This window comes from Dasypus novemcinctus, chromosome 11 (assembly GCF_030445035.2).
Source record: "Dasypus novemcinctus isolate mDasNov1 chromosome 11, mDasNov1.1.hap2, whole genome shotgun sequence".
NCBI classification, from domain to species: Eukaryota; Metazoa; Chordata; class Mammalia; order Cingulata; family Dasypodidae; genus Dasypus; species Dasypus novemcinctus.
In genome coordinates, this window is record NC_080683.1 from 59,168,419 (window position 1) to 59,240,507 (window position 72,089).

Here is a 72,089-nt window from a genome sequence, read left to right on the forward strand (position 1 = left end):
CATACTTAATATTCAAATACCAGGTGTAGCAGTTTGATATTATTGATGAATTCCAAAAAGAAATACTGGATTATGTTTGTAAACTGATCTTCTCCTCTGGCATATTAGATTATATTGGATTCCTAGGTTTCCTTGATTAAGTAATTATGTAAACCTCTTGTGCCAGTATGGCATTGAGTCCCCACACTTTGGTGGGTGGAACTCACAGATAAAAGCCATGGCAAAGGAAAGAGTTGAGGGTTCTTAATGTTGGAGTTGCTTTTTTTTTTTTAATATTTATTTTTTATTTATTTCTCTCCCCTTCCCCCCTTCCCCCCCCCCAGTTGTCTGCTCTCTGTGTCCATTCGCTGTGTATTCTTCTGTGACTGCTTCTATCCTTATCAGCGGCACTGGGAATCTGTGTTTCTTTTTGTTGCATCGTTTTGTTGTGTCAGCTCTCCGTGTGTGCAGTGCCATTCTTGGACAGGCTGCACTTTCTTTCGCTCTGGGTGGCTCTCCTTACGGGGCACACTCCTTGCGTGTGGGGCTTCCCTACACGGGGGACACCCCTGTGTGGCAGGGAGGCACTCCTTGCCTGTATCAGCACTGTGCATGGGTCAGCTCCACACAGGTCAAGGAGGCCCAGGGTTTGAACCAGGGACCTCCCATGTGGTAGGTGGATGACCTATCCATTGGGCCAAGTTCGCTTCCCAGTGTTGGAGTTTTGATGTTGGACTTTTGAAGCTGGAGCCCTGGGAAGAGAGGAACTCTGAGCCTGGAAAGAAGCAAGCCCTGGGAAGAGAGGAATCCTAAGTCCAGAGAGAAGAAGACCTGGGAAGAGAGGAACCCAGAAAGCTGGAACTCTGTCAGACATCGGCAGTCATCTTGCTCCAACACATGGAAATAGGTTTTGGTAAGGGAAATAACTTATGCTTTATGGCCTAGTATTTATGGCTCCCACCCCAAATAAATATCCTTTATAAAAACCAACCAATTTCTGGTATTTTTGCAACAGCACCCTTTTGGCTGACTAATACACCAGTGTTTGCGTTAAAGTTGATGTCTTAGTCAGGGTTCTTTAGGGAAACAGAACCAACAGGAGATATCTGTAAATACTATGAGATTTTATAAAAATTGTTTTATCTAACCATAGGGATGCATACGCCCAAATTCCATAGGGCAGGCTATAAACCAGGAGTTGTGATGCAGGTCCTTGATGAATTCTGCAGGAGATGGTGGCTTTCTGAAGTAGAGATGGGAATTCTCTCTCTGAATGCAGAAATCACTTCTCTTTTAAGGTTTTCAACTGACTGGATGTCATTCATTGCTGAAAGTAATCTCCTTAGTTGATTGTAGATGTAATCAGCCATAGTCAACTCACTGATGATTAAAATCCATTAAATGTCCTTGCATTATAGTTAGCCCAGGACTTGCGTGACCAAACAACTGGGCACCAATACCTGGTCAAATTAACACCTTAGTCTAACCATCTCAGTAAGAAATACAAAAGGGAACCTGCCTTCATTGTTGTTATTTAACATAGTTCTGGAAATTCTAGCAATTAAAATAAGATGTGGGGGAAGTAGATGTGCCTCAAGCAATTTGGCTCCCATCTACCAAATGGGAGGTCCAGGGTTTGATTCCCAGGGCCTCCTGCTAAAGGAAAGCTGTCCCAAGTGGAGAGCTGGCACAGCAAGATGACACAACAAAAAGAGACAGAGGAGAGACAGTAAGAGATGCAGCAGACTAGGGAACAGAGGTGGTACAAGAGACTGAGCATTTCTCTCCCACTCCAGAGGGCCCCAGGATTGGTTCCCAGTGCCACCCAAGGAGAAGACAAGCAGACACTGAAGAATGCACAGTGAATGGTCACAGAGAGCAGACAACGGGAAGTGTGTGTGTGTGGGTAAATAAATAAATCTTAAAAAAAAAAGATGTGAGGGAGCTGATGTGGCTCCAGCAGTTGGGTGCCCTCTTCCCACATGGGAGCTCCCAGATTCAGTCCCCAGTGCCTCCTAAAGAAGATGATCAGGCACAAAAAGCCAATGCAACAAGCAGGTGCAATGAGCAGAAAACGATGAGCAGACAGGCGAGGGAACCACCCCAGAGGGTTGGTGGGGGATGTGAAACAAATAAGAAGCATAACTATGGAAGGGAGAAAACAAACATCACAATTTACAGATGACATGGTTGTATACATTTAAAACTAATAAGGAAAATCGATAAAGTAGACTGAAAAGTAATCACCAACGTATTAGCTTTTGCGTATACCGGCAATACCTAGCAATAAAATGATAGAAAAGAGTTCTGATTCACAATCATGATGCTTTCTCACTGCTCTAATATACCTCAGAGTATATTGCTTAGGCATCTTATGTAAGAAGAATTTATTCCCTTGACTACTTGTAAACTCAAAACACATGATTGGCTAACTTCAAAAGTTCAGAGTTCAGGCCCAGCAAAGTATGAGAAATTGACAGGATGTCAGGATATATCTTGGCACAGAAAAGAAAGCTTACAGCCACCTGGTTCAGCTACCAGCATTTGTAAGGGCCAGAAACTAGACTAGGAAGCTTCACTAAGGATCATGTATCCCTAAGGCCAGTTAACATCCTATTATATATTTGTCTTTCTAGTCCTGGACTATCCTACTGGGCTCCAGATACCCTTGCCTGGTCCTCACTTTAATTGGCATCCTTCAGTCTGACTCCAATTCAACATCATTTGACCTTTATTTTCCTCCTGATCTGTTCAGGACTGCTCTATTTCTGAAGTTCCTCTGTCCTATCTGGGAGCAGTGCAGCTAATTACATAATTTTTGGGGCCTATGTGAAATGAAAATACAAAAATGCTTGTAAAGGAAAATGCAGGAAACAAAGTGCTGTTAAAAAGTACTTGAGGGAAGTGGACTTGGTCCAGTGGATAGGGTGTCCGCCTACCACACGGGAGGTCTGCGGTTCAAACCCCGGGCCTCCTTGACCCGTGTGGAGCTGGCTCACATGCAGTGCTGATGTGTGCATAGAGTGCCCTGCCATGCAGGGGTGTCCCCCACATAGGGGCGCCCCACGCGCAAGGAGTGCGCCCTGTAAGGAATGCCGCCCAGCGCGAAAGAAAGTGCAGCCTGCCCAGGAATGGTGCTGCACACACGGAGAGCTGACACAATGAGATGATGCAACAAAAAGAAACACAGATTCCCGTGCCACTGACAACAACAGAAGCGGACAAAGAAGAATATGTAGCAAATAGACACAGAGAACAGACAACTGGGGAGAGGAAGAGAAATAAATAAATAAGTCTTCAAAAAAAAAAGTACTTGAACAAGAGAGGTGTAGCTCAGTGGTTGAATGCCCACTTCACATGGACACACTCCTGGGTTCAACCCCAGTACCTCCTTAAAAAAGAAGTACTTGAATATAAAGCATTTTCTTTCTTTCATGGCCTCTCTCAATTTGTCATGGTCTTTTTAATTTGATATTTAATGGTTTTTTTTTAATTTTTTTATTTTTTATTGACTTTGTAATAATATTACATTAAAAATATTGATATTTAATGTTATTCTAAGTAAAGGAAAATTAAAATTTTCAATTATTAGCAGGAATTTTACCATTTATGTTCATATTTTGTAATGCCAATTTTAAATACAAGTAAAAGCATTTAAGTTACATGAACAATCACTGAAATTACACAATTTGTGTTTCATAGCTGTTACATGTATATGTAGTTTGTTCTCACGAGAACAGAAACACTACACAAAACCTGCTCAATTGTTTTGCTTTCACTTCTTCATAGGAACATGTTCTACCAACATCATACCTTTGACTTATTGATGAGTAAGGAAGGATTGAAAGGAAAGGGAAATATAGATTGTCCAATCTTTCCCCTTCCTTCTATGTCATCATTTTCAACATAAGTTGTTGACTAATATATGGAAGTAACACACATAAGAAAGAATCTGATAGTGGTTCTTGGTCAGTGATATTTCTTAGAATGCCATTGAATTCTTTCAGCCTTCAAAGGAAGTTCTGGTTTCCCAATGGAAATCATGGCCTTTGTGGACTTAATACATTTATCTTGTACTGACTTTGAAAATCACTGAACTTCCATACATCACAGGTTCACCAGAATTCTGTACTCAGAAAGCATTATGACTATATGGAAATACAGTGGTAAGAAATGGTGGATGCATATAACGCGTGTATCTCCTCTGCTCAGATATATGCTTTATTATTCCATCAAATATCACTTATAGAATATAAGTTCACAGATAAAATTATTAAGAATTTTTTAAAGATTTATTTTATTTCTTTCTCCCTACCCCCTCATTGTTTGCACTCGCAGTGACTGTTTGTATTCCTTGCTTCTTTAAGAGACACCAGAAACTGAACCCAGAACCTCCAATATGGGAGAGAGACACCTAATTGCTTGAGCCACCTCCATTCCCTGCTTTGTTGTGCCTCTCATAACGTTTTTCCTCTTGTGTCTCTGGTTACATCAGCTTGCCATGCCTGCCCATCGCACTAGCTCTCTGTCTTTTTTAGGATGTACCAGAAACTGAACCAGGGACCTCCCATGTAGTAAGTGGGAGCTCAATCATTGAGCCATTTCATTTTTTTTTAAGATTTATTTCTCTCCCCCCACCCCCCTGCCCCGTTGTCTGCTCTCTGGGTCCATTCACTGTGTGTTCTTCAGTGTCTGCTTACATTCTCTTTAGGTGGCTCCAGGAACTGATCCTGAGACCTTCCAGAGTGGGAGAGAGGAGCTCTTTCTCTTGCGCCACCTCAGTTCCCTGGTCTGCTGTGTCTCTTATTGTCTCTCCTCTGTGTCTCTTTTTGTTGCGTCATCTTGCCGTGCCAGCTCTCCACATGGGCCAGCATTCATGTGTGGGGCAGCACTCCATGTGGACCAGCTCACCGCTCGGGCCAGCTCACTACACAGGCCAGTTCGCCTTCACCAGGAGGCCCTGGGAATTGAACCCTGGGCCTCCCATATGGTAGGTGGGAGCACAATCGCTTAAGCTACATCGGCTCCCCCCGCCTTTTAAAAAAGATTTATCATATTTATTTATTCCCCCTCCCTCCTCATTGTTTGCACTTGCTGTATCCATTTGCTTTGTGCTTTCTGTACCTGCTCATCTTCTCTTTATGAGGCACCAGAAACTGAATCTGGGACCTCCCATATGGGAGAGAGGCACTCATGCTTGAGCCACGTCAGCTCCCTAACAATTTTAAGATAAGGATAGCAGAACATTAAACTAAACATGGGCCCTTCTGAGTGTAGGGCCCTGTGCAGCTGCACAGGATGTATGCTCACAAATCCGGTAAAAGAGCAACACTGGAGTCAAGCAGAGCAATAAAGAAGGTAGTGTAATAATCCAGGTAAGTGAGGATAGAGGTGGAGACTAGGGGGTAGTTTTGAGAATAGGGAAAAATGGACCATGCCAAAAAACATTTTGACTGTGGGATCAATAGCATGTATAGATTGCTTGGTTGTAGGGGCATAAGGGATAGAGGAGTTAAGAATGACACCAAAGTACGGTTTTGGCAATAGGAGGAATGGAAAAGCCATTTTATGGTACTGGGAATGTGGGAGGAAGAACAGGAATGGAAGGATGAGGAGGAAATGAAAATGTTGAGTTTGAGGTGTATGTATCACCTGGCATTGATGTTTCATTGATAGTATGATATTAAGGTAAGGTCTAAATCTCTGGAAGGAGATATAAAGCAGAATTATAAATTTGGAAGTCATCCTCATATATTTGGTAACTAAAGCCATGGAAAGAAAAAATAATGCTTAGGAGTGTCTTAGGAAGTAAGAAAAGAAAAGGACCAAGGGCAGAACCTTAATGAGCAAGAGTTTACATGGAAGAAGAGTCTTTAAATGAGTCTGAGAAAGAGCAGCTAGAACATGGTGAGAAAATACAGGAAAAGACGGTGTTATAGATACCAAAGGAAAAGAGCATTTCACACAGTAAGAAGTGGTCAACATGATCAAATGCTACTAGGAAGTCAATCAAGAATGAAACTCAAGGTTTCTTTGGATTTAGAAACAAGGAGCTCATCTGGTGACCTTGGCACGGGCAAATTCAGTGGAGTGGCAAGGACAGAAGTGAAAATATAGTGAGTTGAAATGTGAGTAGGCAATCAGCACATGAAGACAAATGTAGATAACTCTTCCAAAAAATGTGGCTTTAAAAGAGGAGGATAACCTGTTAGCTAGAAAGAAATATAAAAGGCATAGGTGTATAATATATATAGCATCTCCCACTTAACCAAAGCTTGATCTAGATTCTGCCCCTCACCTCCCTAGGCATCTCTCGCCATAACTCCTTGGAAGCAAGCCAAGCTTTAGCAGCTATAACCTTGAATGCTGCCCACCTCAAGTGCATTTTATTTTGAGAAAAGAGCACATACTCACATGTTTTCCTAAAACTTGCATGCAAGACTCTGGCATTCAGTCACCTTTGTTCCCCAGCCATATGTAATCTAAAGAGTGGTTGTCATAGGTGAACTTCTTGCCATCTTATTGTCCATTGTGAAGTAGCTACAGCTTTCTGTAAATAAGTTTCCCTAATAAATGCTTAAGGACTGATCATCCTGGTGTTTAGTGCCTCTTTCTTCAATATCTCACTAAGCCCTTTTCTTGGGTGGTTTGGGGCAGTCCCAGCTGCATCTCATTCTACTTCTCTTGAGGTAAATCCTCCTGTTGGTTCAGTGGGATGCATACAATCTGTCTGATGTGTATAATCAATGGTATTTGGTATAAATCACATAGTTGTGCATTTATCACGTCAATAATTACTAGAGCATTTTCATTATTTCAACAATAAAAATAGAGAAAAAAATTCATTACCTTTCAATCTCATATGCTTCTGCTGCTGTGCATAGCTGCTATTTCTGGCTATTCTTGCTATTTATTTATTTACTTATTTAAAAGCAGTTTTATTGAGATATATTCACAAATCGTACAATCTATCCAAAGTTTATAATCAATGACTTTTAGTATAATCACAATGTTGTGCATTCATCACTACAAAAATTTTGAGAACAATTTCATTTTTCCAAGAAAACCTCCACATCCCTTAGCAATAACTTCTCAATCCTATCTTCCCCAGCCCTACATAACCACTAATCTAATTTCATCTTTATAAGTTGATTTATTTATTTTTATTTGTGTTTTTAGGAGGCACCAGGAATTGAACCCAGGACATCATACATGGGAAACAGTTGCTCAAACCACTAAGCTACCCCTGTTCTCTGTAAGTTGATTTAAATTTAAATTTCATATAAATGGAATCATACAATATGTAGTACTTTATGTCTGTTTTTTTCACTTAGCATAATTTTCCTTAAATTAACATCTTGTAACATTAATATATACTTGTTCAGTTTCAAAAAAAACCAGTCTTATATATGCAATATTACCCATTGTATTAGTCTGCTAAAGGGGTGCTGATGCAAAGTGCCAGAAATCTGTTGGCTTTTATAAAGAATATTTTTTGGAAGTAAAATCTTACAGTCTCAAGACCATGGAAAGTCCAACTCAAGGTACCACAAGAGGCACTTTTTTACCAGTCAGCTACCACGTGTTGAAGGCAATATCTGTTGGGTTTCAACCTTCCCCTCTGGGCTTCCTCTTTTTAAAGAATTTTAAAAAAAATTTTTAGGAGGTACCAAGATTGAATCCAGGACCTCATAGATGGAAAGCAAGTACTCAACCTCTTGAGCTACATCCACTCCCCTTCCTCTTTTTCTTGAGGTTCTATGGGCCCAGCTTTTTCCCAGTCTCACCTGTGGGCTGGCATAGAGCTTGCCTCTCAGGGTTTTGTATATTAACCTTGACTCTTCCCAAGGTCATTTGTAAGCTATTAGGAAATAGCTCATCTCTCTACAGGGCCCCAGGATCTCTTCCTGTGTGTATTCTTGAGTGAGTGTCTGTTTATATCAGCCTACCAAGGAGGAAGGACTTAACCCAAGTTACACCTTAGTGACATAGTCCAATCAGAAGCCCGAAATTGATTTTATCAATCAAACTTAATCAGAGGACCCTCACTGAATGTAATACAATCAAAGAGTATCATATCCAGAAGAACAGATTAGTTTACAAACATAATCTTTCTCTTTTTTAGCTTTCCTTTTAGTAATTTACATGATCTTAGACATTCCGTTTCAAACACTTATCATACCCATATAATAGCACTGCTAGGGAAGCAGATGTGGCTCAACCGATTGGGATCCTGTCTACAATATGGGAGGCCCTGGGTTTGTTTCTCAGTGCCCCCTTGTGATGGCAAGCTGGCCCACGCCCACGGAGAGGTGACGGCCCACACCAGCAGAGAGCTGCTGCAACAAAGATGAAGCAACAAAGGGAGACAAGTAGATACAGAGGAACGGGCAGTAAATAGACACAGAGAGCAGACAGCAAGCAAGCAGCAAGGGGTGGGGGATAAATAAGTAAAATAAATTTTAAAAAAAATAGCATTGCTAGTTACAAACATTATGTTGTGCTTTTACTTTTTCTATTTATTTCCAAAAATTAGCGCACATCCTTTTTACCATTTCTGCACAAGTTAACTCTCAGCTTTCCATTCTCTACCCCCATTCTATTTTCTGGTGAGTTAAATTCAAGTTATTAACTCCATGCGATTACACAATATATTTAGTTCGTCAATTCTTGAGCTTCTCTGTGGGCCTAGCCTCTTTGAACCTCTCAGGGCCTTCTCTCCTTACATCATAGCTGTGGGCAAAACTGGGGTTTTTTCTTTCTCACATAGCAGCACCAATGCAGCAGCTTTCTTTCCCTGTCTGTGTGTCTCTGTGTGTCTCCATTTATATCAGACCCAGCAAGGGGGTGGATACTCAAACTGAGTCACACCTCACTGACATAGTCCAATCCAAAGCCGTAAATCCATCTTATCAAGTAATCTAATCAAAGACCCCTCAAGTGAATTTGATGCAATTAAAGAGTACCATACCAGAGGAATAAATTAGTTTACAAACATAAACGTTCTCTTTTGAGATCCTTAAAATAATTTCAAACTGCATAAATGATCACTAGTGAACCCTTGTGTAAACAATGGACTATGTACTTAATATAAAAATGTTCTTTCATGAATTGTAACAAATGTAACACTAATGCAAGGTGTTAATAGTAGGATGGTATATGGGAACTTTGTATTTTATGCATGAAGTTTCTGTACACCTACAACTTCTCTAATAAAATAAAACAAAATCTTTCTCTAAATTCAGATTAGAACATTTTAGTCTGCTGTAAAGTGTATTCTATAATATAGTTTTTGTAAAATGCAAGAACAGTGGGGATATTCAATTAATATGATTTTTTAAAATTATGTGGCTATCATAGAATATACCATACAGAGTTTTGGCTTCAGTTAAGAACATAGATGTGTATTTAAAAGGAAAAGAAGGGAAGCAGACTTGGCCCAGTGTTTAGGGCATCCTTCTACCACATGGGAGGTCTGTGGTTCAAACCCTGGGCCTCATTGACCCATGTGGAGCTGTGCTGATGCACGCAAGGAGTGCCATGCCACGCAGGGGTGTCCCCCGCGTAGGGGAGCTCCACGCACAAGGAGTGCGCCCCGTAAGGAGAGCTGCCCAGCGCAAAAGAAAGTGCAGCCTGCCCAGGAATGGCGCCGCACACACGGAGAGCTGACACACAAGATGACGCAACGAAGAGAAACACAGATTCCCATGCCGCTGACAACAACAGAAGTGGAGAAAAGAAGAACACGCAGCAAATAGACAGAGAACAGACAACCGGGGCAGGAGTGGGGGGGGTGGGGAAGGGGAGAGAAATAAATAAATCCTTGAAAAAAAAAAAGAGAAGAAAAATGTATATGGCTTCAGGAATTCATTATAGTATATTTTTCAATTTTTTATTATATTTGAAAATTTTCTAATTAAAAGGAACAGAAAATATAGAGCTTGTTAAATTAGAGGATCATGAAGAAATACCATAAAGCAGAACTGATAATGGAAAGAATCTCAGAATTTTAGACGTATGGTATAAAGTGAGGGTGTTGCATGTATATATTGTTAGGTAAATTGTCTTATCTGAGCCAAGGAGGGGTGTGCATGTGTGAGGGATCTAGATGTGATTTTCAGCAAGATACAGTTTTTAAAAATATCTTTATAGATATCCTATCTAACCTACACATATCCAATAGCAAGCCCTAATAATCTGCCAACTAGATGGTTGATCAAAACATGTAGAAGCTGAGTTCATTTCCCATAGACAGACCACCTGCAAAGATACAGAAAAAAGATTTCAATAGTTATTTGTGTCAAAAGATGATGTTGATGAGTACAATATACGTTGCATCAGAAAAGTTTGGACAGTTAACTCTGCACATTAGGTTCATTGCTAATGGAATGTAACAAATAATCAAGATTGTGAATTTCTTTCAAATGGGTTATAGAGCATCTATAAGAAGTTGGAGCAGAGTATTGGGATTAGATGGTTCTGATGTAATGAGGTGTTTTTAAGTCATGAAAAATTGCTGAGGAATTTGACTCAGCTACTACTACAGATTTTCAAACTGAAGGGATCTAATGGATTTAACTTATACAAATGTAGTTAAGCTCATAAATTATGTATAATGTCATGTATAGGAACATCCTTACCTAATAACAACCATAGCTAATGCATGGTGAGATATATTAAAGATTTTAATGCATTATTTCATTTAACTCATATAAATTGATGCCAGTATTGATGCTCTGGGCTGTGTTTCTTGAATTTAATCATCATCCCAAACAGACACTCATACCCATTAAGAAGTAACTCCCCATTCTCCTCTCCTCCTGTATTAGCCAGTCAAAGGGGTGCTGATGCAAAATACCAGAAAATGTTTGGCTTTTATAAAGGGTATTTATTTGGGGTAGGAGCTTACAGATACCAGACCATAAAGCATTAGTTACTTCCCTCACCAAAGTCTATTTTCACATGATGGAGCAAGATGGCTGCTGATGTCTGTGAGGGTTCAGTCTTCTTGGGTTCCTCTCTTCCAGTGTCTTACTTCTCTTTGACTTCAGGGTTTGTCTCTTCCCAGGGCTTGCTTCTTCCTGGGCTCAGGGTTCCTCTCTTCCTGGACTTGCTTTTCTTTCCTCTACGTGCTTACTTCCTGGGGCTCCAGCTTAAGGCTTCAGCATCAAACTCCAACATAAAAACTCCAACATCAAAAATCCTCAACTCTGTCCTTTGTCATGCCTTTTATCTGTGCCCTAATGATGTGGCCCAATTAAAACCCTAATCATAACTTAATTAATCAAGCCCAGGTACAGACCAAATTACAAACATAATCCAATATCTACTTTTTTTTTGTATTTTTTTTTTTAAGATTTTTATTTATTTATTTCTCTCCCCTTCCCCCCCCCCCCCCCCAACCTGGTTGTCTTTTCTCTGTGTCTATTTGTTGCATCTTATTTGTCTGCTTCTGTTGTTATCAGCAGCATGGGAATCTGTGTTTCTCTTTGTTGTGTCATTTTGTCGTGTCAGCTCTCCGTGTGTGCAGCGCCATTCCTGGGCAGGCTACACTTTCTTTCCTGCTGGGTGGCTCTCCTTACGGGGTGCACTCCTTGAGCGTGGGGCTCCCCTACGTGGGGACACCCCTGGGTGGCACGGCACTCCTTGTGCACATCAGCACTGTGCATGGGCCAGCTCCACACGGGTCAAGGAGGCCCGGGCTTTGAACCGGGGACCTCCCATGTGGTAGACGGACGCCCTAACCGCTGGGCCAAGTCCGCCGCCTCAATATCTACTTTTGGAATTCATAACCATATCAAACTGCTGCACCTCCCACCCAATAACCACTTTCTGTCTCTATGGATTTGCTTATTCTAAGTATTTGATACCAGAGAAATTATATGATATTTGTACTCTTTTGTTTAATTTATTTCACTCAGAATGATGTCTTCAAGTTCCATCCAAGTAATACCTCATTACTTTTTATGGCTGAATAATATTCCATTGAATGTATATACCACATTTTGTTTATCCAGTCATCTATTGATGGACACTTGGGTAGCTTTCATCTTTTGGCAATTGTGAATCATGCTGTTATGAATGTAGGTGTGCAAATATCTATTTGAGTCTCTGCTTTCAGGTTTTTTTTGGGTATATACCTAGAAGTGGGATTGTTAGATCATATTGTAATTCTTTACTTTCCCAGGAACTACTAAACTTTTCCATAGTTGCTGCACCATTTTACAGTCCAGTCAACAATGCACTAAGGTTCCTATTTCTCTGCATCCTTACCAACTGTGGCATATATGACTTTGTATTTTCTCCCCCAATCCTTCCAGTTTTTCTCCTTCTAGTTGCAGCAACATTCCATTCCTAAACAGTTAAAAGTGAAGCCTCAGGAACTGGTTGCAAAAAGGTGACTGATCAATAAATCTTGTAACACTGCATTCCTTTTTTTTCTCCCCTTCCTCCCCCACCCTGCTGCTCTTACTGTCTGTGTCCGTTTGCTGTGTGACCTTCTGTGTCTGTTTCTCTTTTTATCTTCTCTCATTTTCTCCTCTAGGATTCACTGGGATTCAATCCTGGGGACCTCCTATGTGGAGAGAGTTTCCCTGTCACTTGTGCAACCTCAGTTCCTGGTTTCTGTTGCGTCTTGCTTTGACTCTCCCTTTTTTTTTTTTTTAAAGATTTATTTATTTATTTCTCTCCCCTTCCCCCCTACCCCGGTTGTCTGTTCTCTGTGTCTATTTGCTGCATTTTCTTTGTCCGCTTGTGTTGTCGTCAGCAGCACAGGAATCTGTGTTTCTTTTGGTTATGTCATCTTGTGTCAGCTCTCTGTGTGTGCGGCGCCACTCCTGGGCAGGCTGCACTTTCTTTTGCGCTGGGCGGCTCTCCTTACAGGGCGCACTCCTTGTGCATGGGGCTCCTCTACACGGGGACACCCCTGCATGGCACGGCACTCCTTGCGCGCATCAGCACTGCGCATGGGCCAGCTCCACATGGGTCAAGGAAGCCCGGGGTTTGAACCGCGGACCTCCCATGTGGTAGACGGACGTTCTGACCACTGGGCCAAGTCCGCCGCCCTTGACTCTCCCCTTTTTGTTGCATCATCATGTTGCTGCGTGGCTCACTGCACAGGCTGGCTGGACACATGGGCACACCTTTACCAGGAGGCCCCAGGGATTGAACCTGGGGCTTCCCATATGGTAGATGGAAGCCCAATCACTTGAGCCACATCTGCTTCCCGTACTGCGTTCTTAAGAGTGCACTATTCAAATTCCTAAAAATTAAAATAAGTGCACACACACACACATATATACATACACACAACACACATACACAATATGTAAAGGAGTACCTTTGGAACCTCACATTAGAAAAGCCAAGCAGGATGAAAAGGTCATATAGAAATCTGAATATAGAAACTATTGATAAGAAAAAAAAAGTTTTTCATAGGCTCCTTGACCTATCCTGCCCGCCAGTGCTTTCTCCTAATCTTGACTGAATTCAAGGCTCTCATTAAAACTGGTTGAGGGAGCTATAGGGGAAGGGCTAAAGGTGGTAAGATAGAGAAATGGGAGTTTAGTTTAGAATTATGTCTACTAGGTCTAGAAATTAAGAATGATAGGAACAGAGGGATTGTTACAGAATATACCTTGTGATGCATAGTTTGTCCTGTAAATTCCCCAATCTAAAATTTTTTAAGATTTATTTATTTCTGTCCCCCTCCCCCTTGTTATTTGCGCTTGCTGTCTGCTCATTGTGTGCTGTCTGTGTCTGCTTGTCTTCTTTTTAGGAGGCACTGGGAACTGAACCCAAGACCTCCCATGTGGGAGGGAGGTGCCCAATCACTTGAGCCACATCCACTCCCTGCTTGTTGTGTCTCTCATTGTGTTTCCTTGTTTTGACTCCTTGTTTTGTCACCTCAGTTTGTCTCCTCATTGCATCATCTTGTTGCATCGTCTTGTTCTGCTTCCCCCAATTTGTGTTTTTTTAACAGCCTTGGGATGAAAGTAAGTAATCCAATTGCCAAATTTCGTAAGTAAAGAAAAAATTCTTGAAAGCTATGGAAAGGTTTTTCTAAATTATGACTGAAACAAATTAAACAATTATAATATGTATATCCCAGAGCCAGACAGTTAGGATGCTTCTGAGGTTGTTGACAATTTTAGAATATTATGGAAAAGAGGTTTTAGCTTCCTATGGAGGAAGAAAAACATTTCTTGCATAAACTATAATTGTTTCAATTTTATTAGACTTGAGTGTACTCTCCCTAGGTTTATACTGATACTAGTGAAATAAATGAGCATTATATTTATTAGGTCTTTAAAATAATGAAAATTGCAAGTTTGAGTTAAATAAAATTAAGTTAAAAAGAGAATGTAGATGCGAGGCAAGGCTTAAAAGGGATATAGAAAGAAGAAGGGAAGTGGATATGACTCTAGATTGAGCTCCTGCCTACCACATGGAAGGTCCTGGTTCAGTTTCCCATGCCTACTGCAAGATAGCGAACTGAGGGAGTGGAGATGGCTCAAGCAATTGAGTGCTTTTTTCCCACATGGGAGGTCCCAGGTTCAGTTCCCAGTATCTCCTAATGAGAAGAAAAGCAGACACAGTGCACAACAATTGGAAACAGAGAGTAGACAGTGAGAACAAACAATGAGAGGGTAAGGGGAGAAATAAAAAAATAAAATAAATCTTTAAAAAACTGAAACAAACAAACAAACCAAAAAAAAAAAAAGAGAAAATAAAAGGAAAAAAAAGGAACAAAAAACCAAAACACCAAAATAGCTTTGTGCAGTGGCAGTATTTTAGCCAATGAGGTTTATCTAAGACATGATTATTACTAATTGAAAACTTAAAAAAAAAAAAGACAGCAAGCTGACACTTCAGGCTGGCTCAGTGAGATGATGCAACAAGGGATGGAAGGAGGAAAACGTAATGAGAGATACAATAAAGCAGGGAGTAGAGGTGGCTCAAGTGATTAGGTACTTCTTCCCACCTGACAGGTCCCTGGTTCGGTTTCTGGTGCCTCCTGAAAGGAAGATGAGCACATAACAAACAGACACAGCAAGTGCAAACAATGAGGGGGTGAGGAGAAATAAATAAATAAAAATAAATCTTTAAAAAAAGAGAAAGAAGTAAAAGCTTGTGGGATGAATTCATAGTTAATGCTGACCAAAATTTGATAAGCTCGTTTTAAGGGATTGTATTTTTGTCCCAAGATGAAATGGCTGTTGTTCATCCAGGTGGACATCTGTAGGACAAGATTTGAGTGGATATGAAAAGTTGTGGAGGGCTTGTGAAAGTAAATTTTGTTTGTTGTTGACTGTAATTTAATAAGCTTATTTAAAGGTGAAATTTGTCTTAAGGTGGAAGTAACTAGTTTACATGGCTATAAATGGTTATAAGAAGTGATAGGAATTTATAGGTTGCAGGAAGTTTGTAAAAGCATTTTCTAAACTGAAGGATTTCAGTATAAATGGCTGATTCCAGGAAGTGATTATTAAGTCGAAATCTATGAGTTGATGCTGATAACAACAAATAACTTCATAACAGAGAGACCTATCAGACATCACCACAATCTGTATATTAAGGTGGTGATGGAGGAAGATAATCTTGATTCTATTGGAAATCTTGGGTTTTTGTAAAATAATTGGGAAAATAGGTTTTTCCCCCAGTATAGCTGAGGTTTATTTCTGAATACTGTGTATCTTATGACAAACAACATGAAAGTTGTTCATTTTAGTCTGAAGTAAAATACTTTAAAGAATCCTAAAACACATAGTTTCATTTAATATATTATGAGGGAAGCAGGTGAAGCTCATGGCTGAGTGCCTACATCAAATGTATGAAGTCTGGGTTCAATCCCCGGTACCTCCTAAATATATACATATTACATGGAAAGTGTCATAAAAACTGAAGGAATTTTCTAATCCTCTGTTGGTTATAGCTTTAGTTATTCTTAGAAAAAATGTGATATGTTATGAAAACAATCAAAATCCCTTATCGTTCTGATTCTTCTCTAAAAGAGCATGTTGTTAGCTCATCAAAAAGAGACTTTAAAGGAAAAACAAAAAGAGACTTTAAAGGAAAAACAAAGCAATTCAAATAGGTTATGTTTTATCTGTTGATTAATATAAAGTTGGTAAAAGTGTAAAAGTAAAATGAAAAAAAAAATCTATAGTCTGTAGTTAATGATCTCTACAAACAGCCTTATTTAAAATACTTGTAGGGAAGTGGACGTGGCTCATCTGATAGAGCATCCGCCTACCATATGGGAGGTCCAGGGTTTGATCCCCAGGGCCTCCTGACCCGTGTGGTGTGCTGGCCCATGTGCAGAGCTGCTGTGTGCAAGGAGTGCCCTGGCACGCAGGGGCACCCCCACGTGGGGGTATCCCATGAGCAAGGAGCAGCCCTGAAAGGAGGGCCGCCCCATGTGAAAAAAAGCACAGCCCACCCAGGAGAGGCACCACACACATGGAGAGCTGATGCAGCAAGATGATGTAACAAAAAGAGACGGGTGCAAGCAACACCGAAGAACACACAGTGAGTGGACACAGAGAGTAGACAACGGGGAGGAAGGGGAGAGAAATAAATAAAAAATTAATCTTTAAAAATAAATAAATCAATAATAAAATACTTGTATGTCAGCTAAAGGGGTGCTGAGGCAAAATACCAGAAATTGGTTAGTTTTCATAAAGGGTATTTATTTGGGGTAGGTGTTTACAGATACCAGGCCATAAAGCATAAGTTACTTCCCTCACCAAAGTCTATTTTCACGTGCTGGAGCAAGATGGCTGCTGATATCTGTGAGGGTTCAGGCTTCCTGGGTTCCTCTCTTCCCAGGTCTTGCTTCTGTCTGAGCTCAGCTCCTCTGTTTTTTCCACAAGGTCAGCTGTAGACTATGAAGCTCTCTAGGCTTTGCCTCTCTCCACAAGGTCAGCTGCAGACTATTAGGCAAATCATTCTGTCTCTTTCCCTGGGGCTCCAGCTTAAGACGTCAGCATCAAACTCCAACATCAAAACTCCAACGTTAAGAACCCTCGACTCTGTCCTTTGCCATCCCTTTGTGAGTCCCCACCCACCAAAGGGTGGGGAATCAACACCCTAATGACATGGCCCAATCAAAGCCCTAATCATAATTTAATCATGCCCAGGTACAGACCAGATTACAAACATAATCCAATATCTACTTTTGGAATTCATAACCATATTAAACTCCTACAATACTCCTAAAGAGATTAAGACTAGATTGTAAACTCTTGCAGCAGTCATTTATTCCTGGGATGTGGTCTCTAATTGTTATTTCTTATCCTCAGATGCTTTACTCTTTGTGTATAACTTAATAGCTCCCTAGAATTTTTAAGTACATGTATGACACCTGGAACACAGAACTAAAGTTAGCCAGCCCTAAAGGTGCTGAAGAAGCAGCCCTATGGCTACACGAAAAGAGTGGTGACAGAGGAGCTGCCATGGAGTGGTGCCTGGCTAAGGCAATAGGCATCTCCATTAAATATTCTGACCTGGTTCATATTATACAAGATTGTGAGGCCTGCTCACCTTTCTGACTGCGTTGGTGCCTTATAGCAGTGGGCACATGCACATAACCAACATTCCTTAAGGGACTGACAAAAAGATATGTGCATTTAGACCAGGCCTCAACTATTTCACATAGTGTCTTTCCACTTGAGTTATTGGCATGGCGAATTAGTACGGCCTCTAAAACAATAAAGGTATCTGCTATATTACCTGGCCGTCCTCCCAAAGTGGATGGAAGGACGCTGCTGCTGAGGGCTCCTATGGCTTTGCCAGCCGGTGATGAATGTTTCAAAGTGCCAGAGTGTGCTAAGCAACATGCTGGTGGAACATTGGAGCCACCCTTCCTGTTCTAATGATTTCAATGGTACTACAATATGGCAACTGCACTAAAAACATACCAACAAGGGCAATAATTGCCAAAGTGATGTGGGTAGTATCTTGGAAAAACACACACACAAGGACAGTTGGCCTTACTGCCTGCTTCTATGCAGGGCCAACATGTGTGGTATTATAAGCCCGGTTTCTGCCCTCTCTCAGCAAATGTCCTAGGGCCTATGGGAGAAAGTTCCACGGTTTTGTTTTTTTTTTTTAATTTATTTTTTTATTTATTTCTCCCCCCCCACCTGTTCCCCCTTTGTCTGCTCTCTATATCATTCACTGTGTGTTCCTCTGTGTCCACTTGTATTCTCATTAGGTGGCTCCAGGAACTGATCCTGGGACCTTCCGGAGTGGGAGAGAGATGATTACTCTCTTGCGCCACCTCAACTCCCTGTTCTGTTATGTCTTCTTATTTTCTCTCCTCTGTGTCTCTTGTTGTGTCATCATGCTGCACTAGCTCTCCAGGTCAGCCGGCACTCTTGTGTGGGCGGTTTCCCGTGTGGGGCAGCATTCCCTCACAGGGTGGCACTCCTGTGCAGGGCCACATTCCTGCGTGGGGGCACTCCATGTGGACCAGCTCGCTGCATGGGCCAGCTTGCCCTCACCAGGAGGCCCTGGGCATCAAACCCTGTACCTTCTATATGGTAGACAGGCACCCAATTGGTTGAGCCACCTCCGTTTCCCATCCACTGTCATTTTACTGGAGAAGACACCTCTCTCTCCTGTTAGCTACTACACATTTGTACTTGTGACCATAGACTTCTCTTCCTGATTCACACAGCTTCGTCTAATATCTTCCTTGACTCACCTGCCAATGTGCCAACAACACACAATCAAATGGACTGTTGGATGTTCCGATACATGCTAGCATCTGAGCTCTTCTCCCTTGGAATATCCTTCTCTTACCTTTATTGTTTATATTTTAAGTGTGGGCTTATATTACAGTACTTCCACTTATAAACCTCCCCCCCCCCGGCCCCATTCTATGCTCAGGGCTACATGCAGAAAAGGTGGTGGAAAGATTTTAAGTATTGTGGGATGGGATGGATTATGGTATATATGACTTTGCATTTTCTCCCCCAACTCTTCCAGTTCTTTCCTCTTCCAGTTGCAGTAGCATTTCATTCCTAAATAGGTAAAAGGGCAAGCCTCAGGAACTGGTTATGAACAGAGGACTGATCAGTAAATCTTGTAATAATGCACACTTTAGGGAAACGGACTTGGCCCAGTGGTTAGGGCATCCGTCTACCACATGGGAGGTCCGCGGTTCAAATCCTGGGCCTCCTTGGCCTGTGTGGGGCTTGCCCATGCGCAGTGCTGATGCGCGCAAGGAGTGCCCTGCCACGCAGGGTGTGCCCCGTAAGGAGAGCCACCCAGCATAAAAGAAAGTGCAGCCTGCCCAGGAATGGCGCTGCACACATGGAGAGCTGACACAACAAGATGACGCAACCAAAAGAGACACAGATTCCCATACCGCTGACAACAACAGAAGCGCACAAAGAAAAGCAGCAAATAGACACAGAACAGACAACTGAGGTGGGGGGGGGGGGGGGAAGAAGGGGAGAGAAATAAATAAATAAATCTTTAAAAGAAAAAGCACATTTTAGAAGTCCTGCTGCCCCTTATGTGCCTTCCGCACCTGAATGTAGACATGCATTATAAAATACACTTCTCATTTTGCAGTGAGTATGGAGCTCATAAAATGCTCTTTCTCTTCCCACTGCCAAGGATAAGGACTCCATGTAAGTCTCCTTGCTTATTACTCACCAAGCTGGACTTGTCTTAGTCATTCCTTGGTCTGATGTCTCCCTATCAGTTTCGGGGGAAGCAGTCATTTTACACAGCTCCTTGCCATAGTTGGCACAACACTTGTTATTTTATGTTTATTTAACTATAGCCATCTTTCTGTTTAATGTGTATCTGGTAGTTTTAATTTGTATTTCTCTAATGGCTAAGAATGTTGAGAATTTTTTAATATCCTTATTGGCCATTTCTATATCTCCTTTGGAGAAGTGTCTGTTCAGATCCTTGGCCCATTTTTTTCTTTTTTTAGATTTAGTTTTATTTATTTCTCCCCACCCCTTCGTTGTTTGCACTTGTTGTCTGTTCATCTTCCCTGCTTCTTTAGGAGGCACCGGGAGCTGAACCCAGGATCTCTGATGTGGGAGGAAGGAGCCTACTCACTTGAGCCACCTCTGCTCCCTGCTTTGTTGTGTCTCTCATTGTGTTTTTTCTTCTCTGTGTTTCTTGTTGCATAATCTTGTTGCGCCAGCTCGCTGCAGCTGCCCTTTGTGTCAGCTCACTGTCTTCTTTAGGAGGCACTGGGAACCCCTGCTCCCTGCTTTGTTGTATTTCTCATGATGTTTTTTCTTCTTGCGTCTCTTGTGTCATCTTGTTGCATCAGCTTGTCATACCTGCTTGTTGCACCAGCTCGCTGTCCTCTTTAGGAGGCACTGGGAACCAAAGCAGGGACCTCCCATGTGGTAGGTGGAAGCTCAGTCACTTAAGCCACATCCACTTACCTTAGCCCATATTTTAATTAGGTTGTTTCTTTTTTGTGGTTGAGTTGTAAGAGTTCTTTGTGTCCACTGGACACTAAATTCTTATCAGGTATATGGTTTCCAAATGTGTTCTCCCAGTCTGTAGGTTGCCTTTTCAATTCCTTTTCTTTTTTTTAAGAAATCAATTTTATTTATACATATTAATAAAGCATACAATTTATCCAAAGTGTACAATCAGTGGTATTTGGTATAATCACATAGTTGTGCATGCATCACTTCAATCATTGTAAAAGCATTTTCATTATTTCAATAATAATAATAAAGAAAAAACAGACAAACAGGGAAATTCTTCACCTCTCAAACTCTTTCTGCTTTCCCTGTTGTACACAGTTGCTATTTCCTGCTATTCTTGCACATGTATTTATTTGTTAAGCAGTTTTATTGAGATATATTCATATACCATACAATCTATCTAAAGTGTATAATTAGTGGCTTTTAGTATAATCACAATGTTGTGCATTCATCATCACAAAAAATCTTGGAATTATTTCATTACTCCAAAAAGAAAAACTCCATATCCCTTAGCATGCCTTCCCTAGCTCTACGTACTGCTGATCAAATTTCATCTTTATAAATTGATTTATGTTTATATTTTATATAAATGAATTCATACAATATGTTACACAATATATTTAGTTCACAGTAGCACAATCATACAGTATTTGAACTTTTCTGTCTGGCTTCTTAACTCAACATAATGTCCTCCAGGTTCATCCGTGTTGTTATATGCTTTTTTTTTTTTTAAGATTTATTTTATTTTATTTCTTTCCCTTTCCCCCTTGTCTGCTCTCTTGTGTCGATTCGCTGTGTGTTGTTCTGTGTCTGCTTACGTTCTCAGCGGCACCGGGAATCTGTGTTTCTTTTTCTGTTGCGTCATCTTGCTGCATCAGCTCTCCGTGTATGCAGCGCCACTTCAGAGGGGCTGCCCTTTTCGTGCGGGGTGGCTCTCCTTATGGGGTGCACTCCTTGCACATGGGGCTCCCTTACACAGGGGACACACCTGCATGGCATGGCACTCCTTGCACGTGGCAGTACTGCTCATGGGCCAGCTCACCCCTGGGTTTAAATTCTGGACCTCCTATATGGTAGGCAGATGCTCTATCAGTTGAGCCACATCTGCTTTCCTTGTTATATGCTTAAGGACTTCATTTCTTCTTACAGCTGGGTAATATTCCAATATGTAAATACACCACAGTTTGTTTATCCATTCATTTATTGATGGACACCTGGGTTGTTTCCAACTTTTGGTACCTGTGAATAATGCTGCTATGAACATTAGTGTGCAGGTGTCTATTTGTGTCACTGCTCTCAATTCTTCTGGATATATACCCACTTATGATATTGCAGGCTTATGTGGCAAATCTATATTCAACTTCTTTAGGAACTGCCAAATGGTCCTCTACAGTGGCTGTACCATTCTGCATTCCCAACAACAGTGGGTAAGTGTTCCTATCTCTCCACATCTTTTCCAATACTTGCAGTTTTGTCTTTTTAATAGTAGCATTCTGATAGGTGTGAAATGGTATCTTATTGTAGTTTTGATTTGCATTTCCTTAATTATTAGTGATGTTGAACATTTTTTCATGTTTTTGCCATTTGTATTTCTTCTTTGGACAAATGTGGATTCAAGTCTTTTGCCCATTTTTAAAATTGGGTCATCTGTCTTTTTATGATAAAATCTATTTATAGATCATGGATATTAAACCCTTATCAGATGTGATTTCCAAATATTTTCTCCCATTGAGATGGCTGCCTTTTCACCCTTTTGACAAATCCTGTGAGATGCAAAACTGTTTGATTTTGAGGAGGTCCCATTCATCTTTTTTTTTTCCTTTTGTTGTGTGTGCTTTGGGTGTAAGGTCCAAGAAACATCCACCTACCACCTACCACACCTACCTTTAAAATGTTTCCATACATTTTCTTCTAGTAGTTTTATGGTCTTGGTTTTTATATTTAGGTCTTTGATCCATTTTGAGTTGATTCTTTGTATAGGGAGTGAGGAAAGGGTCCTCTTTCATTTTTTGGTTATGGATATCTAGTTCTCCCAGCATGATTTGTTGAAGAGACTGTTTTGTCCCATAAACATGGACTTGGTAGGTTTGTCAAAAATCAGTTGGCCATAGAGGTGAAGATTTATTTTTGGACTCTTAATTCTATTCCACTGATCAATGTGTCTGTTTTGACCACTGTAGCTTTGCATGTAATATGGTTCAAGTTCAGGCAGTGAAATTCCTCCCTTTTTGCTCTTATTTTTTAGAATGCTTTTGGCTATTTGGGTGTACTTTCCCTTCCAAATGAATTTGGTAATTGCTTTTTCTATTTCTGTAAAGTAGACTGTTGGAATTTTTTGAGGTAGTGCATTGAATCTATAAATCAGTTTGGGTAGGATGGACATCTTCATGATATTTAGTCTTCCTATCCATGAACATCAAATCTCTTTCCCTTTTTTCCGCTGTTCACTGATTTCTTTTAGCACTGTTTTGTAGTTTTCTGCATATAGGTACTGTACTTTAGTTAAATTGATTCCTAGGTTTTTTTGTTGCTCTTGTAAATGGAATTTCCCCCCTGATTTCCTCCTTAGATTGTTCAATAGTAGTATGCAGAAACATTACCGATTTTTGCATGTTGATCTTGTATCCTGCCATTTTGCTGAATTCATTTATTAGCTCAAGTAGCTTTGCTGTAGACATTTAACAATTTTCTAAATAAATGACCATATCATCTGAAATAGTGAGACTTTTACTTCCTTTTTTCACATTTGATGTTTTTAATTTTTTTTTCTCGTCTAATTGCTCTAGCTAGAACTTCTAGTACAATGTTGAATAACAATAGTGACTTGGGCATCTTTATCTTGTTCCTGATCTTAGAGGGAAAGCTCTCATCCTTTCCCCATTGAGAACGATGTTAGCTGTCGGTTTTTCTTTTCTTTTTTTTTTTTTTTGTTTCTTTTTTTCCCTTTATTTTCTTTTAAATGTTACATTCAAAAAACATGAGGTCCCCATATACTTCCCACCCCACCCACGCCACCCCTTCCACATCAACAAACTCTTCCATCATTGTGGCACATCCACTGTACCCAGCGAGTACATTCTGGAGAATCACTGAAGCATATGGACAGTGGTCCACATTGTAGTCCACATTCTCCCCCAGTCCACCCAGTGGGCCATGACAGGATACACAACGTTCAGCATCCATCCCTGCAGCACCACCTAGGACAACTCCAAATTCTGAAAATGCTCCCACACCACATCTCTTGCTCCCTCTCCCGACCATCAGCAGCCACTGTGGCCACCCTCCCCACATCACCACCACAACCCCTTCCCTTACTAATCACAATATTTCCCCAGCAGAACACCAGCAAGTCCACTCCAATCCACACTCCATTCCTCCATCCTATGGACTTGAGATGGCCATGTCCAGTCCCCCTCTACATCAAGAGGGGGTTTAGATTCCACATGGATGATGGATGCAATTCTCCTGCTTGCAGCTGTAGGCACTCTTTGCTCCCTGGTGTGGTGATTGACCCTCTTCACTTCCCTGTTAGCTGGCCAGGGTAAGTACAAGACACCAGAGGGTAGGAGCTGCAAGGCTGCTGAGGACCAGGGCCTGGCTGTCACATGGACAGTTCAGAGATTCAGATCTCCTGAGTATACATCAACCCACAAGCCAACCACAGGTCCGGTAAAAGGAACAGAAGAGGCCTGTGTAGAAAGGTTATATCTGAGTCCAACTCCATCACACTCAGGAACACAAACACCAAAGTAGGGCCAACTGACATGGCCCTGAACTCCAGAGCCATCTGCCTTGACCATAGAACTTGTGGGTCACTGTAGCCTCAGGAGAACCAGCACCTGGGTTTCCTTCTACCTTGGCTGTCTCTGGTACCCTGCTGAGGCATCACTCCCTGATGACCTCCTGACTCTTTTTTGGAGACTCTTAGCCATATAAACTCACTCGTCCTTTCCATTTCCCCCTTTTTATCCAAAGTCGAAAAGCAGTTTTTAACACCTGATATTACATGTAGGCTGAGATATTCTGCTGGTCTGAGTTGACCTTTCTGTTCATGGTCTTTTTGTAGTTACATCATCAGCTGGTGCTTGGTAGTAATCCCTCGGTGCCAGGGAGGCTCATCCCTGGGAGTCATGCCCCATGCTGGGGAGAAGGCAATGCACCTACATGCTGAGTTTGGCTTAGAGAGTGGCCACATTTGAGCAACATGGAGGCTCTCAGGAGGTAACTCTTAGGCACCCCACAGCTATAGGCCTAGTTCATATTTCAGGCACACAGGTTCATAATTGGAGCCATCAGTATCAAGGGCTCATCATTGGCCCATCCATCTTTATTGGTCTTTGCCATTGCACTTGGGGGATTGTTGTTGTTCCATTGGGGAATGTGATAGAGCTCCCTTGGTCAGGAATTCAGCACTCTCTCATCTGTCATTTCCAAATGAAATCACTATGAAAATATCCAATCCTTTCTATGTACCCTGTATACATGCCCTGGAGAACGCCCTCCCAGCTGTGTGCCCCCCACTAATGACACCCCACACAAGTGCTCCTTTATTTATATTTATTATAAATTTAGAAAAATTATATAAAGGAAAAATGAATTGGGGTATCAAAGAAATGAAAAAATGAAAAAGCTTTGTTTTTGACATTTTGCCTTTCATCACTGCTACAGGTGTTGCCCTGTATGTACAGTGGCAAGGCAATTTCTTCCATTTCTTCCTCAGTGTCTACCTCCTTTCTTTCTTTCTTTCTTTTTTTCCTGATTATTAAGTTTCTCTTGGCATAAGTTTTAGGTCACAATAATTCACATATACAATATATGGTACTCCCAACATCGAACCCTTTGTTCCTTCCCCAACAGTGATCTTTATACATGGTCATATTATATTTGCTGCAGCTCATGTACAGATATTGAAACAATAGCTTTCAAACGTGGTTCCATTTGAGTTTACATCATGGTTTATATTTTAGACTATACAATTTTCTAAATTTTTAGTTATCTTATGTTTTACATTATGGTTTACATTTTAGCCTATAGACTTTTGTACATTTTTGGTGTAATTTAACATGACCTATATCCATCATGGCATGATCTTGTGGAAAACTTCCATTGCCCCACAGTTACCCTGATTCCATGTATTCAACACCGCTTTCCCCCTCCCCTCAGGGCCCGCCATGACAATCAATCTTCATTACTTGAGGGACCATATTCAGAGATACTTGCAACGGGTTTTTCATATATACTTTTTATCATATTGAGGAATTTTCCTTCTGTTCCTATCTTTTGAAGTGTTTTTATCAAGAAATGATGCTAGATTTTGTCAAATGCCTTTTCTGCATTGACTGAGATGATCATGTGTTTTCTTCCCTTCAATTTGTTAATGTGGTGTATTATGTTGATTGATTTTCTTATGTTGAACCAGCCTTGCATACCAGGAATAAATCCCACTTGTTCATGAGGTATAAGTCTTTTGATATGCTGTCAGATTCAATTTGCAAGTATTTTGTTGAGAATTTTTGCATCTATGTTCATTAGAGAGGTTGGTTTGTAATTTTCTTTTCTTGTACTGTCTTTATCTGGCTTTGGTATTAGGGTGATGTTGGCTTCATAAAATGTGTTGGGTAATTTTCTTTCCTCTTCAATTTTTTGAAAGAGTTTAAACAGAATTGGTGTTAATTCTTCTCAATATGCTTGGTAGAATTCACCTGTGAAGCCATCTGGTCCTGCACTTTTTTTAATTGGCAGATTTTTTTAAATTTAATTTTTTAAAAAGGAGGTACCAGTGATTGAACCTGGGATCTTCTGCATGGAAAGCAGGCCCTCAACCATTGAAGTACATGCTCCCCTACCTATGGTTCTCCACCCCTACAAGAAGGCTCCCTTGTCTGCTCATTATTTCTGCTCATTGCTTTTGCTTGTTTGTACTCATTGTCTGCTTGTTGTCTGTTCTTTTTTTTTTTTTAGGAGACATGGGGAACTGAACCTAGGACCTCCCATTTGGGAGGAGGGTGCTCAACTACTTGAGCCACATCCACTCCCTGTTCATTTGTTTCTGCTCCTTGTCTGTTCATTGTTTGTCTTCTTTAGGAAACACTGGGACCTGAACCCGGGACCTCCCATGTATGGTGGGTGCTAAACTGCTTGAGCCACATATGCTCCCTATTGGGAGATTTTTGATGATGGATTCAATTTCTTTAACTGTGATTGGTTTGTTACATTCTTATGTTTCTTGTAGTATCAGTGTAGGATTTTTGTGTATTTCTAGGAATGTGTCCATTTCATCTAGGTTTTCTAGTCTTTGTCATACAGTTTCTCATAATATGTTGGTTTTTTATTTTAAATTTGATGATTGGATTTTCCACCTATTTATTTGTTTATCCCCCCTGATTGTTTTGCATTCACTGTCTGCTCTCTGTGCCCATTCACTGTGTGCTCTCTGTCCATCTCTTTTTTAGGAGGCAACCAGAACCAACCCTGGGACTTCCTATATGTGAGAGAGGCACTCAATCACTTGAGCCACTTCTGCTCCCTGCTTTGTTGTGTTTCTCATTGTGTTTCTTCTTTGTGTCTCCTTGTTGCATCACCTTGTTATGTCAGCTCTCTGTGCCAGCCTGTTACACCAGCCTATAGTGCCATTCCATCGTACCAGCTCATTATCTTGCTCATCTTCTCCAGGAGGCACTGGAAACTGAACCTGGGATGTCCCATGTGGTAGGCAGGAGCTCAATCACTTGAGCAACATCTGTTTCCTCTCATAATATCCTCTAATGATCCTTTTTATTTCTGTGAAGTCAGTTGTAGCTTCCCCCTTTAATTTTTCATTGTATTTATTTGCATCTTCCCTCTTTTTTTCTTTGTTAATCTAGCCCATTGTTTGTCAATATTATTGACCATCTCAAAACACAAGCTTTTTGTTTTGTTGTTTTCTCTATTATTTTTTGTTCTTAATTTCATTTATTTCTGCTCTAATCTTTATTATTTCTTTCCATCTGCTTGCCTTGAGATTTGATTTGCTGTTCTTTTTTAGTTTCTCTTGTTATTCAGTTAAATCTTTGAGTTTAGCTCTCTCTTCTTTCTAAAAATAGACATTTAGGGCTATAAATTTTCCTCTCAAGACTGTCTTTACAGTATCCCATAAGTTTCAATAATTTATGCTCTCATTTTCATTTGTCTCAATATATTTACTGATTTCACTTCCAATTTCTTTTTGACCTACTGATTATTTAGGATTGTGTTGTTTAGCCTCCACACATTTGTGAATTTACCTCTTTCCTGTCTATTACTGATTTCCAGTTTCATTCCATTATGATCTGAGAAAGTGCTTTGCATAATTTCAATGTTTTTATACTTATTGAGAACTGTATTGTGCCCTAACAATGTCGTCTATCCTGGAAAAAGATCCATGGGCACTTGAGAAGAAGTATAACCCACTGAAATTGGATGCAACATTCTGTATATGTCTGTTAGGTTTAACTCAATGTATCATAGAACATTCTTCTTGTTTCCATGGTTTCTGATGAGAAATCCACACTAAATCTTACTGGGTGTCCCTTGTATATGATGGTTTGCTTCTCCCTTGCTGATCTGGTAATTTTCTCTTTGTCTTTACATTTGATATTCTGAGTATTATGTGTCTTGGAGTAGGTCTATTCAGATTTATTCTGATTGGGGTATGGTGTACTTCTTGGATATGTAAATTCATTTCTTTCTTGAGAGTTGGGAAATTTTCAACCATTAATTCCTCACATACTCTTTCTTCCCCTTTTCCCTTCACCTGTTTCTGGAACTCCCATGACATGTATGTTGTTGTGTTTCATGCTGTCATTCAACTCCCTGAGCCCCTGCTCAAGTTTTTCCAATCTTTTCTCACTTCAATTTCAGCTGTTCTGCCTTTGGTATCACTTATTCTTTTTTCTACCATTTCAAGTCTGCTGTTGCATGTCTCTAATTTTTTTGTGTATGTGTGTGGTACCAGGGACATCGAACCTGGAACCCTGTATGTGGGAAGTTGGTGCACTCAATCACTGAGCCACATTAGTTCCCCTGGTTTGTTTTTTGTTTGTTGCTTGTCTTCTTTTTTTGTTTTAGGAGTCACTGGGGACCTAACCCAGGACTTCCCATGGGAAGCAGGTGCTGAACTGCTTGAGCCAGATCTGCTCCCCTTTAATGCAGTTTTTTTTCCTTGAGGTATTGAATCCAGAACCTCACATGCTGGATGCTGGCACTCACCCACTGAACCACATTGGCCCCGAGCCGTTTTGTTTTGTTTTTTGCTTGTTTGTTTTTGTTTTTTTTCAGGAGGCACCAGGAACCAAACCTAGGACCTCTCATGTGGGAGGCAGGCACTCGATCATTTGAGCCACATCTGCTCCCTCTAATGTGTTTTTTAAAATTTTATTTATTTCTCACTCCCCCCCCCCCCAATTATTGTGTGGTCTTCTGTGCCCACTTGTATTCTCAGCAGCACTGGGAATCTGTGTCTCTTTTAGGTTGTGTCATCTTGCTGCATCAGCTCTCCATGTGTGTGGTGCCACTCCTGGGCAGGCTGTGCTTTTCTTGTGCTCGATGACTCAATGCAGGGTGCACTCCTTATGCGTGGGACTCCCCTACACAGGGGACACCCCTGCGTGGCACAGCACTCCTTGTGCGTGGCAGTGCCACACATGGGCCACCTCACCACATGAGCCAGAAGGCCCTGGGTTTGAACCCTGGACCTCCCATATGGTAGGCAGATGCACTACCAGTTGAGCCACGTCTGCTTCCCCCTCTAATGTGCTTTTGATCTCACCTACTGTGTCTTTCTGAGTTCTGTTACTTTTCTATTCAGGATTTCAAATTCTTATTTGTGCTCGCTCAATGTCTTCTTCTTTTTTTTTAAAAGATTTATTTTATTTGTTTCTCTCCCCTTCCCCCCACTGCCCCCCATTGTCTGCTCTCTTGTGTCCATTTGCTGTGTGTTCTTCTGTGTCTGCTTGCATTCTTGAAAGCACCGGGAATCTATGCTTCTTTTTTTTTTTTTTTTTTGCGTCATCTTCTGCATCAGCTCTTCATGTGTGGGGTGCCACTCCTGGGCAGGGGTCAGGTTGTCCTTTTATTGTGCGGGGCAGCTCAACGTGGGGTGCATTCCTTGAGTATGGGGCTCCCCTACGTGGGGGTCACCCTAGCATGGCACAGCACTCCTTGTGCGTGACAGCACTGCACATGGGCCAGCTCGCCACATGGGCCAGGAGGCCCTGGGTTTGAACCCTGGACCTCCCATATGGTAGGTGGATGCTCAATCAGTTGAGCCACGTCTGCTTTTCTCAATGTCTTCTTGATGATGCTGATCTCTTTATCCATATTGTCTTTCAGCTCATTAATGTAATTTTGGAAATTTAAATGCATCTTGTTAATTAGTTACCTTAAATCTTGCATCTCTTCTTTGATATATTCCTTGATATATTTTTTTTCTTGGGTCTTTTCTTCCATTTTTAATATGGATCATAATTTTTAAAAAGTTTATTTATTGATTTATTTTTCTTCCCCTTCTTCTCCCCTGCCTTGCTGTTTTTGTTCTCTGTGTCCATTTGCTGTGTGATCTTCTGTACCTGTTTCTCTTTTCATCTTCTCTTCTCATCTTTCTCCTCTAGGATTGACCAGGATTCGATCCCGGGGATCTTTGATATGGAGAGAGGTTCCCTGTCAACCGTGCCACCTCAGTTCCTGGTATCTGCTGTGCTTCACCTTGACTCTCCCCTTCGTCTCTCTTTTGTGGTATTATCATCTTGCTGCATGACTCACTAGAACAGGCACTGGCTTACTGTGCAGGCACTTGGCTTGCAGTGCGGGCACTTGGCTCACTGTGTGGGCACTGGCTCACCACGTGGGCACTCACATGGGCACACGGCTCATCATGTGGGCACTCAGCTCATCAAGCAGGCACTTGTGTGTGCACTCGGCTCATTTCATGGGCACTGGATCACTGTGTGGGCACTGGCTCACCATGCAGGCACTCATGTGGGTACTTGGCTCACCACATGGGCACTCGGTGCACCACACGGGCACTGGGTTGTCATGCAGGCATGTTTTCTCCTCTTCATTTTCACCAGGAGGCCCCAGGGATTGACCCGGGTCCTCCTGTATGGTAGGCAGAGGCCTTATCACTTGAGCCACATCTGCTTCCCTGGCCCATAATTTTTTGCTGATGTTTAGGCATCTGATTAAGATGGTGAGTTTACTCAAATGCTCAATTTCTTTCTCTTTTATAGATATTTAGAGGCAGGAGGTTGCGTGTTATTGCTGGTTTTTGATTCTTGGTTCAGCCTGGGTCTTTAGGAATACCCCTGCTAGTTGCTCAAAACTGGATTCTGGACCCAGTAATGGGTTGCAGATCGGCTTCCTAGTGTTTTGGGAAGGGAGGCAGGAAAATGCCTTATTTCCTCACATGCACTTCCTTTGTCTGCCAGCAGATGGCACTCTGCCAGTCTTCTCAGTTCATTGCCTGGCAGAGGGTGTTTGCTGCAACAAGAATTGGATCAAGGTGATACAGGTTCCTACCTAGAGGTAGGAATATAGGATATAGGTTCAAATTTTCTCACAGACTGTCTCCAACCTTCACTGGCAGTCCCCTCCCTTTTCCCCTGTAGGAAATAGTTCCAATACCCTCTGTGTTCTCAACAATCTGTCCCAGTTAGTAGAGGCAGAGATTGAGAGGGTTGGATCTTTTCAGTTCCAGGTCTCTTTAGTCTGGAGCTTGCTCTGAAGGCAAACAATAACACGGCCCCACCCTGCCTGGAAGGGCTCATGGGACTCAGCAGACCAAATTTGTGGGTCAAAATCTGAGTCCATTTTAGGCTGTGTCCCTCTCTCTCCCCTTTCCTGGGGTGGTGGATCCCTGTGGCCCCCTTTGTCTATAGCTGCCAGCACCAAGGTCTGAGAATTCAAGAGTGATTTTAGTGTAGGGAAGGGTGTGGGCAGTACCAGCTGCCACATTTTTTTTTTATGATTTATTTATTTATTTCTCTTCCCTTCCCCCTCCCCCCACCCCGGTTGTCTGTTCTCTGTGTCTGTTCATTGCATCTTCTTCTTTGTCCGCTTCTGTTGTTGTCAGCGGCGCAGGAATCTGTGATTCTTTTGTTGCGTCATCTTGTTGTGTCAGCTCTCCATGTGGGCAACGCCATTCTTAGGCAGGCTGTACTTTCTTTCGTGCTGGGCGGCTCTCCTTATGGGGTGCACTCCTTGTGAGTGGGGCTCCCCTATGTGGGGACACCCCTGCGTGGCACAGCACTCCTTGTGCGCATCAGCACTGTGCATGGGCCAGCTCCACATGGGTCAAGGAGGCCCGGGGTTTGAACCGCGGACCTCCCGTGTGGTAGACAGGTGCCCTAACCACTGGGCCAAGTCCGCTTCCCCCAGCTGCTACTTTTAACTCAGTTTGCCATTGTGATTTTTTCCCTTTGTCCCTCTCTTCTGGGCAGTGTCCAGCCTTCCCTGGTGTACTAAACCATAGAAGATTTTTTTTCCCAGGCTTTTTCTACCTGTCTTCTAGCTATTTTTTTTCTGGGAGAGAAGAGAATCCCATGTCTTTCCAGTCTGCAATCTTCCTGGAAGTCCCCCTCCCTCATTTTGAAAGGCAGTTTCACAAGATACAGAATTTTTGTTGGTAATTTTGTTTTCAGCACTTTATGTATGTCTTCCCACTACCTTCTTGACTCCATGGTTTCTGATGGATAATCAGCACCTGATCTTTTTTTCTTTTTTGAGCTGGCTGTTGAAGACACAGAGGGGAGGAATGTAAAGTTACTGAAGGTCCCTTTTATATGTCACTTTGCTTCTCTTCTTTCAGAATCCTCTCTAGCTTTGGCAAATGACAGTTGGATTGTAAAATGGTACAGTGTGGTTCTATTTGGGTTTATTCTGTTTGGAGTTTGTTGAGCATCTTCAATGTTTATATTCATACCTTTCATCAGAAATGAGAAATTTTGGGTCATTATCTCCTCAAATATCTTTTCTGCTCTTTTCTCTCATTCTTCTGGAACTCCAATGATGCCCATGTTGGTACACTCGATGGTTTCCTACATGTTCCTCAGGCTCTGTTCATTTTTCTTCGTTATGTTTTTCTTTCTGCTCATTACGTGGATAATTTCCACAGTCTTTTTTTCAAGTTCTCTGATCCTTTATTCTGTCTGCACAAATCTATTGTTGAATCACTCCTGTGCATTTTTCATTTTTCAATTTCTATACTTTTCAGCTGCAGTATTTGTTAGGTTTCTTTTTTGTTTCTGCCTTTTTATTTTGTTCAACATTTTCTTAATTTCCTGTAGTTCTTTGTATGTATTCCTAGCTCTTTGTACATATTTAAGATGGTTGGTATAATTTCTTTGACTAATAGTTTCAGTTAGGAACTTAGGGATACCAAGGGATGGTTTCTGTCAAATTCTTTTTATTCCCCATCAATGGACCATACTTTCCTGTTTTTTGGTGTGTTTTATAAAAAGTTTTGAACCTGCACATTCTGAGTATTATATTGTTATAACTCTGGAAATCCAGTTCACCCACTACTCTGGAATTGCTTCTTGTTTTCTTTGATGAAGGCTGGAGTCATCAATTTTTGATTTTCCTAAACTAATTTTGCTCCCAAATGGGGAATGGTAAGAGAATAAAGAAAAAAGAGGTATTGCCTTTTTAAGACTCTTCTGCCATTTCTTGCCTGAGGAAGGTTGGAACAATCACACATATTTTTAAGTCTCTTGATTTGTAAGAGTTATCCACTCATCTCTTTTGTTTTTCTTGCGATTTATTTACTAAAGAAACATTTATGTTTTAGAGTTTTCTGTAGTCTGGTGTTTTTTTTTTTCTTCTTCATTTTTTTTAGGAGGTTCCATTGATTGAACCTGGGACCTTGCACATGGGAAGCAGGCACTCAACCACTTGAGCTACATCTGCTCCGAGTCTGGTTTTGATGATTGATTGCATTTTCTGGGGTGTAGTTTAACTTGTTTCTCCACCTGCTGTAAATTGATAGTTGGATGTAGAGACCTTATTAAATTTAGATTCGTTTTGTTAAATTGGGGCAAGAGTGCTTCACAGGTAGTGTTGAATTCTTCCTACAATGGCCTCAAAATGTCTGGTTGTTTCTCACTCTCTTTTTTTGTGTGTGTTAGTAGCCACTGATGACAATTGCCTAGAGATATTGATTCACTGATTGTTGCAAGATCATTATATTCAAATTATATCCATGCTTTTTCATTTATTAGCTGGACTACTTTTATAAAGAGAAAGTTTTTGTCATCTTCTATTTGGTTATCTATTAGTACAGTTGATATTGGAAACCCCTTTTGTCAGTTCTGAAAATGAATTTGTTCATTAGCATCTTTTTCTAGTATTAAATTCAGTTTTTCCAAAAGCATCATTAGGAATTCATAGATTTGAACATATATTTATGTATTACAATCTACCACTGTTAGTATCCTTAATAGGTGTAAAATTATCCATCTTTGGAAAATGAGAGCCACTCTGAATTGTCTCCTGAATTCTTTTAACACAACTTAAGCAATTTTTAAATTTAATTTAAAAAAGTTTTCTGCTCACTGCTATAGCGAAATAAGCCAGGCTCATCTTGTACATTTCTTGCCTCAGATCTATAACCAGTATTTCCTTTTTTTTTCTTCTTTTACTTGATATTTTAATTATGTACATAAATAGCAACATGAGAACAAGAAGTTCTAAGGCTTGTACATTATCTCTAGGCAGAAAAAGTCCAGATTAGTTCACTTGTAACATGGCATCACCCAAGATATCAGAGAGGGCTAGTACAGGTTTTTTTTTCATGAAGAAAAAAGCTAATTTATTACATTCAATACTGACTTGTCTGCTGTTTTTTCTGTAGAAATATGATGATTTACTGTATGGTGTTTCCATGTTTACCTAAAACTGATTAAAATGGGCAGAGCAATAAGTAATCTTATTTCGGGGTGAATTCTTCACATTTCCTGGCTTTTGAAAGTTCTCCTTCCAAAAATCTTCTATGGCTATATATCCTTGCCAACTCCAGTCATATAATGTCTCCCCACTGATTTGTGCAAATAAGATGGCTTGTTGTGGATAATAGACGGAAGCAGCTAATCCCATTAACCAGGCAGATAGACCAGCTTCTTTATTTTTGAACCTCTGGCCAAAGGGAGTTCAACAAGTCCAGCAAAACCAATTACACCGCATTTTGGGAAAAATCCGGGAGGTGCATTTTGAAAATAGTCATAGATGTCTACCCCCTGTTGAATGATACGTTGCATCTTGGGCTTAGTTTTGGGAGTACATTTCCTGGCACCAATTTGTATATGGCTCATCATAACATCGGAGCCGTGAAATGCTTTCTTCAAGTTCCGTCCTTGGCTCCTCTATATATTTAGATTGACCCTCTGGAACCGAGTAGAGTGAAAGCTCATCGACCTTCACAGAATTTTTGTGAGGTGAGTCCTTTTCTGATGACACGTGTACATTGAAGGTGAGCAGACTCAGGCTGGCCTGGCCCACAGCCTTCTGAAATACCTTGAACACGTTGCTGGCAGCGGTGGTTCAGGCGCGGTCACTCAGGGACTCGGCTCCGCCCACTACCGAAAGGCAACTACCTAGTATTTCCTTTTCGTGGTAAACGGTATTTAGAGAAGATGATCTGGGCTCTAAGGGTAGAGTTTACAGCGTTTGATGTGTTTTCTTTCAGAGCATTCCCATTTTAGTCAGAGTAAAACCCTCTAATGACCTATAAGGCCCTTCATGATGATCTGCATCCCATTTCTTCTTTTTCCTTAAGATGCATGCTCCTGTCTCTGGGCCATTGCAATGGAAATGTCCATTTTCCAGGTATCTGCATGGCTCAATCCCTTTTCCTTTGCTAGTCTTTGCTTAATTTCACCTTCTCATGAGCCTATTCTGTAAACTCCATTTAAAAGTACAGCATAACTTACCTCCCAAACCTCTCAATACCCCATATTCTAATGGTTTTTTCCCCTATATCACTTCTCATTTATTAACAACTTTATACCATACTATGAAGTGTCCTCCTCCCCAAATTTTAACTCAGCAAGGGCAGGGATTTTTGTCTACTTGGGTCACTGCTGTTTCCTTAGTGTTTAGGATAGTATCTGACACATGGCAGCCATTCAGTAAATATTTGTTCAATGAACAAATTAATGCATACCGTAGGATATTTCTGAATCACCACCACACTCCTAACCTATCAACATGGCTTAATCTCCAGCGAAACAGGTTTATTTTATTTATTTTTAAGATTTATTTATCCCCCCGCCCCACCCCGCCCTAGTTGCCTGTTCTATTTGCTGCGTCTTCTTTGTCCGCTTGTTGTTGTCAGCGGCATGGGAATCTCTTTTTGTTGCGTCATCTGTTGTGTCAGCTCTCCATGTGTGCAGCCCAGCCCCATTCTTGGGCAGGTTGCACTTTCTTTGGTGCTGGGTGGCTCTCCTCAACGGGTGCACCCCTTGCACGTAGGGCTCCACTATGTGGGGGACACCCCTGCGTGGCAGGGCACTCCTTGCGCACATCAGCACTGTGCATGGGCCAGTTCCACACGGGTCAAGGAGGCCCCGGGGTTTGAACTGCAGACCTCCCATGTAGTAGACGGATGCCCTAACCACTGTGCCAAGTCTGCTTCCCAACAGATTTAATTTAAAACCAACAACATTCACCAAAAACCTGAGTTATATCCAGGTGTGTGGAGACAAGCCCACGAATTTCAAACCTATCCTGACATTTCTGGGTATGTGGTCAAACTCTGAACAATGTTTGTACCTTCATTCTTAGAAAAGGAGTCTTCATGATGAAGATCAAGAGTTGGAATTGTGATTTACCCCCAAAGAATACAATTTACAATAGCCCCAGAGCAGTATCTCATTGATGTAAATTGATCAACTATCAGCAAAAGGTGCAAAACTTTGCATGAAAGTATTCCTACATTGCACACTTTGGTATAGAAATAGCTATCACTTTGTTTTTCATCAGTCCTAAAATTCCTATTTTTAGTAACTGCAGGTGACACCATCAATGACATACTGGTATATATACATATGGATTTTGGGCCACTATTGACAGAGCAGAGTTAAGCCTAATCTGAGATTCTGATTTGTCTGGGTTCATAAGGCTGAGAGTTCCCATGAATTGAAAGATGGGAGCCTGCCAGGAAGAGACCAGAGATGGGGCAGAAGATGGTGGAAAATTATTCCCAAGTCTCATCCATGGACCAAGTCTGTGCTATGGAAAAATGTTAATGAAAAATGGCTGAATGGTCTGTTTTGTGAGAAGCTATTGGTAGAGCTGCACAGATTTCTACTTTATGAAGCACAGCACTGGGAGAGAGAATATGAGGCAAACACAGCACCTCTCTGGAACATAATATTGTCAGCACTAAAGAATGGGATGCCCTGTGGGAGATATTAGATACATGGAGGTACCCAAAGGAAGACACACAGTAGAAGGTAGAGCAATATAGGAAGGACTTTGGGACAAGATCTTTTGTGAAAACATCTGTGATACCCTCACGGGGATCCAGAGCCTTACATGGAATTTTGTAGGGGCTGGAGTTCCTGTGTTAACAGGTGGTTAGTTCCACCAAATGTAATTAATGTGCCACAATGATGGAGGAGGTTGTTGATGTGGCAGGAGTGGGGGAAGTGGGGTGTGGGGTATATGGGAACCTCTTATATTTTTTAATGTAGCATGTTTTGTGATCTATGTATCTTTAAAAAAATACAATAAATTTTTTAAAGAAGAAAAAAACCCAAACAGGTGGTTAGTGAGCCAGTGCATGTTAATGTGCTTTACCCATTCCCAGACTGATGAATTCTGAGGAAATTTAATAAAAAAAAAATTCATTATGGTAACATATATAGAACTTAAAACTTCCCATTTTAACCCCTTTCAAAAGGTAACTGAAATTGACTAAGTCAGCCTCATTCATTCAATTTACACTGAGATTAGATGGAGGCAGTACATGATATAACTGGGAAATTCATTTTTAGGTTGAGTTGTACTTTTCCTATTTCATTGTTCTTTTTGCTTTCTAAGTAAAAATTTAAGTGAACTACTTCACTGAGGAAGCTAGTATGGTAAGAATATAATTTGACTAGACTGCTAGGGTTTTAAATTTCAGTTCTACCAATTCCTATTTGAGCTTCATTAAGTTTTCTAATTTTCAGTTGTCTCATCTGTAAAACAGACATACCATACGGTATTAATATTATGCCAGATGATATACTTTCAAATATCTAAAAGTTGCCATTATGCCTTCCCAAATTTTCATTTCTTTAGGTCAAATATTTCCAAGTCTTTTAGATACTGCCCAGAATAAGGTTTCCAGAGTCCTTGAATACTTAGGACAATTCCTGGCTTGCCACTGATCTCAAACTATAAAACATTTATTTAAACGGGCAAATTATATTGAGACCATTCCTTCCAGTAGTTTGGACATTAAGCAAGCTGTATTTTAAATTTCTCAATCTTGAATTACTGAATTATATCTACTTTAGTAATAAGGAGTTACTGTAAGGAGAAACTAATATGGTGTAAGTGAGAAGTATAAATAACTTTGCAAATGCCACTCTTTACTTGTACTAGGTAATTATTGATCTATTTCCTCAAGTAGTTGAAGTGACATCAAAACAGGAAAAAAGCACCATGGACAACCGTGTTTGTTAATATTAAGTGCAGCATAGATCCAGTGTCAATGTAATAAATGAAAATCTAAAGCTAAAATGTATATAACCAGATTGCGTTACATGGGCTTTTTAAAATTTGCAGTTCTTTAGCCAAATAAACTCCCCAAATTTTAACAGTGCCCCTTTATCCTTGGCTTCCAACTTTTCTCATGCTGTTTGGAGAAACTAAATCATTCCTTGATTGTTCACCCTAAATATACGTATTTAATTCCATTTAATTAGACAAATTTTTAGGGGAGCCATTACATTGGGCTAGGCAGAGTTCACAGAAAAGGGCAATCTTTGCATTAAGAACTCAAAAAACCACCATACAAAACAACTCGCTCTAGGACCAGACATAGATATAATCCATGGAGAGTGCTTCATTTTACCATATTTCCCTAAAACCCTTCCATGACATACCTTGGTCTTTATCATTACCTGGTACCGTTTTTTTAGCACTCCTGGCTCCCCCCTAATGTAGCCTAGATCTCAAGGTCAATAATTTTAACAATATTTTTACCTACACCCTCAATTCTTTTTGCACCATTCTGTTCCTCTTGGTCAGTTTATCTTGAATTAATTTCATGTTTTCTGATCCCAGGCAAATAAACACCGTAAGAGTGAATAACTAGACCACTGCACTTTCAAAGCCCATCATGTCTGATAAAAACTACTGAAACGTCTTTCCCACTGTTAATAAGAGAATTAGGATTCCGTTAATTTAAACTGTTATCCTGTTATAACTCCACAAACTCAGCCACATGCATGCTGGGACTTCTGCAGTGGTGTAGTGAGGGGAGAAGTCAGGATTCATGGGAATGATGCCAAAGAGCCTGGACCTCATATTGGGAATAAGTCCAATCAAATTTCCAGAACTCCATGGCAAACTTGGGCTTGATCTGATCTTTGTACACACGCAAATAAGTAAGATCAGTGGGACAGCCTAGGGTGAGAAAAACCTCCAGGAAGCAACAATATTCAGTTAGTATGCTTAAAGTACTACTTGGACCAGTTTTCTGTATTTTAACTCGTCTCCCAGACTCTTACATGTCTGTCTGGTTTTCATATTCATGTCTTTGCCTAAAGGACACCTAAGCCTCAAATACATGCAGGTCATCTTAGCCAGTTCTAAGTACTTATAATACTTGACCATGTAACTTCAAGTACAAAGCACCTATTTGATGCATTAGAAATTCAATCAAGTTACCAAACACAAAATACTCATCTGGAATAATTTATAAGGCTGGGTAGCTAAAAACACCTTTTTTGTTAAAAGAAAAAGAGAAGCCATCTGCTTTGCACGCATCTCAAATTTATTCAAACTAGAATTTTAAAGTGGCAATATATGTACTAGATTCTCACCTTTACCAAATTAATAGCTTGTAAGTCTAGGGTAGTGTTAACAGATAAGGTTTGAATTTTATCTACATATTAGTCCGCATAAGGTTGTTTCACTGTCCATTTACAAAATAAAAAATCAATGTCTTTACTAAAAACAGATCACAAGTGTATGTTTCCTTTCATGCCTGTAAAACGAAGGGCTTTTTCTGGTTGATTTTCGTTGCCAGCTTTTCAAAAATAACCTCACGGCATGAGCCCTAGAAAAGATATAACATTTGAGAGTTACCACGGCAGTCAACATCACAATTTAAAGAATTTAAAAAGCATTGCCCTTGTTATCTATCTCAGAAGCCAGATCCGTATAACTTTTTTCAACAGAAATTCAGGTTCGGGATAGGATCATCACAGATAAAAGGACATTAATTCCTAAGAAAACAAAATCTTCAGAGAAATGCTTACCTCAGGAAGGAACTTCATAGCCAATTGGCCTCTCAAAAGACAGCTATGCCTCACTGTTGGCAGAAAAGTAAATATTGTGAGCTAGTAGTCCTCCCCAAGATGATTTACAAGGTAGGAGAATTCTTTTAAGAGCTCCAACAAATTTTTCGTTTAACATTGGTCTTATCTCAGAAGCCGAATCCGTACTTGTTTTCTTCAGGTGTTCAGTTTCGGGATAGTTACATCATTGAGCAGACCAATCATGTCTATATAGAAATCCTACAGTATTGAAATACTTACTTCAAAACGAGGCTGCTCTTTAGGAACATCAATATCCTCATTAGACTTCAATCAACCCCAGGGATGCTGTTTCAAACAAAAAAAAATCATTTAGTTTATGTTTGGATTACAAATATGCTCAAATGTAGAACTTTAACACATATCTTTCAAAAATGTCACGTCTTTACTAATTTTCATCAAATATCCTCCAGCATTCTGCAAATTTGTTTTGCAGCTACAAATTGAAGCACATTTCAAAAGATGCACCATTTTCTATTCTGAAAAACCAACAGGTTTCCTCTTTTAATAAAAACAAAAACGCTCAATAGCCCGTTAAAATCTAACCTTAGTATCTCCACATAACAGCTTCGGCATTGCATTGGTAGATAGGGCCATTGTGCCAGCGGAGAAACGGTATTTAAAAATTATGCATTCTCAAAAGGTCTCATTTCAAGATTTTCAGTATTAAAACTATTCACTGCTCTCAACGAAGCCCGCAAATCATTTCTTTTCGCATTGCTGGCTGGCTTATCTGGCTGCTCGAGCCCCATGTCGCACGCGCGGGGCCCGAGGTAGATCTGCGCCCTCCTCAAGGCTAAACTCTTAACACTGCAGCCACGACTCAAACTTGAGTCCCTTGGTGATCTGAACTGGAGTTCGCCACGTGAACTTTCAACATATACCACTCGAAGAGCAAACCTCTAAAATCGCCTCATAGTACAGCAAAGTACCAGGCCACACGAAGCCACCGTCCCCCTTTCGGTTTTCCGCCCACGACACCCACTCACCTATATATATTTACGCCGAGCACCAACTTTCAAATCCGGACGTAAAAGACCGAACTGGCAAGCCAGCAGGCCCTTATATAGCCTGTGGCGCGTCAGAACGAAGTCGCCCCTCCCTTTAGCAACTATTGGACGTAGACGGGGCGGGGCCGGGGCCGACTTCAGAGGGGAGGGAGCGGGAGCGCGCACGGCGCTTCTTTTCCTCGGCGTCCTTACCGCGCGCTGTGTTGCCTGTGCGTGGCGTGCGCGTCAGCCGTCAGCCGCAGGTCCACCTATTCTGAGGTGCGCGCGCGTCTCCCACTCTGCATGCGTCAGTCCGTCGCTTCTTAGTCTGGCGGGCCATCGCTGCGTGGCGTGGGAGTGGCGCCAGAATTCAAACAGCTCTATTTGTAAGCCATGCTGTCGCCTGGTACGAGCCAAGTCTGCCCAGGACAGATTGGCTACCAGGGGCGGGGAATGGCCTAGAGTTTTACACTGCAGGGTGGCTTCAGCTTAGGAGCGACTTGAGAAATCTGGCTGGCTGGCTAGCACCGGTTGGGAGTGGACGGCCAGCGGCCGCTGCAGAAGGTTCGGTAGGGCACTGACCCCTGCACTCCGGAAAAGAGAGATTGGCTGGCAGAAGTGCTTGGGTGAAAAATGGGTCAAAGTGCTGAGATTGACCCCCGGTTTCAGCCCCTCCTTGTAGCAGGCGGCCCAACCCGGAACCTTGGACGGGCAGCAAGGCTTAACCAGCGCACTTCGCACTCCCACTGCTGCTCATTAACAGGCACTGTTCTAAGCATTCTATAATATCCCATGTAGTTCTCACCGAGACAGCGCACATTCCACTGGACAGAAGAGGAAACTGAGGCCTACAACAGTTAAGTAATTTGCCTAAGCACACAAAAACGGAAAGCTTTGCTATTTTAATATCTTTGTACTGTAGTAATTATAAGTGCATGAGAAAGATTAAGATGTATTCTAAAATATTTTTTCCAAACGACAATCTTAAAGATTCAAAAGCAATGATTGTCTTTGTGTGTGTGGGTGAATATATGTATATGCACACAGACGTCGTCATTTCAGTGTTTCAGCATTTGAAAATTCGGACCTGGATTTCTTTATAGCACTTATTAATAATTAAAATAATTACGTGTTTGTTTATTGTTTGACTCCCCTACTAAAATGTTTGCAGGGAAAACATCTGGTTTTATGCACCACTTTTCTTTTGTTTTGAGTAGTGTATGGCATGAAGTAGTTGTCAAGTTCCTGCGGGTTGAATGAATGATGAATGAATCAACAAATATATGCAGTGACCTTTTAGAAAATTAGAATGAAGACCACAGAGGTAAAAGTGAAAAGCAAATTTCTGTAACAGGAACCAACATGAAGTAAGTACAGGAAGTATTTACATTGCTGGGATAATGTAGGTTGCTTATATTCCTTTGTAATGTACATTGTAAATCTGTATATTGCTTATAGTAAAGGAAATAAAATAGTGCAAAAGGATATAAAAAGCAAAGTAAAAGTTCTTCCCATATCCAAGAAAATCTCCCCAATTCTTTCCAGCAGTAACCATTATTAACAGTTTTTGAAGATTTCTGTGCATATTCAAATATATGTACATTTTTTTACTTACAAATAGGATCTGCCTACTCTTGTGCAACTTGCTTTTCCCCTTTATAAATAGCAGAGACATCTTTCCATATCAGCACATATAGATGACCTTATTCTTGTTTACAAGCTGCATAGTATTTAGTTGGAATTCTTTGTTTAATCAGTCTTCAAATTTTCACTATTTTATTTATTTTTTTAATAAGATGTATTTATTTATTTCTCCCCTCCCCCTGTTGTCTGTTCTCTGTGTCTATTTGCTGTGTCTTCTTGGTCCGCTTCTGTTGTCAGTGGCACAGGAATCTGTGTTTCTTTTGGTTGCGTCATCTTGTGTCATCTCTCCGTGTGGGTGGCGCCATTCTTAGGCAGGCTGCACATTCTTTCACACTGGGTGGCTCTTCTTATGGGGTGTACTTCTTGCGCGTGGGGCTCCCTTACGCGGGGGACACCCCTGCGTGGCAGGGCACTCCTTGTGCGCATCAGCACTTCACATGGGCCAGCTCCACACGGGTCATGGAGGCCCGGGGTTTGAACTGCGGACCTCCCATGTGATAGATGGACGCCCTAACCACTGGGCCAAGTCCACTTCCCAAATTTTCACTATTTTAAACCGTGCTGAAGGGAACTTTAGATGTACCTGTGAGACTGTATCTTCAAGATCACTTTGTAGAGGTGTATTAAAGATTATGTGCACTTAAATTTGTGATATTGTTTAATTGTTCCCACCTTCTCAACCCCCACAAGAAGCATGTATGTTGTGATTTTATTAATTTAAAAATTGATACTTATTTTTTTTAAAAGAAATGCATTTTATTTATTTATAACACTTATAGCACCTCTCAATTTGGACTAGCCATATTTCAAGTGCTCAGTTACCACACATGACTGGTGGTTACTGTATTGGACATCGCAGATGTAGGTGACTCATATACACATAGAAGTTAGAGAAGCACTAGCTTAGGGTGAATTAATATATACCTGGTACATATTCCTGTCTTTAAAAAAAAACTTTCCATGTTTTTTTTTTTTGAGGTGGAATTCACATAACATACAATTAACCATTTTAAAATGTACAATTAAGTGGCATTTAGTGTATTCACAATGTTGTGCAAATACCACCTCTCTTTAGTTTTAAAAGTTTTATTACCCCAGAAGAATACTCCATACTTTAAAAAAAATTTTTTTATTTATTTCTCTCCCCTTCCCCGCCCGCCCCATTGTCTGTTCTCTGTGTCCATTCTCTGTGTGTTCTTGTTGTCTGTGTCTGCTTGCATTCTTGTCAGCGACACTGGGAATCTGTGTTTCTTTTTGTTGCATCATCTTGCTGTGTCAGCACATCTCCGTGTGTGTAGCACGACTCCTGGGTAGGCTGTGCTTTTTTCATGCAGGGCAGCTTTCCTTGTAGCGTGCACTCTTTGCGTGTGGGGCTCCTCTATGCAGGGGACATCCCTGTGTAGCACAGCACTCGTGTGCATCAGCTTTGCGCGTGGGCAGGCTCACCACACGGGTCAGGAGGCCCTGGGTTTGAACCCTGGACTTCCATATGGTAGGCAGATGCTCTGTCAGTTGAGCCAAATCTGCTTCCTCGCCATACTTATTGAATAATCACTCCTCGTTTTCCTCTCTCCCCATCCTCATGTCACCCACTAATCTACTGTCTCTCATGAATTTCCTTACTCTGGATATTTCATAATTAGGGAATCATACAATAAGTAACTTTTTTTTGGTCTGGCTTTTTTCATTAAGTATAATGTTTTTGAGATTCTTCCAACTTGTAGCATGTATCAGTCCTTCATTTGTTTATATGGCTAAGCAATATTCCAGTGTATATATATATCACAATTTGTTTACCCATTCATCTGTTGAAGATTTGGATGGTTTCTACCCTTTATCCACCTTTTGGCTCTTTTGAAAAATGCTGCTATAAACATTTGTGTACAAGTTTCTATATGGTCATATATTTTCATTTCCCTTAGGAATGTATGTATTTTGGAGTGATATTATGGGTCATATGAGTATTCTTGTTTTTCCACATCCTTGCCAACACTTGTTAATTTTCTTTTTTTTTCTCCTTAATTTATAGCCTCTTAGTGAGTATCTCATTGTGGTTATGATTTGCCTTTCCTTAATGATCATTGATTTTGGACATCTTGTCAAGTGCTTGCTTAGCCATTTGTGTATCTTCTTTGGAGAAATATCTATTCAAATCCTTGCCCATTTTTTAAATTGTTTTTTTTGTTGGTAGGTTGTAAGAGTTCCTTATATCCCATATTACTTTTTAAATTTTTTATCAATTTTATTGAAACATATTCATAAACCATGCAGTTCATTTAAAGTATACAATTGATGGCATTTAGTATAATCACAGAATTGTGCATTCATCACTTCAATCAGTATTAGAGCATTTTTTAAATTATTTTTTATTATTTTTGTCTTTATTTTTTTAATATTACATTCAAAAAATATGAGGTCCCCATATACCCCCCACCTCACTCCTCCCCCCATAACAACAATCTCCTCCATCATCATGAGACATTCATTGCATTCGGTGAATACATCTCTGAGCACCGCTGCACCTCATGGTCAATGGTCCATATCATAGCCCACACTCTCCCACACTCCACCCAGTGGGCCATGGGAGGACATACAATGTCCAGTAACTGTCCCTGCAGCACCACCCAGGACAACTCCAAGTCCCAAAAACGCCCCCACATCTCAACTCTTCCATTCTCTACCCCCAGCAGCCACCATGGCCACTTTCTCCACACCAATGCCACATTTTCTTCGATTACTAATCACAATAGTTCATGAATAGAATATCAGTAAGTCCACTCTATTCCATACGCTATTCCTCCATCCTGTGGACCTTGGAATGGTTGTGTCCACTCCACATCTATATCAAGAGGGGGCTTAGATTCCACATGGATGCTGGATGCAATCCTCCTGCTTTCAGTTATAGGCACTCTTGGCTCCATGATGTGGTGGTTGACCTTTTCACCTCCATGTTAGCTGAGTGGGGTAAGTCTGATAAACCAGAGTGTAGGAGTTGCAAATCTGTTGAGGCTCAGGGTCTGGCTATCACATGGTCAGTCCAGAGATTCAGGTCCCCTGGGTATACATTAAACCCCAGCACCAACTACAGTTCTGGTAAAAGTAACAGGAGAGGCTTGTGAAAAAAGATCACATCTGAGTCCAGCTCCAACACACAGAAACACAAACTCCAAAGAAGGACCAATTGAGATGGCACTGAACTCCATCTGCCATGACCATAGAACCTGTGGGTCTCTGTAGCCCTCAGAAGAACCAATACCTGGGGTTGTATCTACTTTATCTGTCTCTGGGACTCTGCTGAGGTGTGCATAAGGGCAACCCTCTGATAACCTCCCGGCTCTTTTTGGAGACTCATAGCCATATAAACTCATTTGTCCTTTCCATTTCCCCCTTTGATTCAGGTCAAAAAGCATTTTTAACTCCTGGTATTATATGTAGACTGAGATATTCTGCTGGTCCGAGTTGACCCTTTTATTCAAGGTCATTTTCTAGTTATATCATCAGCTGGTACTTGGTAATCCCTCGGCGCCAGGGAGGCTCATCCCTGGGAGTCATGTCCCACGCTGGGGGGAAGGCAACGCATTTATATGCTGAGTTTGGCTTTGAGACCGGCCACATTTGAGCAACACAGAGGCTCTCAGGAGGTAACTCTTAGGCACCCTGCAGCTGTAGGCCTTGTTCTTATTTCAGGTGCACAGGCTCACAAGCATAGTCTTTAGTATCAAGGGCTCATTGTTGGAACTTCATTCTTTTTGGTCTTTGCCGTTGTACTTGGGGGATTGCTGCTGTTCCTTTAGGGACTGTGATAGAGCTCCCCTGGCTAGGAACTTAGCACTCCCTCGGTTGTTTTTTTTAATTGTATCCAGTATGAAAATATCCAAACATTTCTATGTACCCTGGATATATGCCCTGTATAACTCCCTGCCAACCATGTGTCCCCTGTCAATAACATCCCACACCAGTATTCCTCCCCTGCCATTGTTGAACCTCTCTGTGATCCAAAATTTCTTCAAAAGTGAAGCCCAGTATATTGCCAGGTTCCATTAATAGTAAAATGGAATATAGTGATTAGTTTAAAGGTTAGATATAGAGTATTAGAGCATTTTCATTACTCCAAAATAAAGAACAAAAACTCTACCTTTTAGTAGTCACCTCTCAATATCTCTATCCTTCTTCTGCCATGCATAACTGCTAATCTATTTCCATCTCTGTAATTTATTTGTATTTACATTTTGTATACATTATCTCACCCTTTTTTTTTTTTTTTTAGGAGGTTCCTGGGATTGAACCCTGGGATGGAAGCAGGTGCTTAACCACTGAGCAACTTCTGCTACCCAGTAAGAGTTGATTTTTTTGTTTGTTTTTGGAGGCACTGGAGATCAAACCTAGGACCTCGTGTATGAGAAGCAGGTACTCAAACACTTGAGCTACATCTGCTCCCCCATATTACTTTTGACTAATAAATAGCTCTTAACAGAAGGAATGTAAAATAAAATGAATCTGGAGCCCAATCATTGACAACATGGCCTTTCATTGAACATGTGTGATGACTGTGAAGCTAGTACACAACTCTTTAAGGATGTGGATCTCTTTAAGGAACAGAAAAATGAAACAAGGGATGAAGCTATCTTTCATTGCTTCCACACCTTAAATACCAGTCAAACAAAATGGCTACCAAAAAAACAAAAGCGATTTAAGAAAATTATATGAAGGTCAATACTGAAATTAAAATGTCCTTAAAGAATTTACCATACTGAAAATAAGTTCTCATGTTGTGTAACAACCCTCAGATGAGGTTGTTTTAATCTCTTTTTTTTTTTGACAAAATGTTCTTTAAGCTCCTGCTGTGCTTCAAAGACTAATATGAATATGTGAAAGTCCTTGTCCCTCTTAAACAAGTTTATAGTTTAGTATGATATGGTAGATTATCCCTGAAGAAGGCCACCAACAGTCCTTACATTCTTATATGTATATCCTGGCCCTCCATTCTAGAAGTGAAGTGTATTTTCCTACCTCTTGAATCTGATCAGGGTTTGTGACTTCTCTTATCAATAGAATCTGGCAAAGTGATATTCTGAGACTTCTGGATCCAGGTCTTAAGAGATCTTATATCTTCCACTTACACATAGAAGGGGGGCTCACCCATCATTTAAAAAATCTTGGCTATTTTACTGGAGAAAGAAGCCATGTAGAGAGAGAGAGGGTCCTGGAGAATGAAATACCACAAAGAGAAGGCTCAGAGAGAAGAGATCAAGGCAATGCAGGCAACAACCAGCACCAGGCCTTGGGTATATAAGTGAAGCTGCCTTGAATTCTCTGGCCCCAGTTGAGCTGCTGCAGCCAGCACCTCATGGAGCCGAGATAAGCCATCCCTGTTGAGCCCAGCCTGAATTCCTGAACCATAGAATCATGTGTGAATAAAATAGTTGTTTTAGGCTACTGAGGTTTGGGGTGATTTATTATGCAACAATCGATAGCTGGTATATAAAGGTAGTAAAGCAGGTACAAATGGTACACTAATGAGAAATATACAAGGCAATATGGAGTTAGTTCCATAGAAAGAATACAAAAAATGGCTATAGAGAAGTTCAGAGGAGGAAGAGATGGTTTCAGTCTGGGCTAACTCATGAAAATTTCAAGGAGTAGGGGTGCTATTTGACTTAGGCCTAGATGGGTGGAGGAGTGGGGGGATAGATAGGAAGTATTCTATGTAGAAAGAAGAGACTGAGTCTCCCAGAAAGGCTTCCTTGATCGCTGTAGTTGGGTTAGCAGTGTTTCCTTTGGGTTTCCATAACAATGCTGCCTTAGAGAACTATTTTATAATGATCTTTTCCTGTGTCTATTACCCCCAGTGGACTAGAAGTTGCTCGAGGGTAGAAAATTTGCCTTATTAATCTTTGTAACCTCAGTGATGAGCTCATAGTAAGCACTTAATGTCCATTAAATAAATGGATTAATGAATGAAGGTATAAATGAAAGTATAACAGTACGTGTACATTTTTACTTGTCTTTCAAAACACTTTGACAGAGAAACCTTCCCTGACTTCTCAGATGCCAGACAAGGTAAAGCCTTACTATTTCACACTTTTATAGTACCATATACTTTCCCCCCTTCAATAGCATACTCACCTCTCTTAGTTTGCCAGGACTGATGATGCAAGGTACCAAAAATGGGTTGGCTTTTATAATGGGAATTTTATTTGGGGAAAAGCTTACAGTTCTGAGGCCATGAAATGTCCAAATCAAGGCACCATCAGGGATGCTTTCTATCTAAAGTCAGCTATTGGTGATCCTGGCATCCTGCCTTGTGGAGATCAGGAATATGGCAGGGCTTGTTTCCTCAGCCTTGAGCTGCTCCTTGGGGGCCTCTTTCCATGCATCTGTGCTCTGCTGATTACAGATTCCGGACCTCCCTCAGACTCTCTGGGCTTCTCTGTCTTTCTGCAGCTGTAAGAGCACCTGAAGACCTTGTTCACATGGCTGAGTCAAAATGGCAGGACTCCCTTTTCTTGTGTGCTCTTTTCTGTGTCTCCATTGATATAAGGCCCAACAAAGGGGCGGAGACCCAACCTGGGTCACAACTCATGTAGTTCTATCACAGAGTCCTATCTTGATTGGACTGTAAGATAATGGGAAATAAGGTTGCCTCTGGAGCCTATTTTAGTCATGATTCCATCCCCATTACCTAGTGTGATAGTCTTTTGTGTCAACTTGGCCAGATAATTGTGCCCAGTTGTTTGGTCAAGCAAGCACTGGGCTAACTGTAATACAAGGGCATTTATGGACCTGAGTCACCATTGGTTTTATTGCAGTAGTAAATCATAGATAGCTATATAGTTACATCAGTCAGGCCGATTGCCATCAGCAATGAGTGAGGCTTTATCCAATCAGTTGAATGCCTTAAAAGGGGAAGCGATTCCAGCATTGAGTGAGAATTTCCCAGCTCATTTCTGGACAGCCAACAACTCCCAGAGCTTATCAAGAACCTTAATTGGACTTTCATTGGAGCTCCTGGTTGTAGCCTGCCTGTGGAACCTAGACTTGTGCATCTCCACGGTCATGTGACAGATTTTTATAAAATTCCAAACTATTGACAGATATCTCTTATTGATTCTGTTTCACTAGAGAACCCTGACTAATACAGTTTGGTACTGGGAGTGGGGTTGAGATTTTAGTTTCCTTTGTAACTCTGCTACTCACATGAGAGTCTGAGTTTGGTTCTCATATATTTTGAGCCTATGGCTACAGGAGACAAGATTTTCTTTCAGAGCACACATAGAAACTTTTGCATCATTCATGCAGTGTTTCAGTTTCAAATTTGAAGCCTTTACCTCATCTCTTTCTTTTGTAACAGTATCCAGAGTATCTAGGAGGAACCAACCAACATCATTATGCTCTCTGACTTCACAAAACTCTGTAAGGTGTTGAAAACACTCTTGCCCAGATCCTTGCTTCTTGTAAGCATGGAAGTAGGGGAATCCAATGATGGTAGTTTGTGTATCTCGATTGCCAACTTGTGCCATGGACTGTTAGCAGTCTGTTTATTATTGGAAAGGGAGTCATCAGTACTCCTGAGTCCAATTAGAGTAGAGAACCAATTGCAAAACTCCGAGAACCTCTTCAGACACCCCATGCTTAAGACCCTGTTCCTCAAGCACCACTCCCAGTACCAAGCTGTATGATCCTCTCTGTGGCTAATGTTCAGTCTCCTTCCCTAGCCATTCCTGTCATTGCCCAATGGGCTCATGAACAAAGTGGCCATGGATGTAGGGATGAAGGTTATGCATGGGCTCAGCAACACGGACTTCCCCTTACCAAGGCTGACTTGGCTACCGCCACTGCTGAGGGCCCAATCTGCCAGCAGTAGAGACCCACACTCAGCCCCTGATACGGCACCATTCCTTGAGGTAACCAGCCTGCTACCTAGTGGCAGGTTGAATACATTGGGCCACTTCCACCATGAAAGGGGCAGTGATTTGTTTTAACTGGGATAGACACATACTCTGGAGATGGGTTTGCATTTCCTGCATGCAATTCTTCTTCCAAAACTGCCATCCGTGGATTTACCGAATGTCTAATCTACCACCATGGCATTCCACACAGCATTGCTTCTAATCAAGGAACGCTTTCACAGCAAATGATGTGCGGGAATGGGCACATGCCCATGGAATTCACTGGTCTTACCATGTTTCCCATCACCATGAAGCAGCTGGAGTGATAGAATGGTGGAAAGGCTTCTTGAAGACTCAACAGCACCAACTAGGTGGCAATACCTTGCAGGGCTGGTACAGTGTTCTTCAGGAGGCTGTGTGTGCTCTAAATCAGCATCTACTCTGTTGCTGTTTCTCCCATAACCAGGATCCATAGGTACAGGAATCAAGGGGTGGAAATGGGAATGGCTCCACTCACTATTACCCCTAGTGACCCACTAGGAAAATTGTAACCTCACTCTGCTGGTCTACAGATTTTAGTCCCCAAAGGAGGAGTGCTGTCACTAGGAAACACAACAACGATTCCATTGAACTGGAAGTCAAAACTGCCACCTGGCCACTTTGGGCTTCTCTTACCTCTGAATCAACAAAGAAGGGAATTTCTGTACTGGCTGGGGTGATTGATCTTGACTATAAAGGGGAAATAGGACTGTATCTACATAATGGGGGTAAAGAAGAGTTTGCCTGGAATACAGGAGATCTTCCAGGGCATCTCCTAGTACTGCTATGTCCTATGAGTCAATGAAAATTGCAGCAATCCAATCCAAGCAGGACTAACAATGGCCCAGAATCTTCAGGAATGAAAGTTTGGGTCACCCCACATGCAAAGAACGACGGCAAGCTGAAATGCTTGCTGAGGGTAATGGAAACATGGAATGGGTAGTGGAAGAAGATAGTGATATTTATGAACTTTGACCACGTGACCAGTTATAGAAATGAGGACTATAATGGCCATAAATCTTTCTTCCTTGTTTCATTATTATGATGATTGTGTATGTACACAAAATGAATTTCTTTGTCTTCTTCCCCATACCTTTCCCTTATTGTATAACAAATTGTATCAGTTTTATTTCATAATATTTGAGGATGTTAAGTTTGAGAGTGAATATTACCCAAGTACTTGCACCCTATTATGTATGGAATTAATGTGTTTCCAGTTGTATGCAGGAGAGTTGAATATTATTGGGTAGAAATATATATATATATGCATGTCTGTTACTGTTTTTACTTAGAGACTAAGTATGGTTTAAGGTAATGTGTATCGTTGCTGAGTTGACAAGGGGTGGACTGTGATGGTTAGGCTATTGTGTCAACTCAGCCAGGTAATTGTGCCCAGTTGTTTGGTCAGGCAAGCACTGGGTTAACTGTAATACAAGGGCATTTATGGACCTGAGTCACCATTGACTTTACTGCAGTGGTAAATTATAGATAGCTGATTACAATTACATCAATGAGGTAGATTGCCATCAGCAATGAGTGAGGCTTTATCCAATCAATTGAATGCCTTAAAAGGGGAAATGATTCCAGCATTGAGTGAGAATTTCCCAGCTTATCTTTGGACAGCCAGCATCTCCCAGAACTCATCAAGAATCTTAACTGGACTTTCATGGGAGCTCCTGGTTGCAGCCTGCCTGCAGAACCTGGACTTGTGCATCCCCACAGTCACGTGAGAGACTCTGATAAAATCTCTTTCTACTGACAGATATCTCTTATTGATTCTGTTTCCCTATAGAACCCTGACTAATATACCTAGGTTAGTGCCTGACACATAATAGAACCTCAGTAAACATGGTGAATGAATATATAACTAGCTTGATGGTTTGTAAGATAATGGGAAATAAGGTTGCTTCTGGATGTGTCTTAAAACCTGATTGTGGGAAGCGGACTTGGCCCAGTTGTTAGGGCATCCATCTACCACATGGGAGGTCTGCAGTTCAAACCCCGGGCCTCCTCGACCCGTGTGGAGCTGGCCCGTGTGGAGCTGGCCCGTGTGCAGTGCTGATGCACGCAAGGAGTGCCCTGCCACACAGGGGTGTCCCCCGCATAGGGGAGTCCCACGCACAAGGAGTGCGCCCTTAAGGAGAGCCACCCAGCACGAAAGTGCAGCTTGCCCAAGAATGGTGCCGCACACACAGAGAGCTGATGCATCAAAATGATGCAACAAAAAGAAGCACAGATTCCTGTGTTGCTGACAACAACAGAAGTGGACAAAGAAGAACACACAGCAAACAGACACAGAGAACAGACAACTGGGGTGGGTGGGTGGGGGTGGAAGGGGAGAGAAATAAAATAAATCTTAAAAAAAAAAAAGGCCAGCACCCCATAGTTCTGAGAGGGGTGGACTTGTCCCCACCCCGGTTGTCTGTTCTCTGTGTCTATTTGCTGCATCTTCTTTGTCCGCTTCTGTTGTTGTCAGTGGCACAGGAATCTGTGTTTCTTTTTGTTGTGTCATCTTGTTGTGTCAGCTCTCTGTGTGGGCGGCACCATTCTTAGGCTGGCTGCACTTTCTTTTGTGCTGGGCGGCTCTCCTAACAGGGCGCACTCTTTGCACGGGGGGGCTCGGGCAGGGCACTCCTTGCATGCATCAGCACTGTGCATGGGCCAGCTCCACACAGGTCAAGGAGGCCTGGGGTTTGAACCATGGACCTCCCATTTGGTAGACGGATGCCCTAACCACTGGGCCAAGTCTGCCGTCGAGAGGTTTTCTTGATTACTTAGTCAAGGAAACCTCTCGTGTCAGTAGGGCATTGAGTACCCACCACTTGGTAGGTGGGGACTCACATAAAAGGCATGGTAAAGGACAGAGTTGAGGTTTTTGTTTTGCTGTTGTTGTTTTTAAAATTTATTTTTATTTATATCTCTCCCTGCCACCCCCCCCCCCCGTTGTCTGTTCTGTGTCCATTTGCTGTGTGTTCTTCTGTGTCTGCTTGCATTGTCAGGTGGCACTGGGAAACTGTGTCTCTTTGTTGTGTCATGTTGCTGCATCACCTCTCCCTGTGTGTGGTGCCACTCCTGGGAGGCTGCACTTTTTTTACACAGGGCAGCTCTCCTTGTGGGGCGCACTCCTGGCACATGGGGCCCCCTTATGTGGGAGCACCCCTGTGTGGCACGTCACTCCTTGTGCACGGCAGCACTGTACGTGGGCCAGCTCACCATATGGGTCAGGAGGCACTGTGTATTGAACCCTGAACCCTCCATATGGTAGGTGGACACTCTATTAGTTGAGCCATGTTCGCTTCCCAAGTTGAGGGTTTTTGATGGAGTTTGATGCTGAAGCCTTAAGCTGGAGTCCTGGGAAGTAAGCTCACAGAGGAAACAGAAGCAAGCCCCAGGAAGAGAGAAACCCTGAGCCCAGGAAAAAGAAGACTCAGGAAGGGAGGAACCAGGAAGCCCGAACCCTCGCAGACATCAGCAGCCATCTTTCTCCAACGCATGGAAATAGACTTTGGGAGGGGAAGTAACTTATGCTGTATGATCTGGTATCTGTAAGCTCCTACCCCAAATAAATACCCTTTATAAAAACCAACTGATTTCTGGTATTTTGCATCAGCACACCTTTGGCTGACTAATAGATGTATGTTTATTAGTTTTAATATACCAATATATTGTCTACATTCTAAAGCATTCTCAAAATATAAAACTTCAAAGGAATAAAACTAAAGATGGATTGTATGGCATATGAATGTCTCAGTAAAATTGTTTTAAAAATAATAATGAAGTAGAAATATCAATATTTTCTTCTATTTGTATGCCTGTGGTTGGAGTGTCCACACAAGTTTGGAGGCCACTACTTTAAAAAATAGACAGTCACTAAAGACTTTTGAGTAAGGTCATGATGTAAGCTGTGTGTGTGTGGGGTGGGGCGGGGAAAGAAATTTTGTAAGAAGTGTTTGGGGAAAGTTTAGAAGTTAGTGCAATCATTTAAATGAAATATTGCAAGGGACAGTACTACAATTTAGCCACAGAAGTGGAATGCAGACAAGAGAGCGACATGGTGAAAACGTATGTGTACTTCTTAGGTTCATATATACATTTGGTCATGTAATCTTCAAAACAATCCTGGTATGTATTTTTAACCTTATAATTACAGAGAAAAGTAAGGCATAGAGATCTCAGTTAATTAACCTCCTAAGTCTTTATGATCCCAAACTCATAATCACATCACTAGAGCACAGTCCTGCTATATTGAAGGAGGAAATGGTATGTCCTCTTAGTTTCTAAAGGCTGCCAATGCAATATATCAGAATGGGTTTGTTTTTTATAATGGGAATTTATTCTTTTAAAAGCTTACTGTTTTGGCTGTGAACATGTCTAAATCAAGGCATCATCAGAGATGCTGTTTCACCAAAATTTGGCTGCTGGCAATCCTGGACTCCTGCCACATGACAAGGCAAAATGGCAGCCTGTTTCTGCTTTCTTCAGACTCACTTTCTCTCTGAGCTCAACTGTGGGCAAGTCAGGCACCTGGCTCACCTCTCTCTTCTCCTCTGGGCTTTATCTCTTTCAACTTTGGACTAAAGTGGCTTTCTCTCAGCCTCTGTGTTCTGTTGATTTCAGCTTGTGGGTTCTTAACTCTCTGCCACTTCTTTCTGTGCATCTCTGCTTTTATTTTTCATTTATAAAGGACTCCACTAAGACATCTGGACTCTATAGGCAGGGCAGACAGCTCAGGAGTTTGGTGCCCTGCCAGTGGGCCTTACTTGGGAATTCATGCTCCCCAGTGTGACAGAGTTGGACTCAGGTATGGTTTCCCTGAATATGGCTCTTCTGCCCTTTCTATTTGAACCTATACATGGTACTAGAATTGTAGGTATATGTCCAAGAGACTTAAATCTTTGGGCTGTCCATGTGCCAGCTGGACCTTGAATCTCAACAAAGTTGCAACACCTACTCTCCAGTTCATTGGACTCACCTAGGACAACTAACAAGGAGATGATGATGGACAACGACCATCCCAAGGAGGAGAGAGCCTGCAACTTCAAGCAACATAACTCCATCCATCTGCCCCATGGGATCTAAGCCCCCATCTCAGAGGTGGAGTGGCCATCACCATCCCAGAATCCTCAGGATTGGGGATGAACAATAGACTAGCGTAGACTTACTGCTATTCTACCATAGATGTATTGTGATTCTAGCAATGGAAGAACTTTTATCATTGATGTGGAGGCAGTGGCCACTGGAGATTCTGAGGGGAGGGAGAGGAAAAACGGGGTGCAATATGGGGGCATTTTCAGGACTTAGGGATTGTCCTGAATGACATTGCAATGATAGATACAGGTCATTATATATCTTGTCATAACTTACAAAATTGTGCAGGAGAGAGTGTGAACTACAGTGTAAACTGTAATCCACACTTAGTGGTAATGCTCAAAAATGTGCTCACCAATTGTAACAAATGTATCATACTAATGAAGGATGTTGTTAATGTAGGAAAATGTGGGAGGGGTAGGGGGGAGTCAAGCATATGGGAATCCCCTATATTTTTCATGTAACATTTATGTAATCTTTTTTCCTTTATTTTTTAATATTACATTAAAAAAATATGAGGTCCCCATATACCCCCACATCCTCTCATTCTGTTCCTGCCCCCATAGCAACAATCTCCTCCATCATCATGAGACATTCATTGCATTTGCTGAATACATCTCTGAGCACCACTGCACCTCATGGTCAATGGTCCATATCATAGCCCACACTCTCCCACACTCCACCCAGTGGGCCATGGGAGGACATACAATGTCCAGTAACTGTCCCTGAAACACCACCCAGGACAACTCCAAGTCCCAAAAATGCCCCCACATCTCAACTCTTCCTCCCATTCTCTACCCCCAGCAGCCACCATGGCCACTTTCTCCACACCAATGCCACATTTTCTTTGATTACTAATCACAATAATTCATGAATAGAATATCAGTAAATCCACTCTAATCCATATGCTATTCCTCCATCCTGTGGACCTTGGAATGGTTGTGTCCACTCCACATCTATATCAAGAGGGGCCTTAGATTCCACATGGATGCTAGTTGCAATCCTCCTTCTTTCAGCTGTAGGCACTCTTGGCTCCCTGGTGTGGTGGTTGACCTTCTTCACCTCCATGTTAGCTGAGTGGGGTAAGTCCCATAAACCAAAGTGTAGGAGTTGCAAGTCTGTTGAGGCTCAGGGCCTGGCTATCACATGGTCAGTCCAGAGATTCAAGTCCCCTGGGTGTATATTAAACCCCAGCACCAACCACAGTTCAGGTAAAAGTCACAGGAGAGGCTTGTGAACAAAGATCACATCTGAGTCCAGCTCCATCACACAGAAACACAAACTCCAAAGTAGGGCCAACTGACATGGCACTGAACTCCATCTGCCATGCCCATAGAATCTGTGGGTCTCTGTAGCCCTCAGAAGAACCAATACCGGGGTTGTATCTACTTTATCTGTCTCTGGGACTCTGCTGAGGTGTGCATAAGGGCAACCCCTCTGATAACCTCCCAGCTCTTTTTAGAGTCTCATAGCCATATAAACTCATTTGTCCTTTCTATTTCCCCCTTTGATTCAGGACAAAAAGCATTTTTAACTCCTGGTATTATATGTAGACTGAGATATTCTGCTGGTCCGAGTTGATCCTTTTATTCAAGTTCATTTTCTAGTTACATCATCAGCTGGTACTTAGTAATCCCTCGGCACCAGGGAGGCTCATCCCAGGAGTCATGACCCACGCTGGGGGGAATGCAACACATTTACATACTGAGTTTGGCTTTGAGACTGGCCACATTTGAGCAACACAGAGGCTCTCAGGAGGTAACTCTTAGGCACCCTGCAGCTCTAGGCTTTGTTTTTTTTCAGGTGCACAGACTCACAAGCATAGTCATTACTATCAAGGGCTCATCGTTGGAACTTCATTCTTTTTTGGTCTTTGCCATTGCACTTAGGGGATTGTTGCTGTTCCTTTAAGGACTGTGATAGAGCTCTCCTGGCTAGGAACTCAGCACTCCCTCGGTTGTTGTTTTTAATTGTATCCACTATGAAAATATCCAAACATTTCTATGTACCCTGGATATATGCCCTGTATAACTCCCTGCCAACCATGTGTCCCCTGTCAATAACATCCCACACCAGTATTCCTCCCCTGCCATTGTTGAACCTCTCTGTGATCCAAAACTTCTTGAAAAATGAAGCCCAATATATTGCCAGGTTTCATTAATAGTAAAATAGAATATAGTGATGAGTTTAATGGTTGATATAGAATACATATTAATTTAGAAAAATTAAGGTAAAAATAGATTGGGGTATCAAAAAATTAAAAATGAAAAAGCTTTGTTTTTGATGTTTTGCCTTCCATCACTGCAATAAGTGTTGCCCTGTATGCAAATTGGCAAGGCAACTACTTCCATTTTTTCCTCAGTGCCTATGTCCTATCTTTTTCTTTTCTTTTTTCTAATTATTAAGCTTATCTTCAGAAAAGTTTTAGATCACAGTAATTCATATATACAATATATAGTTCTCCCACATATCCAACATAAAACCTTTTTCCCTTCCACAGCAATAAACTCTACATATTCATACTATATTTACTGAAACTGATGTACAGATATTGAGACAATAGCTTTCAAACAAGGTAACATTTGGGTTTACATTGTGGTTTATATTTTAGACTCTACAATTTTCTAAATTTTTAGTTATCCTATGTTTTACATTATGATTTACATTTTAGCCTATCAGCCCCTATATATTTTTGGTGTAATTTAACATGTCTTATATCCATCCTCTTGTACTCTTGTGGAACACTGCTAATGCCCACACAGTTACATTGGTTCCATCTATTCAATACCTCTTTCCCCCTCTCCTTAAGGCCCACAGTGACAATCTTCATTGCTTGAAGGGCCATGTTCAGAGATACTTGCAACAGTGTTGAGTGCTTGACATGCTCAAGTGCCCTAATGCACTGGGAGCCACCATTTCTCTCAAGAGATACAGTTCCCTCTATTTGAGAACATCAGTCCTCCCCAGGATGTGGGTATACCTTCACTGTCATTATATGGGTCTCTATCCAATGATATAATACACTATGGCAAAATGAGGATTCACATATTCCCTAGGAGACTGTCCTGCATCAGATGATCCCCTTTAAGCATCTTAAACAGGTAACCTTCCTTATTATATTTTTGAAAAAGTTTTCTCATCATTATACTCTCAACCAAATACCTGACAATCTCCTATGTTCATATGTTGCCCCACCCTCCCCCTAATTTCTTGGGCAATATTACCCATCCTCCCATCCCTGGTCCCCTGAAGCCCATAAAGCCCCACCCAAGGGTAACCCTATTCCCCCATTTTATCCCTTCCTTGTACAAATACCTCCAGCTTATCATAGATTTCACCCACGTAGGTGTCAGCTTATGTCCTTCCTCTACCCCCCAATTTCCTTTAAGCCTATCACCCAGTCTCTAGCTCTCTGAGGCAGCTTGGTTTACTTATTTCATATCATTGAGGTCATGTAGTATTTGTCCTTCAATGCCTGGGTTGTTTCACTCAACATAAGGTTCTCAAGATTCATCCATGTTATCACATGTGTTTGTAGTGTATTCGTTCTTAAAGCTGAATAGTATTCCATTGTATGTATATACCACATTTTATTTATCCATTCATCTGTTGATGGCCATTTGGGTTGATTCCAACTTTTGGCAATAGTGAACAATGCTGCTATGAACATTGGTGTGCATATATCGGTTTGTGTCCTTGTTTTCAGTTCTACTGAGTATATAGCCAGCAGTGGAATTGCTGGGTCACATGACAAATCTATGGCTAGTTTTTTAAGAAACCGCCAAACTGTCCTGCAGAATGGCTGGATTCTTCTGCATTCCCACCAGCAGTGGATGAGTGTTCCCATTCCTCCACATCCTCTCCAGCATTTGTATTCTTCTGTGTTTTTCATAGCTGCCAATCTTATGGGAGTAAGAGAGTATCTCATTGTAGTTTTGATTTGCATTTCCCTGATAGCTAGAGATTTGGATCATTTTTTCATGTGTTTTTAGCCATTTGTATTTCTTCTTTGGAGAAGTGTCTGTTTAAATCTTTTCCCCATTTTTAAAATGGGAGTTTGTCTTTTTATTTTCAAGATATAGGTGTTCTTTATATATGCAGGTTGTAAGTCTCCTATCAGATATATATTTACCAAATGTTTTCTCCCATTGTGTAGGCTCTCTTTTCACTTTCTTTGAGGTGCAGAAGGCTTCAATTTTAAGGAAGTCCCATTTATCTATTTGTTCTTTTGCTGCTCGTGCTTTGGGTGTGAAGTTCATGAAGTCATTTCCTATTACAAGGTCCTGTAGATGCTTCCCTACACTGCTTTCCAAAGTCTTTATGGTCTTGGCTCTTATATTTAGGTCTTTGATCCATCTTGAGTTGATTTTTGTATCAGGTGTGAGTTGGTAGTCCTCTTTCATTCTTTTACATATGGATATCCAGTTCTCCAGGCACCATTTGTTGAATAGGCCATTCTCTGCCAGTTGAGAGTGTTTGGTGACTTTATCAAATATTATATGACTATATATATGAGGATCTATATCAGAACTCTCAATTCAGTTCCATTGGTCTGTGTGTCTCTCCTTGTGCCAATACCATGCTGTTTTCACTGCTGTAGCTTTGTAGTATGTTTTGAAGTCAGGTAGTGTGATTCCTCTAATTTTGTTTTTCTTTTTCAATATGTCTTTGGCTATTCGAGGTCTCTTTCCTTTCCAAATAAATTTCATAGCTAGTTTTTCTAGTTCCTTAAAGAATGCTGTGTTGATTTTTATTGGAATAGCAGTGAATGTGTAGATCAGTTTTGGTAGGATAGACATCTTAATAATATTTAGTCTTCCTATCCATGAACAGGGCATATTCTTCCATTTAGTTAGGTTTTCTTTGATATCCTTGAACAGTCTTCTGTAGTTCTCTGTGTGTAAGTTTTTTTACATCTTTAGTTAAATTTATTCCTAAATATTTGATTTTTTTATTTACTATTGTGAATGGTATTTGTTTCTTCATTTCCTCCTGATCTTGCTCATTATTGGTGTACAGAAATGCTACTGATTTTTGCGCATTGATCGTGTAACCTGTGACTTTACTAAACTCATTTATGAGTTCTAGAAGCTTTGTTGTAGATCTCTCAGGGTTTTCTATGTATAGGATCATGTCATCTGCAAATAATGAAATTTTGACTTCTTCCTTTCCAATCTGAGTGCATTTTATATCTGGTTCTTGCCTCAGTGCTCAAGCAAGTACTCTTAAGACAATGTTAAATAGAAGAGGTGACAGTGGGCATCCTTGTCTTCTTCCTGATCTTAGAGGGAAGGATTTTAGGATTTCACCATTGTAAATGATGTTGGTTGTGGGTTTTTCATATATACTCTTTACATGTTTGGAAAATTTCCTTGTATTCCGATCTTTTGCAGTGTTTTTATCAAGAAAGTGTGCTGTATTTTGTCAAATGCTTTTTCTGCATCTATAGATATAATCATGTGATTTTTTTCCTTCAATCTGTTTGTATGGTGTATTACATTGATTGATTTTCTTATATTGAACCATCCTTGCATATCTGGAATGAATCCCACTTGGTCATGGTGTATAATTTGTTTAATGTGTTGTTGAATACAGTTAGCAAGTATTTTGTTGAGGATTTTTGCATCTAGGTTCATTAGAGAAATTGGTCTGTAATTTTCCTTTCTTGTGGTGTCTTTGTTTGGCTTTGGTACTAGGGTAATGTTGGCATCATAGAATGAGTTAGGTAATGTTCCTTCTGTTTCAATTTTTTGGAAGAGTTTCAGCAGGATTGGCATTAGTTCTTTCTAGAATGTTTTGTAGAATTCACCTGTGAAGCCATCTGGCCCTGGGCTCTTCTTAGTTGGGAGGTTTTTAATGACTGATTCTAGCTCTTTACTTGTGATTTGTTTGTTGAGATCATCAATTTCTTCTTTCATCAATATAGGCTGCCTATGTGTTTCTAGGAATTTGTCCATTTCCTCTGAATTGTCATTTTTGTTGGGATACAGTTTTTCAAAGTATCCTCTTATGATAGTTTTTATTTCTGTGAGGTCAGTGGTGATATCTCCTTTCTCATTTCTTATTTTTTGTATTTGCATCTTCTCTCTTTTTTTCTTTGTTAGTCTACTTAAGGGTTTGTCAATTTTATTGATCTTCTCAAAGAACCAGCTCTTGGTTTTGTTTATCTTTTCAAATGCTTTCTTATTTTCTATTTCATTTAGTTCTGCTCTTATCTTTGTTATTTCCTTCATTCTTCTTCCCATAGGGCTACTTTGTTGTTTTTTTACTAATTCCTCCAAATGTGCAGTTAGTTCTTCAATTTTTTCTCTTTCTTCTTTTTTGATGTATGAATTTATGGCTATAAATTGCCCTCTCAGTACTGCTTTTGCTGCATCCCATAAATTTTGATATGTTGTGTTAGCAATTTCATTAGTTTCAAGGTAGTTATTAATTTCTTTTGAGATTTCCTCTTTGACCCACTGTTTTTCTAAGAATGTGCTGTTTAATTTCCATATCTTGGTGTGAAATCTGGGATTTTGCCCTTGCAGATTTCCAGCTTCACTCCACTGTGGTCAGAGATATTATTTTGTATGATTTCAATCTTTCTGAATTCACTGAGCCTTTCTTTGTGGCCTAGCATATGGTCTGTCTTGTAGAATGATCCATGTGCACTTGAGAAAAATGTATATCCTGCTGTATTCAGGTGTAATGATCTGTATATGTCTATTAGATCCAGCTTCTCTAATATACCATTCAAAGCTTTTGTTTCTTTGTTGATTCTCTTTTGAGATGTTCTGTCCAAAGTTGATAATGGTGTATTAAAGTCTCCCACTATAATTGTAGGGGCATCTATTCTTTCACTTAGTTTTTCCAGTCTTTGCCTCACGTATTTGGAGGTGCCCTTGTTAGGAGCATAAATATTTATGATTCTTCTTTTTTCTTGAGTGATCATCCCTTTCACTAATAGGTAGTATCCTTCTTTGTCTCTCACAATGGTTTTGCATTTAAAGTCTATTTTGTCTGATATTAATATAGCTACTCCTGCCTTTTTTGGTTATTGTTTGCTTGTAAGATTGTTTTCCAGCCATTCACTTTCAACCTCCTTGAATCCCTGGGTGTAAGATGTGTTTCTGGTAGACAGCATATAGATGGGTTATATTTCCTGTTCCAATCTCCCAGTCTGAATCTTTTGATAGGTGAGTTTAATCCATTTACATTCAGTGTTATTACTTTCAAGGAATTATTTATGTTAGCCATATTTTGTTTGGACTTGTGTTTGTCATATTTTGTTTGTTTTTTTTCCTTCTCTTTTTGTCTTTTTTGTTGCTCTTACACTCTCCTCCAACTCTGCCTCTCCTGTTTTTTTCTTTCTTCCTGCCGAACTCCCTTTAGTATTTCTCGAAGGACAGGGTTCTTGTTGGCATACTCTTTTAATTTCTGTTTATCTGTGAAATTTTGAACTCTCCATCATTTGTGAATGCTAGTTTACTGGGTAGAGTATTCTTGGTTGGAAATTTTTTTCTTTTAGTACCTTGACTATATCATGCCACTGCCTTCTTGCCTTCATGGTTTCAGATAAGAAATCAGTACTTAATCTTATGGAGCCTCCCTTGTATGTGATGGTTTTCTTTTCTCTTGCTGCTTTTAGAATTTTCTCTTGTCTTGAACATTGGATAATTTGAGAAGTATATGTCTTGGGGTGGGCCTGTTGGGATTTATGGTGTTTGGGGTGCATTGTGCTTCCTGGATATGTACATCCACCTCTCTCAGTAGATTTGGGAAGTTTTCAGCCATTATTTCCTCCAACACCCCTTTCATCCCCTTTCCCTTTTCTTCTCTTTCTGGGATGCCTATAATACGTATGTTTGTGCCTTTTGCATTGTCATTCAGGTCCCTAAGTCCTAGCTGGATTTTTTCTATCTTTTTATCAATCAGTTCTACTATCTGTTTGATTTCAGATGTACTGTCTTCCATGTCACTAATTCTCTCCTCTGCCTCTTCTAATCTGCTATTTGCTGAGAGTGTATTTTTGATTTCTTGAACTGTGGTGTTCATCATCATCATATCTGTTATCTTTTTGCATATGTCCACAATTTCCTCTCCAAGTGTTTTCTTCATATTGTTAATCTCTTCCTTTACTTCATTAATTGGTCTCTAATATATGTTTTGAGATATTTAATTACTCTTCCGATGTTCTGCTCTCCTTTCTGGTTTTTAGTTTGTTCATTGGATTCAGCCATGTTTTCCTGATTATTGGTTTGGTTTGTAGTTTTTTGTTGCTGTCTGGTCATCATTTTATCTTGACGGGTTTAATCAGTTCCTTGGCTTCTTTGTCTAGTCTAGGGGATTAATTAGTTGTTGTTCATGCGTAAGTGTTAGGTCTTCTCTTTGTCACTTTGTTCTTCTTACTCTGTTTTCTTGTTGCTGGCTAAGTTCACTTTGAAGGAAAATATTAGGGCCAGGGAAAGCAAAATGAGTAAGAGAAGAAAAAGTATAAAGTAGTATTGGTAATTAATGTTAACAGAGCAACAATGTGAGATCTGGGAGAATGGATATTAGACTCATGTAAGTTGTGTAGCAGTATAGCAGTAAGTAGAGTACCTATAATGAGACAGTCAACTGAATATGGGGAGGAATATAGTATGAATTAAAAAGCCATTGTTTTCATGGGAGAGGGAAAGAGAAAAGAAAGACAATAATATCAAGAGTGGATAAAAGACAGAAAACAGAACAAACGTATTAGAAATAAGAAGTCAGACAATTTGGGGGCCAAAGAAAGGGAGGTGGAATGTAAGAGAAACAGTAGATGATGGAGGATAGAAAGATGTGGGGGAAAGGGGATAGTGTAGGTGGCCAAAATCAATACACACAGAAAAGAGGAGATGGAGGATGAGGAAACACAGCAAGTGTGATGCGCTCCCTGCAGCACCTATTATATAAAGAAAATAAAATAAGAGGAAAAAGAGAGAAAAGAAAAAAAAAAAAGAGAAGAGAAAAAGGGGGTAGACAAAGAAAAGGGGTGGAAACAAGCAAGAAAAAGAAAAAGAGAAAAAAATGCTAAATTAATGTAAAAGGACCTTGGGGGATAAAATGGGAGAAAAGACCATTAGATAATGCAATATTAGCAACCAGGACAAAAAAACAAAACAAAAAAAAACAAAAAAAAAAACCAACACCAAAAAACCCCACCAAAAACCAAACACAAATGCTGAGGGCTAGAGTAATCAAGGATCTCAGATGGACCTCAGGGTGTGGTGGATTCAGGGATGGGAAGTCTGTGATATTACAGACTCAAGGTGTGTGAGTCTCTGGAGTGTGAGCCACCAGGGTTAAGGGGACTTAGACTTGGGAACCACGCATCCAGTTATCAGGGGGCCTGGGAGCACCACAGCACAACACAGCCTTCAGGGATCCCCGCAGCTGGGTGCCAGCCCTAGGGGGAGGGGTCCCACCCACAACCTCTGATCTCCATGTCAGAAACCCAAAATTCCACCTCTCACAAGAATCTCTTCTGTCACTGTCTCACCAAATCGACATCCAGACACCTCCTGCCCTGCAAGCCCCCAAAACAGCCTGCTCAGGGTTTGGGGACACCCCACACAACAAAGATCCCAGGGATTGTCATGGCCCAGCCGCCAGCCCTAGGGGGAGGAGCTCCACCCAGAACCTCTGACCTCCATGTCAGAAACCCAAGTTCCACCTCTGGCAAGAATCTCCTCCATCACTGTCTCACCAAATTGACTTCCAGACACCTCCCGCCCTGCAAGCCCCCAGAACAACCTGCTCAGTTCGTGGGAACTCCCCAGCACAGCAAAGCCTTCAGGAATCACCCCCGCCTGGCCGCCAGCCCCAGGGTGAAGGGTCCCGCCCACAACCCCAACCTCTGTGACAGAGACCCAAAATTCTACCTCTTGCAAGAATCTCCTCTGTCACTGTCCCACTAAATTGACGTCCACACACCTCCTGCCCTATAAGCACCTGAAACAGCCCAGTCCAGCAGGACTCCAACCCTACTCAGTCGCTTCTTTGCAGGAGAGATTATGAGGTGCACTCACTCAGATGCCATCTTGCCCCGCCTCCTCCTATGTAATCTTAAGTAGCTTTAAAAAAATAAACTATATTAAAAACAACAACAACAACAAAACTCCACTAAAAGGATTAGGACCTATACTGGGTCCCATAATTTATTCAAAGACCCTAACTGAAATGATCTAATCAAAGTGATCTACTCAAAATTTCCCTTAACCGAATGTGACTAAAAAGGCCCACATACAATAGGTTTACATGTACAGAAATGGGTTAGCTTAATAACATAATTTTCTGGGGTCCACAGAAGTTTCAAACCCCACAGTAGGAAATGATGATAAACTACAGAGGAAGAAGGAAGTAGAGTGGAGTCTGAGCAGCCAAGAGAATAGCAGCTCCATTGATATGAAGAGGGAAATCAGGGGTTGATGGTTAGGGAGCAGGGAAAAAAGATGATTCAGTTTTGGACATGATAAATTTAGGGAGGAACATCCAGTTACATATATCCATTGAACTATCAGAAATATGGAACTGAAGCCCAAGAGAAGTCAAGGGTGCAGAAGAACCATTTGGTAAACACTAATGTAGAGGGGATGACTGAGCCCATGTATACAGATGAGGGTGGAAAAAAAGGAAAGAGGGCCAAACAGCAGTGACATAGAATTAGTACTGAAGGGAGGTGGCTGTGGCTCAATCAGCTGGCCTCCCATCTGCCATATGGGAAGCCCTGGGTTTATGTCCAGGGGCCTCCTTGCAAAGGTGGGCTGGCCCATGCTCTGCGGAGAGCTGATGCAGCAAGATAACACAACAAAGGGAGACAAGCAGATACAGAGAAATGCACAGCAAATGGACACAGAGAACAGACAGCAAAAAAAGCCATGGGGGGGTAAATAAATAAGTAAGTAAATAAATCTTAAAAAAAAATTAGTACTGAAGTGTGTACAGACTTTTACAGGGGACAGCCCTTGCAAATGTAGTCAATATGTATAAGGCTCTGGTTGTATAATGAATGGAAGAGGAAAAAGTTCATTTTCACAGCTTTTGATTAAAGCATTGAAGTATGTATGTCAAGATAAGTATTGTAAGCATAATTAACTTATTCCAAAGCAAAAAAAAAAAAAAAAAAGCCTTAAAAAGTTAAAGAATTCTCTTTTAGTAAAATGTTTTTTTTCCAGTGTCTAAACTGAAGTTACAATAAACTTAGGTTTGATGGCAGGACAGACAATTGAAAATCCTGTGAATACTCTGAAATAGTAAAGTGTTAACTCCATGAAAACAGTAAAGTTAAAGAGCTAAATAAGAGGAAAAAATTCTTATGTGAAAATGTCAAGAGGCAGTTTGATACAAGAGTCTGAAGTTCAGGGGAGATGTCAGGACTTGAATGTCATTTAAGATAAGCTATTTAAAACATGGCACTGCATGGGATAACCAGGAAAAGAATATAAATAGAAAAAGGAGGAAGAGCCAGCAAAGAAACTGCCTGAGTTATGGGAAGATTGATGAGCAGGGTATCTAAGAGGTAAAGTGAATAAACACTTTTTAAAAAAGATTTTTATTTATTTATTCTCTCCCCCCTCATCGTTTGCACTCACTATCTGCTCTCTGTGTCCATTTGCTGTGTGCTCTCTGTGTCTGCTCGTCTTCTTCCTAGGAGACACCGGTAACCAAACCTGAACTTCTCATGGGAGAGATGCATTCAATCACTCAAGCAACCTCAGCTCTCTGCTTTGTTGTGTCTTTCATTGTCTTTCCTCTTTGCGTCTCCTTGTTGCATCATCTTGCATCAGCTCACCACACTTGCCCATCATGCCAGCTCACTGTCTTGCTTGTTTTCTCCAGGAGGTACCAGGACCTGAACTGGTGACCTCTCATGTGGTAGGCAGTGGCTCAATCAATTGAGCCATATCCACTTCCCTGAAGAAACTGTTTTAGGGAGAGATAGATCAACTGGGTTGAATGTTTCTGGGATGTGAAGTAAGATAACAGAAATGGCCATTGGGTTTGGCAACATAAAGGTGACTTGTGACCTTGCAATCATAGTCTCAGTGGAATCGTGAATGATGGAAATCCAATTGAAGAGGATTGAGGAAAAAGTGAGGTGAAAAGGCAGAAATAGGTTGGTAGTTGGAGAGGGATGTAAGGTTAAAGGACTACTTATGTAAATGGTAGACACTGGAGTATGAATGTATTTTCATTTTAATGTTATGGTACAATGGGCGATTTATGAAGCAGAACAGAGACAAAAGATACACTAACAAAATCCTTGAGAAGACAAGATATTTGTTTTAAAATACAAATGGAGGGCTTTTTAAAATTGGAACAGGGATTCTTAATCTTTTTATCTGTTAAAAAGAGAAGGTAGGAACTATGGGTACAATAATGGAAGTCCTGCTCATTTCTATTTTCTAAAAAAAGTATGAGACACGGTCATTAGCTGAGAACGGAAAGCTGGTGGGGTGGGTTGGTGAATATAGGCTGTTTAAAAGGAAAGAATATGTGAAATTGTCATTATGAAGAGTAGAAAAGCAAGCAGACTAGAGAAGTGGAGTAGGATTTTTGGGCAGTGTTGAGTGCCCATGAAATTTATGGCTGTGAATTTTTTTAGGACATTTTTTATTGGTAACACAAAATGTTACATTAAAAAATATATGAGGTTCCCATATACCCCACTCCCCACCCCACCGCTACTCCTCCCCCATCAACAACCTCTTTCATCACTGTGGCACATTTGTTGCATTTGATGAACACATTTCAAGCACTGCTACACTGCATGGATTATAGTTTACACTGTAGTTTACACTTTCCTTCAGTCCAGTCAGTGGGGTAAGGCAGGATATATAATGTCCTGCATCTCTCCCTGCAGTATCATATAGGACAACTCCAAGTCCTGAAAATGCCCCCATATCACACTTCTTCTACCCTCTCTCTGCCCTCAGCAACTCCTGTGGCCACTGTCTCCATATCGATGATACAATTTCTTCCATTACTAGAGTCACAATAGTTCTATAGTTGAATATCAGTAAGTCCACTCTAATCCATTTTATTCCTCCATCCTGTGGTTCCTGGGATGGTGATGTTCACTCCACCTCTAAATTGAGAGGGGGCTTAAATCCCACATGGCTGATGGATGGGATTCTCCTGCTTTTAGTTGTAGACTTTCTTGGTTCCCTGGTGTGGTGGTTGATAATCCTAACCTCCCTGTTAGCTGATCTGAGTAAGTCCAACGAACAGAAGAGAGGCAGTTCTGCTGAGGCTCAGAGCCCAGCTGGCACATCGACAGTCCACAGATTCAGTCTCTTGAGCATATACCAACCCCAGCGCCAACTACAGTTTCAATAAAAGTGCAGAAGAGGCATGTGTAGCAAAGTTGCAGCTGAGTCCAACTCCATCACACTCAGGGGCACAAATTCCAAAGTAGGCCCACTGGCAAGGCTCTGAACTCCAGAGCCATCTGCCATGACCATAGAACCTGGGCTATATAAACATACAATCAAGGAGACAGAAGAAACACACAGAGAAAGAGAGATAGCTCCATAGACATGGCAGAGGTTCCAGGAAAAGAGATGAGCCCTATGCCTGCTTTCAGCTGAGATTGGAGGAAGCTGGACCCACAGAGCCTTAAGAGGGAAGACAAAGGCTGAACCTTTGCCGACATCACCTACCACCTTGCTTCAACATATGGTAACAGAGTTTGGTAAGGAAGTATCCTCGAATTGGACTCTTTAGGATCTTGTAACTTTAAGATTTTACCCCAAATAAATACCCTTTATAAAAGCCAACAGATTTCTGGTACTTTGTATTAGAACCCCTTTGGCTGACTAATACAGTGGACAAGGTTTAGAAACCACAATAAAGAGTAAGGGAATCAACCTCTATGTTTGATTCCATGGGTGATTCATCTAGGGACTGAGGGACGAAACGGGGTCCCTGTTATGGGACGAGCGGGGTCCCTGTTGCGGGACGAGTGGGGTCCCGTTGTGGGACGAGAGGGGTCCCTGGCGTGGGGAAGAAAGCCTCGTACGGCTGCTGAGGCTTCCCTTGGGGGCTCCGAAGGCGTGGAGGGCGCACGACCCAGGAAGGAGTCGCGGAGACAGGCTGATGGCACAAGTCTGGTTTATTGCGGAAGGGGATGCAGATTTATAGGATTGTGGAGTGGTGTGGTGGGTTCTGATTGGCTAGGGCAAATGCTGTTTCCATATGAGGCAATGTTCTGGCATTGGGCTAGTGATTGGCCAGTAGAGTATGTGCTAACTCTTGATAGGCTGACACTGTTACTAAGCTGATAGGTGGTTGTAAGCTGTTGCTGGGCAAACAGCTTACTAAGAGCTGTTTAAGGGAGGGGGGAGGGGAAGTGAGAGCTGGGCTAGGCGGGAGATAGGAAGGGGGAGGGCGGTGCCGGCTAGCCGTTAGCAGCAAAGGCCTAGTCAGGCGTGGTCACCTTGTCTAGGCCCAGTGGGCAGAGGTGGTGTCACCTCTTGCCGCACTGTTTGCCACTGAGGCAAGCCGGGTGCCCCTCCTCCCACATCTCTCCCTTTGTTTTTAATATGCCGGGGCTCTCGACGTTGGGGGGGGGAGGACACGGAGGGGAACAGGGCTAACATGAAAAGCAGGAGAGAGCGTAGATTTTTAGGTTTCTTGTTTGAAGCCAAGGTGCGGACAGCAAGTTGTACTAGCTGTCCAAGGAGGAGGGTGTCATGAACTGGATCCGCGGCCACGTTCAGCCTCTCCATCCGATGGGCGAGTGCTCTCATCATCCGTCGTTGGGACCTGCTGCTGGCCGGTGGCGGATTTGATGTTTCTCCCAGGGATCCAGAGCGGCTGGGAGGCATTTTGTGGGGTTCCCGACGCTGTAGGGCCTTCAGGCGGTGGCGCTTCCTCCTCCCTAGTTTCGGCTGTGGTGGCAGGTTTGATGTTTCAGCCTGGGATCCAGAATGGTTGTGAGGCGTTTTCTGGAAAGACACAAGCAAACCCTCTCCCTTGGGTGAGGAGGGGACTGGGCCCTTTCCAGGCATTAGTTTCTGGGTCTTTCCAGTAGACCATAGGCATAGGTGTAGGTAAGTATGATGGTCCCCAGTGTTTATGCGTGGCCGAGAGGCCCTTGCGGTCAAATGTGAGGAGGTTAAGATGGATGAGACATGCCATAATGACCTCATCTGCAGAGTTTTGGGGGTGTATACCCCTCTCCTTTTGTATTAATGCCTTTAGGCGGTGGTGGGTATTCTCCACCATGGCCTGTCCCTGTGGATTGTAAGGGATGCCAAAGTGGTGTGTGATATTATAGTTCTGAAGGAAGAGCTGGAAGCTTTTACTATGATATGCGGCCCGTTGTCAGTTTTTAAGTCCCAGGGGACGCCCATGAACAGAATGGCCTGTCTCAAGGCTTTGATGGAATACTTTGCAGATTCCCCCGGGAGGGCGGCCGCATAAGTGAGATGCGAGTAGGTGTCGATAACGACGTGGACATACTTAAGCCTCCCAAATGAGGGGACGTGAGTTACGTCCATTTGCCACCGGGAGTTGGGCTTGAGCCCTCGGGGGTTCACCCCTTGGGGCTGCAGGGGCCCAAGTGGGAGGAATGGCGCACAGGTTTGGCAAGAGCGCACGAGGTGTTTACAGGTTTCTATGGGCAAGTCTGGTAGTAGGTGTTTCAGCGAGGCGGCCGAGAAGTGAAACCTGGCGTGCAAGGACTTTGCTTGATTTATGTGGTCTCCCGCCATGTTAAGGGCGTGAGCGGAGACAGCACGGTCTGCTAGATCGTTACCAGCAGCCAGGGGTCCCGGTAGGGATGTGTGGCTCCGAATGTGTGCAATATACCATGGGTGGAACCTTCCCTCAAGAAGCCGTTGCAGCGCAGTGAGTGCTAGATCGAGCGGCATATCCTTGGGGAAGAAGGTGGCGTAGGCGAGAGCTTTACAGACCTGTATGGTGTATAGGCTGTCCGTAAAGATGTTTATGGGCTGGTCTGCAAAAGCGCGGAGGCAGGCGACGACGGCTGAAAGGTCGCCTGCTTGTACCGAGTTAGGGTTTTTAAAGACTCGCCGTACGGGCTGCTTTTGGTGTTTGATGTAAGCAATAAATGCAAACTTAGTTTTGGAGGCATCCGTGAATGCGGTGGTGCAGTGTGGCAGTGGTGTGGAGCTAGGAAAAGGGTGATGTTGGCTGGCCAAGGGCATATGGATCAGCCCTTGGAGAAGCTTATGACTGGGGTAGTGGTTGTCAAAGGTCCCCGAGTAATGCTCCAGCAGCACCTGCATGGATATGTTTTCTTATATGAGGTAATCAATGGTCCCTGTAGAGAGTGGCCAGATAATGGAAGCCGGTTGTATGTTGTAGGTGTGAAGGCAGAGTGTTAGGAGGTCATGCGCCAGGCTGATGAAGGCCTGGAAGATTGGGCAGATTTTGGATCCGGCTTTTGGATAAGTGTAGCCATTGGAGTGG

At 41.5% G+C, this 72,089-nt stretch overlaps 1 long non-coding RNA gene, 3 other non-coding genes and 1 pseudogene across 4 annotated transcripts; 1 reads left to right on the forward strand and 4 right to left on the reverse strand.

Annotated features, from left to right (window-relative positions):
* The first annotated feature begins 14,749 nt into the window (after positions 1–14,749).
* On the forward strand, positions 14,750–14,885 carry LOC111759536 (U4 spliceosomal RNA). The gene has a single exon (XR_002793490.1). It is a non-coding gene; the product is annotated as a U4 spliceosomal RNA (small nuclear RNA).
* Positions 14,886–31,446: 16,561 nt separating this feature from the next.
* LOC131280499 (MICOS complex subunit MIC26 pseudogene) lies at positions 31,447–35,003 on the reverse strand (annotated as a pseudogene).
* A 4,426-nt stretch (positions 35,004–39,429) lies between these two features.
* LOC101421511 (uncharacterized) lies at positions 39,430–41,101 on the reverse strand. The gene is made up of 4 exons (XR_001117433.3): positions 40,984–41,101; positions 40,217–40,282; positions 39,938–39,990; positions 39,430–39,735 (listed from the first exon to the last, which is right to left on the reverse strand). It is a non-coding gene; the product is annotated as an uncharacterized lncRNA (long non-coding RNA).
* Positions 39,820–39,889, reverse strand: LOC111759538 (small nucleolar RNA SNORD50). The gene has a single exon (XR_002793492.1). It is a non-coding gene; the product is annotated as a small nucleolar RNA SNORD50 (small nucleolar RNA).
* LOC111759539 (small nucleolar RNA SNORD50) lies at positions 40,102–40,169 on the reverse strand. The gene has a single exon (XR_002793493.1). It is a non-coding gene; the product is annotated as a small nucleolar RNA SNORD50 (small nucleolar RNA).
* Positions 41,102–72,089: the final 30,988 nt, after the last annotated feature.